Below are 72,089 nucleotides of genomic sequence, written 5' to 3'. Positions count from 1 at the left end.
GGATAATCTGGCTGAATGATGTCATAACAACAACCTCTCACTCAATCTCAGTAAAACCATAGAGCTGATTATTGACTACAGGAGGAGAAAACCTGAGGTTCCTGAGCCAGTCCTCAACAGGGGATTGGAGGTGGAGAGAGTTAAATTCCTCGCTATTATCATTTCAAAGGATCTGTCCTGGGTCCTGCACGTAACTGCCATTACAAAGAAGGCATGACAGTGCCTCTATTTCCTTAGAAGTTTGTGCTGATTCAGCACGTCATCTAAAATTTTGGCAAACTTCTATAGATTCATGGTGGAGAGTATACTGACTAGTTGCATTGTGGCCTGGTATGGGAACACCAATGCCCTTGAATGGAAAAACCTATCAAAAATATTGGATGTAGCCCAGTCTGTAACGGGTAGAGCCATCCCTCTGCACCATTAAGCACATTTACAAGCAGTACTGTCACAGGAAACAGCATCCATCATTAGGGATCCTTTTCTGGTTGGCTGCCAGTGACTAGTGGTGCTCTGCAAGGGTCGGTGTTGGGACCACTTCTTTTTATGCTGTATATAAAAGATTTAGATGATGGAATAGATGGCTTTGTTGCCAAGGTTGCAAATGATACGAAGATTGGTGGAGGGGCAGGTAGTGTTGAGGAAACAGGTAGGATGCAGAAGGACTTAGACAGATTAGAAGAATGGGCAAGCAAGTGGCAAATGAAATACAATGTTAGAAAATGCAAGGTCACGCATGTTGGTAGTAGAAATAAACATGCAGACTATTTTCTAAATGGGGAGAAAATCCAGGAACCTGAGATGCAGAGGGACTTGGGAGTCCTTGTGCTGGACACCCTGAGGGTTAACTTGCAGGTTGAGTCAGTGGTGAGAAAGGCAAATGCCATGTAGCATTCATTTTTCTAGAATACAAGAGCAAGGATGTGATGCTGAGGCTTTATAAGGCACTGGCCTCACCTTGAGTATTGTGAACAGTTTTGGGCCCCTCATCTTAGAAAAGATGCGCTGGTTTTGGAGAGGGTCCAGAGGAGTTTAACAAGGATGATTCCAGGAATGAAAGGGTTATCATATGAGGAACGTTTGATGGCTCTGGGTCTGTACTCACTGGAATTCAGAAGGATGAGAGGGAATCTCATTGAACCCTTTTGAATGTTGAAAGGCCTAGAGAGAGTAGATGTGGAAAGGATGTTTCCCATGGTGGGGGAGTCTAGGACAAGAGGGCACAGCCTTAGGATAGAGGGGCGTCCATTTAAAACAGAGATGTGGAGAAATTTCTTTAGCCAAAGGTGGTGAATTTGTGGAATTTGTTGCCACATGCAGCTGTGGAGGCCAGGTCATTGGGTGTATTAAGGCAGAGATTGATAGGTTCTTGATTGGAGTTGGCATCAAAGATTACAGGGAGAAGGCTGGGAACTGAGGTTGAGGAGGAGATAGAAAAAAGGATCAGCCTTGATTGAATGGTGGAGCAAACTCAATGGGCCAGAAGGCCTAATGCTGCTCATATGTCTTATGGTCTTAATGACCCTACCGTCATGGCCATGCTCTCTTCTGGCTGCTGCCATTGGGAAGGAGGTACAAGAGCCTCAAGTCCCACATCACCAGCTATTACTCCTCAACCATCAGGCTCTTGAACCAGAGAAGATAACTTCACTCACCCCAGCACTGAACTGATTGCATGGCTTTTGGACTCACTTTTAAATTAAGGACTCTTTAATTTCTGTTCTCAATGTTTATTGCTTTTTTCCTTTTTTTTTAGGTATTTGCATATACACATAGGTTTTGCACATAGGTTGTTTGCCTGCCTCTGTCATGTGTGGTTTTTCATTTATTCTTTTGTGTTTCTTTGTATTTCTATGAATGCCTACAAGAAAATGAATCTCCAGTTAATACATGGTGATATATGTAATTTGATAATAAGTTCACTTTGAACTTTCAACAAGTTAGGACTTAGAATAAAGAAGTTGGAATATTATGTTAAAACTTTGCTAAACATTGGATAGTCAGCACCTGGCGAGTTGTGAATAGTTATGGTTGTCATACTACAGAAAGGGTGAGCACTGGAGAGAGCGCTCATTTCGCCAGAATGTTGAGTTTTAGTGTTGTGGGGAGATGGAAAGACTGGGTCTGTTTTCCCTGGAGCAAAAGAGACTGAGGATAACCTGATAGAGGTATATAAAATTATCAGAGGCATAGGTAGTGTAGGAGCCATGTATCTGTTCCCTATCTGCTTTATATTCAGGGCTGCAGGGTTTATTATGTTTATTATGGTAACTAGACACATGAGTGGGGGTGTGGCAAAATAGAACGGGATAAGTTACGTATTCTTGCTTATTTCGTGGCAGTTTGTGGCTTGGGACCGGTGGAGGTCATATCTTTGCTGACCACTTAATATTGTTTCAAGTTTGTATGTCTGCTAATTGCTAGGAAAGGATTGAAATAAGGAATTCAACTCTTGAAAACAATCATTTTATTGGAGCTGGGGGTGCAAGTATAACAACCCCATGGTGGTCACAGGCTAACAGCAATTGTTTTGATTTTGGATTAGTTTTTGCCACTACAGATAGGATAGGTAGTCAGAGTCTTTTTCACATGGTAAGGGAGTCAAATATTGAAGGACATAAATATAGTTTGTGTGAAAATTTGTTCACGCAGAGAGTGGTTGATTTCTGGAACTCACTCCCAAGGGAGATGGTGGAGTGAAATACAATCTTTATGCTTAAGAGTCATTTAGATAAATAGGCAAAACATAAATGGACACAGATCTGGAGCAGGCAATTGGGATTTGTGTAGATAGACATGAATGTGATGGGCTGAAGGGCCTGTTTCTACATCACACAACTCTATGACTGTAACTCAAAGCTGAGAAATCAGGAAGACAAGCTGTACTGTCAACTGCCAGAGGTGCCCCTTAAAGTGGTTGTAGAAAGGTAAATAAGCCCAACTTTGGGTTATGCATTGTCCAACTTCCTCTTTCCTTCTCAAAGTATTTGACAGCATTAGGGAAATGAAATCAGCTGCTGTTATTTACAAAAAGTGACAGCTAAATTGATTACAGCACAATTGCACATGGTGCAATGGATCTAGAAATTTCTTAACACCACTGAGAAAAGTGTTGTTATGCAGTTAAAAAAATTGGCTTGAGTCGGAGCAGTAAAAAAATTGTGAACATTACTGGGTATCTTAACAATTGCTAGGAAACAACTCTTGGCTACTGTGGCACAATGCTTGTTTACCTGGCTTCTTTCCTTTGACTGTAAAACTTCCTAAATCACGTCAGTAGCTTTATCCAAACTGCAAGTCCACAATCAGAAAAGTAGCAGTTCTTACCTACTCACAGAACAGAACTAGCACTGAATACCCTGAAACCATGCTGTTAAGGGGTCTGTTTGCTCCCAATTGGTAGACTTCCCCTGTGCTAGATTCTGTGACCTCAAGTGCAGGCTCACCTGTTTCCTGCATGCTTTGTTCATGGAGCTCAAGGTCACGGTCACCTTCACCTTCCTAACCACAGGATAATTCCTGACTTCTGCTGCTTACCTCTGCTACATCCAATAGTTTGCTGTTGACTGCTGTATCAGAGAGGACATCTGAACTCCAGATTTGAGAGACAAATCTATTTATTTTTACTCAGCCAAGACCAGTGAGCAGCAAGCTTCCCCAAAGAGAAGGCAGCCTGAACTCAGCTAGTAATACACCTTGACTGCGATCTCCCTGGCAGATCTCTGTTACCCTTCTGTACAAAAAACACCACTTATGGGTACTGGTCTTCATAACCCTAAGTACCTCTGACTTCACTAAGAACACTATAGTTTACCCATTGTTTAAGCATCAATGGAACCAGTTGTTGGAACAGTACTAAATGTATTTGCTATGTCCCTTATGTTCTGGCTGCAACAGCAAGAACTTTTAATGGATGAGTAGACAAAAATGAACGAGTGTAGCATGACACAAGGAAGGTTTTCAAAGCTGTACTTATAATTACTGATCATGCTGTTGACTGGACTTTTAGATACAGTGTTAGGTAAGATACCAAGGCTACTCTGATGACTTCGAAGTATAGTACAACAATTTATGTGCTTTAGTGGCTGAAGGCCAACTGGGCAGTTTCACAGTGACAAGGTATAGAAATATTTTTAAAGGATCAATAACAATTTAATTTTCAGTTTTTAAAATCATTATATAGGGAAGATCTGCCATCCAAGAAAGGAAGGAATGAGAAGAAAAGATTGGTAATCATCAGTGATGTTGTAATTACTCAGAACTCGAAATTTGGGATTGACCAGTCCAATGATGTTACTTAGCAAACAAATAAAATAAACATCATATTAGCGCACGCTTGAGTGAGATGTATGTATGGACAATAGAAAGGGATCTCAGGAATAATGCCAATCTGTTCTTCCATTAACAGTCCCTGTTCTGGTTGGTTGAATATGTTTTAACTGCAAGGTTCTGGTCTGTTGACTATTAGCTCGATGGATCAGGGGTTTCTTTCATTGTTCATGGGCATGTGTTAGACATTCAGAAATGGTGTGATATCCCTTTCTTATACACCAATCTGGAATGAAATCTACAATGTGAGGTATTTATAGAAATAATTCCCTCCACCACTGATGCACAGTGGCTGTAGTGTATACCATCAGCAAAATGCATTGCTGTTACTCAACAAGGCTGCTCTGACAACACCTCCAAAACCACCTCTTTTGCAAGTTCCCTTTCAAACTGTGCACCATCCTGCGTTGTAAATATATCACTGTCCTTCATTATACCTGAGTCTAAATTCTGTCCATCTCTACCCGATGGCACTGTGCCAGTATCTTCATCAGGCAGGCTGCAACAGTTCATGCAGCTGGCTTACTCCCACCTTCAATTAGGGATGGACAATAAGTGCTGGCTTTGCCAATCATGCCAAGACCCCTAAAATCAATTTTAAAAACCTCAAGAATCAAAAAGATTCACAAAAAAATTGATCTGTACTAAAAATAAGTTGTAAATAGTCCCAATAAAATGCTTTTGGATCTCCTTCTACAATAGAGTTTCCTAGTTTCCATTTCAAGAAACACGTGTTGTTAATACTGCAAGGATATGGTACTTATTTAACTAACGTTGCAGCAAATGTGGATGCCTAATGAAATGATGGTAAAAAAATCAGCTTACACTGTTTAAAATCACTTGATATAGAAGATGCTGAGCATCTTCTCTTCTTGCTATATCGTCATTTTTGCACTGTCCTTTTAAACATCTCCACCTGCGGCTCTCCCGATTGTGGATTAGAACTTTTTGGGTATAAACTTCACACTGGGGATTAGTCACATAATTTAAACTGATGTCCCAGTGCAGCTTCATGAAGTATCACATTATCATTGCAATGTTTATGGAGAGGGTTGGAATGTGGTCTCATTATCGAATATGATATTACAGAATAACAACCGATGTTCCCTCCAGTTGTTTTTTTTACAGCCGCTTGGATCAAACATTGCTCTGAGCAGAAAATTTTTACACAGCTTGAAAACTGCACAGCACTTTAAATGTTTTTTTGTAATATGTACACCAAACAAACACAAACCACAACTCACAACACAAGTAAACAATTTCAGGCTGTCAAAACAATTGATGGGCACAATGGCAAAAGTAAGATGTTTTGACTAGATGGTGTCGGTGTTCAGCAGGCCAGCAGTTTATTAACAATGAGCTATTGACTTCCATTCTGTGTTTATTGTTACAATTTGTAACTTTAAACACTTACAATGTAAATATGTTGATGCTCCAAAAGGTTGTTGTATGCTTATTATTTAGAAAAATTATGGATTATATTCATTAACACATAATTAACAACAGGGTATTTCACAATTATTTTAGATGGCGTCAATGGTTTTTGCAGACCCAGGCGACTTCTTCCAGTTCATCCATGAAACAGCTTTTTCTTTTTCTCTTATGTCTTTCTTTTTCTTTTCAAGGTGGCTAGGGTTCTGTCAAAGTCCATGATCCGCAGCTCAAACTATGGCTCTTTGCAAGCGGTGGGACTTCAGACCAGCTGTGCGGCCTGGCGCGTCATTACCTCCAGGAACAGCCTGGAAGAATATGTCCTCGGGGAGCAGCTCTGTAGATCTGGCTCCTTGCCAATTTTGCCGAATGAAGATCATAGGAGACTGAACACACTTGAGCAATCCCTCTCTCTCACTCTTGATAGAGAGTGAAAGCCTGTCGATCCATGAGTCAGGGGGCTTGGAGAAGCAATGTGGAAGATTGTAATAGTGGAACAGCAAGTTGCTGATCTCCCACTCTTGTTGTCAAAGGAGCGACCTCTCTTTCCCTCGATGGATACCATGTGCTGGATTATGGACTGTAATTTTTGATAGACTCTAGATCAAGGTCTCTTTGGGGACTCTTTTGCTATTGCTAGCACGGTGGGGAGGTTGGGGGAGCTAAGGTTTCTGCTGGCGCAAGTTGGGGCAGGGGAAGCAGGAGGGTCGATGCTTCTACTGCTGCTTGTGTGTGGGAGGAGGGAGATGAGGCTTTGGGGGTCTGATATTACTACCATTCATTGAGGGGTTCTTGTTTCCTGGATGTCTGTGAAGAGTAAGAATTACAGGTTCTATACTGTATACATCCTCTGAATTAAATTGAACCATTTGATATTAACATAGATTTCAAAATTATATTAATATTATATAAAAGAAACTGCAACAGCAAGAGCTATGAGCATGGGAGCATTTCAGTTACTGCACGGGTGCGCACCTGTGCAACCCAGAGGTAACAGTGATGACAACTAGCCTGGCAGAAACAGAACCTTCCTCACATTGAGTCCCAATCGGCCATTGAGGACCCATTTATAGCCCTCCCACTCTACTCAAAATTCATTCTTCCCATGTCCCCATCATCTCCCCACAGGCTGTAGCACTCAACTGTACACTAAGGGCAGTTTGCTATGACCAATTAATCAACCATCCTGTGTACTTTCAGGATGTGGAAGGAAACCAGGGCACCGGAGGCAACCCACATTGAACGGAATCCAAACTCACAGGGAGAACATTCAAATCCCATGCGGACATCACCTGATGTCAGGATTGAACCTGCCTCACTGGCACTGAGGCAGCTGCACTGTTAGTTGCATCACTGTCCTGCCACATTCACACCACAGATTTCATCTTTGGATTAAGTATTACTACACTTACTCTAGTGGTTAGAAAGGATATTATAGATCCCAGGAGCAGGAAATTGCATTTGCACAATACGTACGAAGCAGTGTTTAATATAATCTACGTGCAGAATTGCTGCCTAGCTTCCTTACAGTGGCTGCACTTCGTTGTATGTCATGCACACACTTAAGTGTCAACTGTGGCCTCGTGGGGACTACACATGCCTTTAAGTCACAATATTTTTTATTCAAGGCCCACTTCAGAGGCTTGAGCACAATCTAGGCTGACACTGATGCAGTATTAAAGGAGACAAGCGTATTCTTCAGATGAGACCTTCAGCTGAGCTCCCACCGGTTCTCTGCAATGAATGTAAGATATCATGCTATTATTTTTTGGAAGAGCAGCAGAAATGATAGTTGTAACTCAATCAACATGATTTTAAAAGATCTCAGATTAATTAGTGATTAATACAAAGCTGTTTCTGGGAGGTTGGTGTGCATAAATTAGCTTCCATTTTGTTAATAGTGCACTTCAAATGTACTTCATTGATTACTTAAAATCCAGGAACATCCTGCCAATATCAAAGTTATTATATATGGGCACAGCTTTATCTCCTATCTAAGGATTCATACAGTGGAAAATCACCAAGGAGACTGCAAATAGGAGGATATTTATGTTGCAGACATTTCTTGTTTTAAAGCAAAAAGGCACACTTGCAGCTTTTGGGTACTTTTCCAGTGTATGAATCCTTAGGTAGGAGATAAAGTAGGAGACCTACTTCGCAATCATCCTCAGAATAAGTTTAAAACGGCAAATTGGCTTACTATTGTCACATGTACTGAAGTACAGTGGAAAACCTTGCCATAAAAATCATTTCATTACAACATGTGCAGTGCAAAGAAAAACAGTAACAGGGTACAGAATGACATGTTAGTTACTGAGAAAGTGTGGCACTGACAGGCAATAAGGTGAAGGCCACAACAAGGCAGACTGTGAATTCAGGAGTCCATTCTACCATACAAAGGGACCATTCAGTAGTATTATAACAGAGGGATAGAAGCTGTTCTTGAACCTGGTGGTACATGCTTTCAGGCTTTTGTATCTTCTGCCTGATGGGAGGGAGAGAAGATGGCTGAAGTGGGTAGGCTCTTTGATTATATTAGCTGCTTCACCAAGGCAGCAAGAAGCACAGACAGAGCCCATGAAGGGGAGCTGGTTTCTGTGAGGTGCTGAGCTGTGTCCACAACTCTATATCTTCTTGCAGTCATGGGCAGCACAGTTGCCATATCAAGCCATGGTCCATCTAGATAGGATGCTTTCTATGCTGCATTGATAAAAAAACTGGTTTGAGTCAAAGGGGACATGCCAAATTTCTTTAGCCTCCTGAGGAAGTAAGGCATTGGTATGCTTTCTTGGTCATGGCATGTATGTGGCTGGACCAGGACAAGCCTATGAGTGACATTCACTCCTAGCAACTTGATACTATGAAGTGTGGAAATGCTTTCCATTTCCTTGATGAAATGCCAGTCTCGTACAGTTCCACAGACTTTATTAAAACAGTTGTAGACAAGTATGTCCCCACTAAATCATTCCTGGTCAGAAGCCCGGGTGAAGCATGAGATATGAATTTTGCTGAGAGCCAGATCAGAAGCATTCAGTCTGGTAACCAAGAAAGTTACAAAAGGTCCAGGTATGATCTCTGGAAAGCCACCTCACGGGTGAAGTGGAAATTGTGGACCAAACTTGAAGCAGAGAAAGAAGCTCGATAGTTGTGGCAGGGCTTTAATCACTTCTTATGAAGTTAAATCAAGTGACATGGGAGACAGCAGGGCTTCACCTCCAGATGAGCTCAATGCTTTCACTGCTCGCTTTGACCATCAAAACATGGAGGAACCATCACAAACTCCCACATCCCCCAACAGTCCTATGGGTTTAGTCTCTGAAGCTGACATGTGAGTGCCTTCAGGAGGGTGGACCCATGAGAAGCATCCGGCCTGGCTGAGGTACCCGACCTCATACTAAAAACCTGTGCTGATCAACTGGCTGGTGTGTTCCCTAAGATCTTTAACTCCTCGCTTTGCCAGGGCGTAGTACCCACCTGCTTCAGCAGGCTTCAATTACCCGAGAAGAACATGGTGACCTGCCTCATTGACTACCATTGCCCAATAGCATTTACATCCACACTGATGAAGTGTTTTGAGAGGGTGGAAATGAAATATATCAATTCCTGCCTTACAAGAGACTGAGATCCACTCTAATTTGCCTTCAGGACAACAGCAGATACCATCTCATTGGCTCTTCACTCAACTCTGAAAGATCTGGAAAGCAAAGAGGCATACATCAGGCTGCTCTTTATTGATGACCACTCAGTATTCAATCCCATCATCCTCTCAAAACTCATCAATAAGCTCCAAGACCTTGGCCTCAATATCTCCTTGTGCAATTGGATCCTGGGTTTCCTTACTTGTGGATCACAGTCAGTTTGGATCTCCTCCATAACCTCCATCAGCACAGATGCACAAGGATGCATGGCTGTGTGCTTAGCCGCTGCTCTACTCGCTTTACACTTACTACTATGAGGCTAGGCACACCTGAATGCCATTTTCAAGTTTGCTGATGACATCACTGTCCTAAGCTGAATCAAAGGTAGTGATGAATCAGCATCTAAGAGGGAGATTGAAAATCTGGCTGAGTGGTGTCATAACAACCTACCACTCAATGTCAACAAGACAAAGGAACTGATTATAGACTTCAGGAGAAGGAAAGCAGAGGTCCATGAGCCGGTCTTCATTGAGGATCAGAGGTGGAGAGGGTTAGCAACTTTAAATTCCTAGGTGTTATTATTTCAGAGGGCCTGTTCTGGGCTCAGCACGTTGTGAAGAAAGCACGACAGCAGCTTTATTTCCATAGGAGTTTGTGGAGATTCAGCATGGCATCTAAAACTTTGACAAACTTCTATAGATGTATAGTGAACAGTAAATTGACTGGCTGCATCACAGCCTGATATGGAAACACCAATGAACAGTAAATTGACTGGCTGCATCACAGCCTGATATGGAAACACCAATGGAAAATTCTACAAAATATAGTGGATACAGCCCAGTCCACCAATGGTAAAGCCCTCTCAAACATTAAGCGCATCTAACCAAAATGCTGTCGCAGGAGAGCTGCATCGACTATCAGAGACCCTCATCAGCCAGGCCCTGCTCACTTCCTGCTGCCATCAGGAACAAGGTACAAGAGCCTGAGGAATCGCACCACCAGGTTTAGGAACAGTTACTACCCCTCAACCATCAGGCTCTTGAACAAAGGAAATAACTTCACTTGCCCCATCATTGAAACGTTCCCACAAACAATGGACCCACTTTCAAGGATTCTTCATCTCATGTTCCTCACATTTATTTCCTCTTATTATTATTTTGTGGCGGCTCATTTCCTAGCGTATGCGAACCGACTCACAATTAGATAGCCTACGGGGGTTTGCGAGCACAGAGCTTTGGAGCCTCTTCGCCATGGGGGGCCGGTTGACAGAGGCTTAAAAGTGAGGCTGAAGTTTTCGAATAAAGTTTTTCCTTCGACTGCAGTTACCGACTCCGTGTCGTAATTTTAGCGCTGCTTGTAGCACACCGCTACAATTGGTGACCTCGACGGTCCAAACGATTTTTGGACCAGAAATGACCGACGCCGCCTCTGTTCATGCGGTTTCGTTGAAACTGCCGGGTTTCTGGACACAGCGCCCGGACCTATGGTTCCAGCAAGCCGAAGCCCAATTCCACGTTCGCCGGATCACCTCAGAAGACACCCGCTACTACTACGTTGTGAGCTCCCTCGACCAGGACACAGCTGCCCAGGTCGCGGAGTTCGTACAGTCGCCCCCGGCAGACGGCAAGTACACGGAATTCAAAGCCCTGCTCCTCAGGACTTTCGGACTCTCACGGCGCGAGCGGGCTGCCCGTTTACTGCACCTGGATGGCTTGGGCGACAGACCTCCATCGGCTTTAATGAATGAGATGTTGTCTCTGGCCGAGGGACACACAGGCCTCATGTTTGAGCAGGCATTCCTGGAGCAGCTGCCCGAGGACATACGCCTGCTGCTGTCCGACGCGGATTTCAGTGACCCCCGGAAGGTGGCAGCCCGGGCGGACTTGCTGTGGAACGCCAAAAAGGTGAGCGGGGCGTCCATCGCACAGATCTCCCAGCCACGCTCCCGGCAGCAAACCAGTCCAGGCCCGGCCGCAGAGCCCACTAACCCCCGGCCCAATGACCACTGGTGCTTCTACCACCAGCGGTGGGGCGCAGAAGCCCGCCGTTGCCGCCCGCCCTGCAAGTTCCCGGGAAACGCCAGGGCCAGCCGCCGCTGATGGCTACGGCGGCTGGCCATCGGGATAGCCTCCTGTATGTGTGGGATAGAAGGTCGGGACGCCGGTTTTTGGTCGATACTGGGGCTGAGATCAGCGTTTTACCTCCGACAAGTTACGACACCCGCAGCAGGGCACCGGGTCCCCCCCTGAGGGCCGTGAATGGCAGCACAGTAAGGACCTATGGCACCCGTCAGGTGCAGCTACTGTTCGGCCCCAGCCAGTTCACGTGGGACTTCACACTGGCCGCCGTAGCCCAACCGCTTCTGGGTGCGGATTTTTTGCGAGCTCACAGCCTGCTGGTTGACCTGCCCAGGAAGAGACTGGTACACGCCGAGACCTTTCAGACGTTCTCCCTGGGCGCGGCCCAGTTGCCAGCCCCTCACCTCGGCTCCATCACGCTGTCCGACAACGACTTCACCAGGGTCCTGGCGGAGTTCCCATCGGTTCTGGCACCGCAGTTCACAGCAGCCATGCCCAGGCACGGCGTACAGCACCACATCCCGACACAGGGACCACCCCTCCATGCCCGTGCTCGGCGGCTTCCCCCGAACAAGCTCCGACTGGCGAAGGAGGAGTTCCAGAGAATGGAGGAATTGGGGATCATCCGGCGGTCCGACAGCCCCTGGGCTTCCCCCCTGCACATGGTGCCCAAAGCGACGGGGGGCTGGAGACCGTGCGGCGACTACCGCAGGCTGAACGAGGCTACCACACCGGACCGCTACCCTGTGCCGCACATTCAGGACTTTGCGGCAAACCTGCACGGCGCCCGGATCTTCTCCAAGGTCGACCTTGTCCGAGGGTACCATCAAATCCCGATGCATCCTGACGACGTCCCCAAGACGGCTCTCATCACCCCGTTTGGCCTCTTCGAGTTCCTCCGCATGCCGTTCGGCCTGAAGAATGCCGCACAGACGTTCCAGCGGTTAATGGACGCGGTGGGACGGGACCTGGACTTCGCGTTCATCTATTTGGATGACATCCTCATAGCCAGCGGCAGTCGTCAGAAGCATCTGTCCCACCTCCGTCAACTCTGCGCCCGACTGAGTGAGTACGGTCTTACAATCAACCCTGCCAAATGCCAGTTCGGACTTGATACCATTGACTTCCTGGGCCACAGGATTACTAAAGACGGGGCAACCCCTCTGCCTGCTAAGGTGGATGCGGTCCGCCACTTCCCCCGACCCACCACGATCAAAGGCCTTCAGGAATTCGTAGGTATGGTCAATTTCTACCGCCGCTTCCTCCCTTCAGCTGCCCGGATCATGCGCCCCCTGTTCGCCCTGATGTCGGGTCCGAGCAAGGACATTACCTGGGACGAGGAGTCCGCCGCCGCTTTCGTTCAAACGAAGGAAGCTTTGGCTGACGCCGCAATGCTAGTACATCCCAGAATGGACACCCCTACCGCCCTCACAGTGGACACATCAAACACGGCAGTCGGTGGGGTGCTGGAGCAGCTCATCGCAGGTCGCTGGCAACCCCTGGCGTTTTTCAGCAAACACCTGCGGCCATCCGAGCTCAAGTACAGTGCTTTTGACCGGGAACTGTTGGCGCTCTACCTGGCAATCCGGCATTTCAGGTACTTCCTAGAAGGTCGGCCCTTCACCGTGTTCACGGACCACAAACCGCTTACCTTTGCGTTTACGAAAGCATCCGACCCCTGGTCATCCCGCCAGCAACGCCACCTGTCCTACATCTCTGAATACACAACGGATGTCCGGCACGTCTCGGGTAAGGACAATGTCGTGGCGGATGCGCTCTCTCGCCCTACCGTTCATGCCCTTTCCCAAGGGGTAGACTTTGAGGCACTGGCAGAGGCACAGCAGGTAGATGAGGAGATTCCGAGTTACAGGACTGCAGTCTCTGGTTTGCAGCTCCAGGACCTCCCCGTGGGCCCAGGTGAGAGGACCCTACTCTGTGACGTCGCCACCAGCCAGCCCCGTCCGGTCGTCCCCGCAGCCTGGCGGCGACGTGTTTTCGACTCCATTCATAACTTGGCGCATCCCTCCATCCGGACAACTGTCCGGATGGTTTCCAGCAGGTTCGTTTGGCACGGACTCCGCAAACAGGTCAGTGAATGGGCCAGGACGTGCATGCACTGCCAGACGGCCAAGGTTCAGCGGCACACCAAAGCCCCACCGCAGCAGTTCCATCCCGCCCACCGGCGTTTCGACCACATTCATGTGGATATCGTGGGCCCCCTGCCAGTGTCGCGCGGAGCGCGTTACCTCCTGACTATCGTGGACCGGTTCACAAGATGGCCAGAGGCGGTCCCGCTCACCGACATCACCTCCGAATCTTGCGCCCGAGCCCTGATCACCACCTGGATATCCCGCTTTGGTGTACCAGCCCACATTACCTCCGACAGAGGCGCCCAGTTCACCTCCAGCCTGTGGTCAGCTATGGCCAGCCTTTTGGGGACTCAGCTGCACCACACCACTGCCTACCACCCACAGTCGAACGGGCTAGTGGAGCGTTTCCACCGTCACCTGAAGTCGGCCCTCATGGCCCGCCTGCGAGGAGCCAACTGGGCGGACGAGCTTCCCTGGGTCCTTCTCGGCATCCGCACAGCGCCCAAGGACGACCTGCACGCCTCGTCGGCCGAGTTGGTATACGGCGCGCCCCTGGCCGTCCCCGGGGAGTTCCTACCAGCCCCGAGGGGGCAAGAGGAAGAACCCGCTGCAGTCCTGGGCAGACTTCGCGAGAAGCTCGGTAACCTGGCCCCCATACCCACTTCACAGCACGGGCGGCACCCGACCTGCGTACCCAAAGACCTACGGAACTGTCAGTTTGTGTTTGTACGAAGGGGCGGGCATCGGCCACCGCTGCAGCGGCCATACGAGGGGCCGTTTACGGTGCTCCGGAACAACGGGTCCACGTTCGTGCTGGACGTTGGGGGGAAGGAGGAGGTTTTCACGGTGGACCGCCTCAAGCCGGCCCATGTGGACCTGGCGCAACCGGCCGAGTTTCCGGCGCCTCGGCGCAGAGGCCGACCTCCCAAGCAGGTTCTGGCCCAGGCTGTGGACATTGGGGGGTGTATCGCCGGTTCTGGGGGGGGGTTATGTGGCGGCTCATTTCCTAGCGTATGCGAACCGACTCACAATTAGATAGCCTACGGGGGTTTGCGAGCACAGAGCTTTGGAGCCTCTTCGCCATGGGGGGCCGGTTGACAGAGGCTTAAAAGTGAGGCTGAAGTTTTCGAATAAAGTTTTTCCTTCGACTGCAGTTACCGACTCCGTGTCGTAATTTTAGCGCTGCTTGTAGCACACCGCTACAATTTCTTTCTTTTGTAATTGTACAGTTTGCTGTTTTCTGCACTCTAGTTGAAAGCTCTAGATTGGTGGTTGTTCATTGATTCTGTTATAGTTACTATTGTATAGATTTGTTGAGTATACCCACAAGAAAATGAATCTCAGGGTTGTATATGGTGGCATATATGTGGTTTGATAATAAAATTTACTTTGTACTTTGCAGAGTTTAAAAACACATTATAGCAGTAGTTTGAGAAAGCAGCACTGAAATCATGCCTCTAACAATTGCCAGTACTGGCCAGGCAAACTCCTGGAGCTATCAGTATGTGATCTACTCACTGTCACCTTCCCCAATGACTCATCCCTAGACTTTAGTCACTGGTCACCAAACATAAATCTTCACAGATTCTGTTGCCAACTAAAAACCAAACTTATACTTTTTTGCTTCAATAATACTCATTTAATTAGTAAATGAAAATTTTCAAAGAGAAAGCAAACTACTTTTTCTTAATGCTCCTGTATTTATTTTCTCCTAAATTGCTTAAAGTTTATTTGAATGATTCTCAAAGGCTCTGGTGTAATCCTGAAAAATTGGCATCTGTGGTGTATGCAAAGATATCTGACCACATGACCCTGAAAGTTTTGCATAGATCAGGCACATTCATTAAAGGTTCCCCATGTGTAACTCTGCATGTACTCCATTGGAAACTAGAGACTCGTGTGGACATTCATTTCTCTGTGGTTTGGATGGAATGGGAAAGAAATGAAGATGCCCATACATGCAACTACATGTACTTTTATGTGTAAACCTGAAGCAACAGAATTTGCATTCAATGGGAGAACTCATGGGTTCTGAATGCTGATCATCACCTATAACTGGTAACTGTTAAAGCTGTACTGCTGTGGCTAAGAATGGCTAAGATCCAATCTGGCTACATAAGAATCTGTAGCATTTAGGATAGCGTGTGTGAATTCCTCAGCTTTTATGTAGAATGTGCAATTAATATTTTTGAACATGAAGATGAAGATATATGAAGATATGCTTGCTAAGGATGCCTATGAAAGCACAAGATAGCTACCCCAATAAGAATCTTACTAACGGGAATGGGCATAGGTAAATGTACAACTTGCCAAATTTCCTGGCATCTCTCAAGACAAAGATGTTTTATTCAATGACATGGTAGTGAGATTGTATGTTGAGTTTAATCCTACACCTTTGGGATAATGAAAAGCCAGGAATTTGGAACCAGAAAGCTAAGAGCAGACATGACCATGAGTGATGATTTCCCTAATGTGTATGGAAACATGAATTGTAGTGCCCTTCTGAATCAGGGAGTGGAGGACAGTTTCCTGGACAGTTTAATAGATAAGCAACTTCAAACAATATTATTTAATAAATATAATTTAATTTTTGAGCATGCAGATTATTGCCATATTACTGGAGATAACTGCTGAAGAATTTCTGATCAGTGAATTTTGCGTAACAGAAAATGACAAGAGCAGTCAGGAACTCAAATACTAAGACCAAATTGTTTGAATGAGTTTGCCTATAAAGGCAAAAATAATTTTGACAATGAAGGAAGTCATTTGTCCCATCCAATCCATGACAGTTCCCAGCAGAGCAATTCCATCAGTTCTATAATCCTCTCCTTTTTCACTGTAGCCTGGAGACTGGAATATCTGATGGAAACCCACATGGTACAGGAAGGATATGTAAACTACGTCCAGGATCAAATCCAAGTCCGTATAGTTGTGAGGCTAAAGGTCTGCACTTACATGATACCCCAGTGGAAGAGGATGCTAATCATTTAATAGTGATCATCTGGCATAAATATATCAGCTTAGAGCAGTGAAATCCTTCAAAAGACAGACCCCAAAACTGGCCTGGAATTGCAAACCATGTAGCCTCACAATACAGTAAAACTTAGATCATGTACTTTCTGGTTATTTGAAAATGCTGATGGTTTGGTATCTGGTCACTGGTGATGTTTCCCATGCTCTTTGTAACCTTACCTGGGCCCCATTTACATGCTTCTCACTGGGCCCACAACCCATAAACTCAATGGAAGCCCGATCCTTCACACCTTGTAAACTCACTTGGGCCGTATTCCTTACAAACACATTGGGGCTCAACTCTCATGCTCTTCATAAACTCAGAATCTCTGCCTCTACACTCCTAATCAACTCACCAAGTTACATTCTCATGATTCTTATAATTTAATAGGGCCTGTTCCCATGTTGCTTGTAAATTCACTGGGCCCCTGCTCCCAGGCTCAATAATTCACTGGACCCCGGCTCCCAGGCTCCTCAATAATTCACCGGGCCCTTGCTCCCAGGCTCAATAATTCACTGGACCCCGGCTCCCAGGCTCCTCAATAATTCACCGGGCCCCTGCTCCCAGGCTCAATAATTCACTGGACCCCGGCTCCCAGGCTCCTCAATAATTCACCGGGCCCCTGCTCCCAGGCTCAATAATTCACTGGACCCCGGCTCCCAGGCTCCTCAATAATTCACCGGGCCCCTGCTCCCAGGCTCAATAATTCACTGGACCCCGGCTCCCAGGCTCCTCAATAATTCACCGGGCCCCTGCTCCCAGGCTCAATAATTCACTGGACCCCGGCTCCCAGGCTCCTCAATAATTCACCGGGCCCCTGCTCCCACACATTCTCACCAGGGATCCATTGCCATCCCCCTATAGATGTGCCAGGGCCTAGTTCCCACATTTCTTTTTAGATCACTAGGCCCCGTCCTCACAATCCTTATCAACTCATTAAAGCTTTGTTTCCCACTCTCTTCATTCACTGAATATTTAGTGTACCACTTATGAGATGAGGCATCCATTGGTCAGAATCACCCTTGGGTGCTGCATCCCTGCTGTCTAGATAGGCAAGCCCAGGGAAGTAAAGTACAGAGGGGAAGCTGTTGCCCAAATAGCAAGTGCACCCTACACATCTGATGAACAAAGGAACGGCAGAGACCAATACGGTTTGGCACCAGCAGTGCTGCAGTAATTGCCAGTCAACATTGAACTCCATGTAGGGCTGTCTCAGGGACTCCAGCTCCTGATTTTTCCTCAGGGTTTACTCCCAAAGCCTTCCCCATCAGTGGGTACAGGCACAAGGCAGCGGAGGATTGATATCAGGGTTTTCCTTCTCCTAGGTGAGCTGCCAACCATGGCTGACGAGCCCCACCTGCCCAAAGGGGCCAGTAACCTCCCTCTGCCCCTTCTCCTGTCAGTAGAAACCGTTCCGCAGGGCTTAGTAGCTAAGCCACACGTCAGGGCCAGGATCTGGACTTGGTTTTCAGAGGCTATTTGAGGCGCACACCACTGGGAGCATTTAATAGGTAGTGGGAGCTTGTCCCCATTACCACTCCTGGCTACAACAACCTTAAAGAATCTATTATACTATTACACTATATGTAAGATATAAAATAAGTGCATTAAAAGTGGCTAGTCCTGACGAAGGGTCTCGGCCCGAAACGTCGACAGCGCTTTTCCCTATCGATGCTGCCTGGCCTGCTGTGTTCTACCAGCATTTTGTGTATGTTGTTGTTTGAATTTCCAGCATCTGCAGATTTCCTCGTGTTTGCATTAAAAGTGTAATGGGTATGAATTGGAGTAGCATCCAATAGTCTGGAAAATCTGCCAGCTGGACAATACCATTGTACCAAGCATGGGACTCTATGTGCATAAAGTAAAGGCTAGAATATCACTGAGTGGATTTTTAAAAAGCATAAATGCTACTTGTGACATTAATAATACATTTTACAACTTTATAATCAATGTATAAGGCAGAGACCAATTTATTGATATTTACTTCGATATACCTGTTATCTGCTTGATCATTTTCAGATACATCCACAAAGGGGTACCACTAACAAAACACACACTGAATTACACCTGAAACACTGACCATTTCACTCTCCCCAGGTGCTCCCTGACCTGTTGAGTGTTTCTAGAATTTTGTGCTTTTATTTCAGATATCCAGCATCTACATTTTTCATTTTGAAGCCAACATTATATAATGTGACACTGAAAACCCTGTATCAAATGCACTGTTTCTCATTGTGTTCAAAAATGAAACTATTAGTCTTTTTCCACCACCCCTGTCCTGTTGACCTCCCTCTGCTTCCCCACCTCTTTCCCTTTATTCCATAGCCTACCATCCTCTCCTAACAGATTCTTTCTTCTTTGGCCCTTTGCTCCTTCCACCTATCACCTACTAGTTTCTCACATCACTCCCTTTTGTCCCCTTTCCCTACTCACCTACCTTTCCCCCTGGACCTACCTATTACCTGCCAACTTGTACTCTTTTCTCCCCCCTTCCTTTCCAGTTCTGATGAGAACGCTCGGCCCAAAATCTTGACCATTCATTTCTTTCCGCAGATGCTTCCTGACCTGCTGAGTTTCTCCAGCATTTGTGTGTGTTGCGTTGCTCATAGTCTGACAAATAATTTGCTGGAGGAAATCAGTGTGCATGGCGGGAGAGGGGAGAATTATACACATTTTGGGTTGAAATCCTGCAACATCTCCCACAGATGTTGCCTGACCCACTGAGTTCCTCTAGCAAATTGTGTGTTACTCCACATTCCAACATCTGCATTTTCTTATGTTTACTAACCATAGGAGGTGACCACACCAACATACCAATTTATTGGGGGAAAGGTTGTCTCAAACAATTACAAAGGGATTACAATAAACGTGAGTACTTCCACATCCATGTTTAGAATAAGATCTATAGCAAAATGTTCAAAGATTTCTATATTAGCGTTAAGGGTCACAAATGCATTAAACAAATTGATTGCAAGTCTACTTCAAGCAGGTAGACTTTGTACAGAAGCTAGGTAGTGGAAACGAGGGTCCACAAAATGCTCAAGGAAAATGGAGAGGCCAAGCCTAGACTTCTTGAGTTTTAACGAGGGATTTTCGATTGAAGTGACACCAGTTTCTTGTCCCAAATGTTGGCCGATCCGTTCTCAATCTTTTGCTGTTACCTTTCAGACTTCTGTGTTTTATGTGTCGCTGAGCACACACAGGCAACCTATGCGTTGGGTAAGGGGGGTGGTGTTGGGAGCATAGAATCCGCATGGCGATTTTTCATAACGCGAAGCAGCCTCTACTGCACGTGGATAAGAATATAAATTGAAATGAGTAATTTTGTGTTTGTGATTTACCCACATAAACTCAGTGAAAACGAATTTTATTCCATATTTCACATTTCCGAGAGGTGTGTTTGATTTCAGTCAGGGCGAATTTCCGTAACTCGAATAGCCATAACGCGATGGGCAATATCCTGTACTAGAACAGGCATAAACAGTGGGATTAAGCGAGTCAATCTCCACTAATTTATTCCCTTAGGCCTGGGCTGGCTCCTCCTTTGGGGAACATCAATCAACGTTCTCCAATTCTGAAAGCGTACAACGTAGTTGTAGTGAATAAATCATTTCATGAGCTCGCTCAACCACAGCGTTTCATATTAAAGACACATAGTAAGATTTCCAGCTGTATGCTGTACTTTAGTAGTAAGGCAGCATATTACCAAACTAGTATTCTCCAATAACTATCAGCCACAACCATCTCATATTTCAACATTTGAACGACTCGACAAGTAATTTAGGAAACAAATTGCGCTACCAATCTGCAGAGCGCTGTGCATTTCCTATCAAATTTGGGGAGGGGGAGGAGAACAACCCCACCGCAGCTCGGCTCAACCACACTTGACACGGGCTCTCCGGGCCAGGATGTCCGCGTGACCGTGACAACACAAAATTGAGCCAATCCGAACCCGAGATCCCGGCGCCGGCACAAGCGCCACCAATCCGGAGCGGAGGGAGGGCGGGTCGAGCGGCCCATCACGCTTTTGCGCCTCCCCGAGCCGGGCCAGCAGCTGCGAACGCTGCGCCTGCGCGGAGCGGTCTGAGGAGACGATTAAAGTTGAGGCGAGAGCGGCGGGCGGGAGCTGGTGCGCCGATCGCAGGGGGATCGCCTTTGTGCACTTCACGGCCCGCTAAACATGACAGAGCCGCAGTCGGCCCTCTTACTCCGCAGACAACTGGCAGGTAGAGGTCGGCGGGCGCCCGCTCCCTTTCTCTCCGGCCCGGGGCGACGGCCGTCGCGCCAACTGCACCCCCCCTTCCCCCAACCCCGCCGCTCCTGCAGTCAGGGCCTGGATAGCATCGCCGCCCGTACCCGAGGACGCGGTGTTTTCCTCGCCGCCGGACCCAGCCGCACCCCTCCCCTTTGTGCGCCCCTCTCTTCCTCTCGGTCCTCCCCACCCCGTCACACATGGACCGGGTGCCCGCCCGCCCGCGCATGCGCCCGGCGCCCACGGGCTCAGGTAACAAGGCTGCGTCTCTATTGTTGGCAGCCGTGGCAAGTCTTTCCCAAAATGAATCGCACATGCATCAGTTTTTTGGGATTCAAGCTCGGTGGAAAGTTTTTATGCAGTCTCTTAGGAATAATATGTGAGAACAGATCTTTGTAAGATAAAGCTATTGTGGTAATGTAAAACAAAACTGCAGATGCCTGAAATCTGAAGTAAACACAGAAAATGCTGGAAATATCCCTTCTCTTTCCTGATTTGCTTAGTGTTTCCAGTATTTTATATTTTTTCCTTCCACTAGTCGCAGTGTGGCTTTTGGCAGAATATTTCTCAGGCGTTAGTGGAATTGAAAGGGATATCTCCACGGGGAGAATATGGAGGTGGGTAATAATAGAAGCGCCTTTAGTTTCTGCCCAGTCTGGCGACATTGATAACTTCTGTCCGTTAGCGCCTGACTAAACAAATGGCTGTTTGCTCAAAGTTGTAAATGCGTGTGACAAGGCAACATTTTGCCTGTCATTGTACTGCGTTCCTGAAGGGAGTTTGAAGTTAATAATAATCAAAAGAAGTGGAAGATTTATCAGGGATTGAATATAATTTCATAAAACATGATTGAAGTAGCAAATCATAATTAGTGTCAGAAGTACTTCTTTTCAAAAGTACTTCTTTTTTCTTTCAGAAAAGATGCTCCAAATCACAGCAAAGTAAGAAGTATTGCTAATTTTGGATATGATATTATTTAAATACTAGACATTATTTTAAAATTTCACAAGTACTGTCTATGGTATGTGTTACCTTATTAAGAAAAGCAAGTGTGGAAATAGTGGAAGCTCAGTCCAAGAACAAAATGCACATAGTGATTTGCTTGGTGTGGACAGAAATAAAACCAACAGTTGAAATCCTTGTTCCATTTTCATGAAGCAAAATTGAACTTTTAAGTAGCTTTGAGTCAACAAGAATTGGGTACAATGATCAGATTAGGACTGGGAAGAAGCAGTATCTTTATTGGAAGGGTGAAGGACTTGTGGAGTTCTCTGCCATAAAAGGTGGAAGTGAGAGGGAATACAGAATGGAGATTGGGGATTGTTTTGATTAATGGAGTGGGCTTGAAGGGCCCATAGCCTTAATTCTACTTTTCTAAGAACATATGGGCTGGGATGTGTATAAAGAAATGGTAATGGTGTAGTTTATTTTAATGTTACTAAGAACCTGGCTATCTAACCCCAGCCTAATCCAATTGTGATTTTTTTTTTAAAAAAGCATTGTAGCTTGCTTTGTCTGTAAATGAGTTGAGTTTGTTTTGTGCCAGAGCAAACATCAATTGTCTGCTCAGAACCAGAAATCAATGATTAGAATTGGGATGTGGTAGGCTATAGATACTTTTACTGGTCTTTATAATAGAGGATGAAAGGGAAAATATCAGGGACAAATGGAAAATCAAAACAGACTTGAGAGCTTGATGGGTTAGAATTTTTTGGGGGGGCTATCCTAGGTCATTAAATGTTGATGAGGGAATTTATGCACTAGTTGTGATCTTTCTAAACATTACAACTTCACATTATCACCTGAATTTAAATTGGTGATGTTGTATTTAATGCTAAGGGGGAAAACCCAGAATTTGTAACCTTATTTTTCCTAACATATGTTGGGATAGTTCTCAAATGCTAAGGGTCAGGGAATTGTGTATTTGGGTACAAGCTGAGCAAGCAGTCAGTATGGGTTTGTAAAATGCATGATGTGGTCAGAAGCAACTGTTTTTAATAATGTAGAGTGCATAGAGCAGTACAGCACTGGATGAGCCATTCAGCCCATGATGTGCTGATCTTGATACCAATTTGTAGTAAATATCCTCTTCCTGCATATCATCTGCATTATTTCCTTGCTAAAAGCCTCAAACTTCATCAATCTGTCCACTTCCACCTCTACTACTGGTAATCATTTCCAGGCACCTGTCATTTGCCACATTTTTTTTTAAACTTGATCCTCACATTGTCTTTAACCACCTCCCCCCCACACACAAAACCTTAAAAGCATGTCTGCTGGTGGTATTTGATATCTTTACCCTGGGGAAAATATTCTAACTGCCCACTTTCTTTGCCCCTTATCATACTTGTAAAAAAAACCTCTTGTAGGGTTTTCCCCTTAACTGAAGCTGTCTAGTCCAGGCAGCATCTTGGTAAACTCTCCAGCAATCTTTCCATAGTCTTCACATCCTTGCTGTAATAGGGAGATCAGAACTGCACATGTGACTTCTTTACTCTTGTACTCGGCACTCACTGGAATGGAAAGCATGCCATATTCTTTATCACTTTATTCACCTATGCAGCCACTTTCAGTGAATTGTACAGTCCATCTGGTATTTGTCTCCCCATATCTGTCCATAAACCAGCATCTGTCCATGTCCAGCAGCCAGTTCATTTGTATCTTTCAATGTTATGTTTCAATGATCTTACTTCTGTAAGATTTGCATTCCATATAGGATAGAAAACTTTTTGGCTTACTTTGTGGGCAGCATTCTAATTGCCTTGAATTATGAATTGAAATATCAAATGTAGGTAATTTTTTTAAAAAGCTGCATGATAGGGAAATTTCATAGTTATTCTCATTATCAGTAACCCAAAATTTATAAGATAGACCCAAAAATATTCAGGAAGTAAATCTTTGTTGTCCAATGTAATCACTGGCTAGAGTTGGATAAAAACTTTTAAGTGGATTCAGCATGGATAAAAAGTATATATCCAAGTTTGCAGTATAGAGATTTCACCCAGCTATTTCTTTTGGGAACAGAATGGTGTGTGTGAAAGGGTGGTAAGTCGTGTATCTATGTTTATTAATAACACTTGCATTTGTATGGAAGTGAGCCACTGAAAACATTAAAAATAGGTGTTGGTCAATGGTCCTCGTATCCAGTCCGACTAGTGACCTAGTCAGACCTCTATCCATGTCAATATCTAATCCTAGCTCCACATGCTTTATCTAGTATTGGAAGACAATGTTAATGAATTGCATGTTTGGACAAAATTGGCAAATGGAGTTTATTTGTGAGTATCCACTAGATGCAAGAAACATGAACTGTGACAATAGATTTGGTTTGAAAATACAGAAATTGAAGTTAGTAGGCTTATTTGGTAGACTGGCAGTGGTGAATAAGAGCTCATAAAATGTTGACCATTATCTTAAGGACTACATCAAAAAGTACTGTGTCATGCTACAAATTGTTTTGGTTCAGCCCTCTCTGGGCTGTACGTGCTTTAGAGGAACTGTTGAGATGGATTGACAGGGAGTGGTAAAGGTGTAGTAGTTGAGTGGGTGCAGTGCTGCTTCACCACAGTAGTGCTTGACTAAAATAATTGAGGCATCACGTCAGGATCAGCTTCATTCTCTTGGAAGACTGAGGAGTTTTAACACTGCTGGAAAATTCCTGTTGGGGCAATGGTGGGGACATGCAGAGTTCATTAAAATAAACACAACGACCCTTTGGTCTGTTGGAGATAATATCAAAAAACATCTCATACAGAGGATAATTTGAAAAAGAAAACATTTCCCCTAAAGTCATTGTGTGGAAGTTGATGTGGAATCATTTAATTGAAGAAGCCCTACTGTGTTCTCATGTATTTGTTATGTTCTGGGGTTGAATGTGAAACAATCAATAATGTAGATGATCATCCATCATTACAAGGTGTTACTTTTAGATTTTTGACAGGGGTTAGGAGAAGGGAATTTTGCTTATTATTTGGTTGCCTCTGCTGGATGTGTATGATGGTAAGTTACGACCAGTCAAATGTCCTGATTCAACTTGAGGCTGACTAGCCTGCTCAACTTTGAGGAATTGGGGCCTGGGGTATTGATGGCATGCTTAGGACCTATTTCCATTCCTTTGTTCAAAGCAGTCTATGATCATATCAGAAAAGATGGAATCAGGTTTATTATCACAGGCATGTGACATGAAATTTGTTAACTTAGTAGCAGCAGTTCAATGCAATACCATATAACAATCACAGCACGGAAACAGGCCATCTTGGCCCTCCTAGTCCGTGCCGAACCCTTAATCTCACCTAGTCCCACCTACCCGCACTCAGCCCATAACCCTCCACTCCTTTCCTGTCCATATACCTATCCAATTTTACCTTAAATGACACAACTGAACTGGCCTCTACTACTTCTACAGGAAGCTCATTCCACACAGCTATCACTCTGAGTAAAGAAATACCCCCTCGTGTTTCCCTTAAACTTCTGCCCCCTAACTCTCAAATCATGTCCTCTAGTTTGAATCTCCCCTACTCTCAATGGAAACAGCCTGTTCACATCAACTCTATCTATACCTCTCAAAATTTTAAATACCTCGATCAAATCCCCCCTCAACCTTCTACGCTCCAATGAATAGAGACCTAACTTGTTCAACCTTTCTCTGTAACTTAATTGCTGAAACCCAGGTAACATCCTAGTAAATCATCTCTGCACTCTCTCTAATTTATTGAGATCTTTCCTATAATTCGGTGACCAGAACTGCACACAATATTCCAAATTTGGCCTTACCAATGCCTTGTACAACTTTAGCATTACATCCCAACTTCTGTACTCAATGCTTTGATTTATAAAGGCCAGCGTTCCAAAAGCCCTCTTCACCACCCTATCTACATGAGACTCCACTTTCAGGGAACTATGCACAGTTATTCCTAGATCTCTCTGTTCCTCTGCATTCAATGCCCTACCATTTACTCTGTATGTTCTATTTGGATTATTCCTGCCAAAATGTAGAACCTCACACTTCTCAGCATTAAACTCCATCTGCCAACGTTCAGCCCATTCTTCTAACCATCATAAATCTCCCTGCAAGCTTTGAAAATCCACCTCATTATCCACAACACCTCCTACCTTAGTATCATCAGCATACTTACTAATCCAATTTACCACTCCATCATCCAGATCATTTATGTATATTACAAACAACATTGGGCCCAAAACAGATCCCTGAGGCACCCCGCTAGTCACCGGCCTCCATCCCGATAAACAATTATCCACCACTACTCTCTGGCATCTCCCATCTAGCCACTGTTGAATCCATTTTATTACTCCAGCATTAATACCTAACGACTGAACCTTCTTAACTAACCTTCCATGTGGAACTTTGTCAAAGGCTTTGCTGAAGTCCATGTAGACTACATCCACTGCCTTACATAATGTATATGTACATAATGTACATAATACATAATGTAGAAGAAAAAAAAGTAAATTTATACAGTGTACATATTGATAAAAATTGTGCAAGAAACAGAAATACTATATATTTTTAAAGTGAGCAGGTGTATAAGGGTTCAATGTCCATTTAGGAATCGGATGGCAGAGGGGAAGAAGCTGTTCCTGAATCGCTGAGTGTGTACCTTCAGGCCTCTGTACCTCCTACCCGATGGTAATGGTGAGAAAAGGGCATGCCCTGGGTGCTGGGGGTTCTTTATAATGGACGCTGCCTTTCTGAGACATCGCTCCTTGAAGGTGTCCTGGGTGCTTTGACCTTACTGAGTTTTAGTGGTTCAGAAAGCAAAGCTTTGTTAAATTGCATCTAATGATTTGTGATTTCTTTGAATCCGTTTTAAAATTGAGACAATGAACCTGGGCCATTGTGATGTTTCCATTTATTTAAAGTGAAATCAAAGTAGATTTATTATCAAAGTACATACGTCACGATATGCTGCCCTGAGATTTACTTTCTAGTGGCATTCACAGTAAATAGAAAAACACATTAGAATAAAAACAAACACATGCCAGAGATGGGTAAACAACTAATGTGCAAGAGACAACACTGCAAGCAAAAATAAGATAATTGATATTGTAAATTTAGTCCTATATTTTGACCCACATAGAACATGAATATAATTTCTAAATGGACATTGAACCCATGATCACTACCTTACTACTTTTGTCTTGCACTGATTTAACTATTTAATATACATGTATGGACTTCAGTTTTTTCCTATTTGTCATATTGCATTTTACTGCTGCTGCAAAGTTAACAAATTTCACAACATATGCCGGTGATATTAAAACTGATTTACACCATTGTTTGAATTGATTGTGGTGGTGGGTACAAAACCACAATTTACATTGAACGTTCTGGATATCATTGGGCCATTGATTAAAGTTTGTTTTGCTGTGTCAGCTACATAATGTTCTGTTTCCACAATTAAAGAGCCTGCCAATATTTTGTCTAGGCTCAGATTGAAGGCCAGCCACATGGGTGTGTTATTAAAATGCAGTTGGAACTTGTTCAAAAAATTGATGCACACAATAGGAACAACAGTTTAAAATTTTACTGCAACTGTGTGTATAACCATTATGGAAAACACTTAATACTTAATTCCACATGTACATCGAAAACAAAATACTTGGTTCACTGTAACTTAGTATCAGGAATCCAGCACATTGAAAAATGTCCAGAATTCAGTTGTTTGCTTCTAAAGTGCTGTCACTGCAAACTGCTTTTAGTGCTGCTGTTTAAAAGGCTGTATTGTGCACTTTACAAATTGATGGACTGGATTTCCTTATTTTGCCCCCTTTCACTAAGGTATGAAGTATGAGTAAGTGGAACTGTGACTAAATACTAGCTAAGGGTAAGCTGACTGAATCATTTGATCCTGTACATTTGCCTGATTATCACCAGGTTATAGACTTGGCTGGATGATTCTCTACCTTGTTTACTGTCTGTGTAACTGCCATCATTTCAAATTGGTTTACAGGAACTCCACCCTTTGGAGTAATTGAAGTTTATTTATTCACAAGTTTGCGATTTTTAAAAAATTTGTTAAAAGGCACAGGAGTAGGGCCAAAATACTTGGTCTTTGTATCAGGGATGGAGAAAAATTGACCAGGATTCTATCATTGTGTTGTAAGATAGTAACTTCTGCTGGCTATGCATTCATGCTGAGAATAGGCTAGATCTGAGCTTGGAAGGCAATGAGAAAAGTTGGTGATTAAGTTACCCTAATTTGATAAAACACCTTAGTAACTTGGTTGTGTTGACAATGAAAGCTGAGACCAAGCTTTTTAAGGATGAAGATTTTTTAAAGTCTAGCCTGACCACCTCCAAGTCTGATGTGTTAGCATTGATAGTTCTGTTGTGGATTATCTATATGACCTGTCACAGAATGAATTGATATGTTCAGCAGCTGTTAATTTTTGATATAGTTTACTGCTTTGCATTAAGCTTCACAGTGCCTTGGCCATTTGAGATCTGGTAAAGTTTTAAGGTTGTGGTTATGTCCCATTTAAATTTATATACATTTATAGGAAATTTCAATCTGCAAGTGTTTTTAAAGTAATTCTTAGTTTCTTGATGACTGCCTTTTCCTGTCTAAACTGTGCACAATGTTGCAGTTTCATACGAGAAGCTAAATTGGTCATAATGAAATTTGTTCTTTGTGCCCAGCATAACCCCAGGTATAGTTATAGTCAGTCAGTGGGATAAACTGAAGTGCAGTGAAAGTTATGTTTTTTAAAAAATCATCAATTTGTGCACAGCAAACTCAATGACCTTTGGTAACTAATTTGTTTCCAAGGTATAGATTAAGGGGTAAATATTAGCCAGCTTCAGAGAATAATTACTTGATTTTGATATAGTGGATTCCAGTTAATTGGTACAAATTAGGACCAGTCCATTTAGGCAGCCCAATAAGAGGAAGCCACAATTAGCTGAGGTTTCATGGAAATAGTTAAAAAGGTATTTTAAAAAAAGACAAACTACCTTTTAACTGAGTGATACATTATTTAAATGAAATACAGAACAAATTAGAGCACTATCAATATTACTACAGTACTATAAAACTATTTGTAATAGTTATCAATGGAGGAATTAATGAAGTGTATGCTGTGGAGTTATTTTGATTGGCAGACAGCAAGGGTAACCCTTTCTAGTTAGTGTCTTCAGCATCTCGGCCAGGGTCTGAAAATATTAAGTAAAAAAAAAATCAAATTCACTGCTTTTTGAATTTGTCTGTTGCCCAAATGGATAATGTAATAATACAAGCACACGCAGCTGATGCTGTTTTAAAAACTGTTTGTTCTAAGCTTGGTAGTACCTAACAGCCACACAAATGCACAGATCTGGTACTGTCTGGCAGCAGTCTCTTGTCCCAATTAAGCAGCAGTGTCCCAAATATATGAAGGGAATCTGTTATTTTCTTGATTAGTTTAAGTGTTGTCTCAACTAAGTGGCTGCTCTGATTAACTGGAATCTACTGCATTGCCTTTACATTTTGTTTGTATAAGATGGCCAAGATCTCATTCTAATGGCACAGTAGCATAGATACCATAACACTGTACAGCACCAGCGATTCTGATTCAATTCCCACTGCTGTGTGGGTTTCATTCAGGTGCTGTGGTTTCCTCCCACATTCCAAAGACACATGGGTTAGGGCAAGTTGAGGGCATGTTATGTTGGCATCACTTCCTTGAACTGTTGGTCGTTGATACAAATATTATGCATGTGACAAATAAAGGTAATCTTAAACCTTTAACGTGTTTGTTAAGTGGCACTGGGAGCCTTGTTGGATCATATTCTTCAATCTGAATTCGGTGCATGTGAATAAATGGGGGGGAAATCATTTGACTTTACTGAAATTTGCAGATGTCTAGGATCACTAGATCAAAGTAAATTTAAGTACAGATGGTGCCTTGTAAAAGTTCAGTCCCCAACTCTTTGCTCACATAAATGAGTATTACCACGGGCAATTTTGATCAATTTAACTTATTTGTGGATCTTGTGCTCCTTTGTTCATAGAGCTGAAAAAAATAGAAAATTGTAAAGCAGGAAAAACTAAAAATTCAAAAATGAAAATGTCAACAGTTGAAAGGTATTCATTCCCTTTAGCTCATCACTTAGCTAAACCATCATTAGCAGCAATTATAGCCAGTAGTCTTTTGGTTATATCTTTGTTAGCTTTGCACAACATGATGGAGCAAAATTTGTCCATTTCTCCTTGCAAAATTGCTCAAGCCATGGGGAGTAGAATTGGACAGTAATCTTGGTCTTACTAGAGATGTTTGATCAGGTTAAAATCAGGACAGACTGGCCCTCTGAAGGACATCAATTTTCTTCATTTGAAGCTGTTTCATGGTTGCTCTAGCAATGTGCTTTGGGTCTTTGTCATGCTGAAAGATAAACTTCATCCCCAGTTTAAGCTCCTGGCAGAGGTTAGATCTATCATTTGGCAGCATTCATCTTCCCATTAATCCTGACAAGGTTTCCAGTCTGAAAAGCAACTCCATAGCATGATGCCTCCTCCGTACTTTACAATAGGAGTGGTGTCACCTGGCTGATGCACAGGAAATTTACACTGCTTGTACCACTTGATGTTGAGGCCAAAATTTTTCATCTGACTGCAAGACTTCCTTCCACATCTTTACAGTGTTTTCTAAATGATGCTTTGCAAAGTCTTTATGGGAAAATGTTTTTAGCCAGGATTTCTTCCTGCATAAAAAGAGCATTTATGGAAAAGTGGCAAGGCCCTGGATTGTGGAGCTTTGAACTTCATCTCCAGTTGCAGCCACTGACTTCTGCAGCTCACTCAGTCTGACATCACAGTAGCCTCTTGCAAGTGAGCTTTTCCCCGACTTTGTTCAGAGGGACCTAGTCAGTTTCTGTGTTTTCTCATTTTGTCCACTTATCCACGATGGATGCACTGAGCTCCAAGGTATGTTCAGTGCTTTTGAGATGGTCTGGTACCCTTTCCCAGATTTGTGCTTCTCTATTATCATTTCCCTGAATTGCCTTGAATGCTCTGTTTTCATTTTGGTTTGGTCTGTTGAAAATCAACTATATTGCTGGGCCTTGGAGAGAGGGATGTTTATTATGAATTCATTGAAAACAGGTGATCTTCCAACTTTTGTGTGAACAAGTTGGGTTTGTTGGTAAAGTAATGCTCAGTATTGTACTTGAAGAAAGTTGGTGTAGTAATCATAAAAGGGATGAATTTTTTTAGTTTCACAATTTTGGTTTTTAATTTTTAGTAAACTGACAGGATTTGGAATTTTTCTTGATTTGACATGGTGCTCAATAAGCTCAAAATCCTACTTAAATATTTTAAGTTCAGAAAATGAGGTTGTCAAAATGTAAAAATAACTGGAGGCTGAATACTTTTTCAAGGCATTGTATGTCAACATAATTCTAGAAAATACAAAATAACACTAGAATCAGTGAAAGACTGTACCCAACAGGACGAACAAACAGCCAATGTGCAAAACATGACAAACTACAAATACAAAAAGTAATAAATAGCAATAAATATCGAGAACATGAGATGGTCTTTGAAAGTAAGTCCATGGGTTGTGAATGTAGTTCAGCTGGGCGAATGAAATTATCCCCTCTAGTTCAGGAGCCTAATGGTTGAGGGATAATAACTGTTCCTGAGGTGTGGGTCCTGGGGCTCCTGTAACTTCCCGATAGCAGCAATAAAGCATAGCCTGCGTTATTCTTGCTGATGGTCCTTGATGGATTCTGTTTTAATGCAACAGTGCTCAGTGTAGATGTGCATATCAGTCCTGTTTGCACTGCTTTAACTATGTACTAGAGTCTCTGAAATTTGAATTAAAAGTTATTCTGACCATGGCAACATTATCACCTGTTGATCGATTGCTGACAAAAGCCTTTATGGAATTTGGGTGTAGTAGTTGTCACTTTTTAAAGGTAGACAATTGGGATGCATACTAGCAATTCAAAATTGTTTTCGTGTATTGAACATTCCTCAACTATCCTTTTCAGCTGGTGTTCCAGGTTACTTTAATACAGTTCTGTGGTTTCCACCATTTGCAAACTCAGAATCCTCTGCCCTTCTGCACTCCAGTTCCTTTTACCGATGATGATTTTGAGGTCTCCTATATTAAAATTCCTCACTGTTTTAAATTTCAGAATATAACAGAAAAGCCGCAAATATTGGGCTTATTCATTAAGCTTCATAGTTAAGCAAATTTATAAATCCCACAATGCCAATATATACTTGTGACAAACAATGCTGTCATTTTAAGCTTGGATCATATAAACATCATGAAAAGTGGCAATTGTTTCTTATCCAAATGGAACAAGTTTCCAGATATTGATTTCATAACCCCTTCAGTTACTTATTCCAATAATCTACTCCTGTTTCGAATTTGCTTCCAGTATCTGCATCTGACATCTCTTGAAAGGCAGTGGAATGTTCCTCTGCCTTTCAAAACATCATCCTTCATTGGCACCCAACAGTCCACTTAAAATTCTAGCTTGATTGTAGTGTGCTTATAAAAACAATGTACTGCAGCAATATGGCAATGTTTATTCAATATTATCTCTAAATCTGTGATGCGAAAAGGTGGGAGGAGAATAAGAATACCTCAACCTTTAAGTTCCCCTCTGAGCTGTATCCAATGTTGACTCTTATGATGAGGAATGGCAACATATTTCAGAATCTAAATCTTGGAATTCTATCTGACAGCACCATAGAACACTTGGAGAATGATAGCAAGTGTTTAGTGGTTTCCCAGTACCCTTTCACAGAGTTAATGAGATAATACACTGGCCTTGCTGGTGATACAAATGATGGATAAGTTCCACGGGGGAAGTGAATAAATTTTGAAATGCATTGAACAACGCACAGAATGCTGGAGGAACTCAGCAGGTCAGGCAGCATCTATGGAAAAGGATAAATAGTTGACATTTTGGGCAGGTGAAGGGTCTCAGTCTAAAATGTTGACTGTTACTCTTTTCCATAGATGTTGAGTACTTCCAGCATTTTGTATTGCTTTAGATTTCCAGCATCTGCAGATTTTCTGTTTTTGAGATGCATTACAAGTATTTGGTGAATGTTGTTTGTTTATTTCAATGTGTATCCATGCTTTTTCTCCCTTCCGGAGCTGGATTATTTCAGTTATGCAAATTTATTGCAAAGCAGACATTTCTGTTCAGTTTACATAATCCTTGGTAGTCATGCACTGTTGGTGTCACCAACCCCTTTTGTAATTTGACTTGTATGTTCTCCTGTTAACATTACCTTGATTTGTCTGCTTATTTTTTTTGTACTATGGATAGATTTCAGAACTTATTCAAAGTACCCTTGCAGCAAAGATCTAATTTGTTAGAGTTCCACTCAGTGAGATATTTGTGCCATTTAATAGGTGCCAAAATGATTATGAGCTATACAAATGTTATGCTCTTTCAGTTTATTTTAACCACACAATAATATTAAGTGGTGTAAATCATGATAATTCCAATATTACTGAGTATTTTAAATGCACATGCTTTCCTCCTGTAGTGCTTTCTGTGACATTTTCAAAATGTCCTGTTATCAGAAGCACTTTTGAAGTGTGTGCACTTTTCTAATGTGCAAATAAGCATAAATATCTATATAGAAATATTATGACCACAATGATTGAAAGGTGAATCTAGCTTTTAAGTTTGTTACACAAATTTTAAAACGGGTGAATCTAATGCCCAAACCTTTGGTTGCAGTGTGACAGGATCTTAAAGAATAATTGTTAATTTTTTTTCTTAAATACCTTTTTTTTTATAAACAGTTACTATAATATCTTTGAGGATTTACTGGTCTAATATTTAACTCTGGCAACACCAGTGGAGTTGACTCATGCTTTCTACATCTTCAGGCAATTAAGGATGGACTATTTTTTGAAGAAATTTGTAATATTGGCATCCATTGTAGCTGCAATTAATCTCTTCCATTTATTTGCCTGCTAACTTATTTTGTGGTAGTGTATCAAAGGTTCTGGTCATTTGGTACAAGAGAAGTGTATTTTTAAGAATTGGATTGAAAGAGGTCTTTTAAACATTGTCAAGCGTTTGGATGAAGGCTAATCCAACTTGCCTGGAACTGTTGTAGCATTAGTCGATTTTTGTGGATTATTGAATGATTGTAATAATGTGAGCTTGTAATTTGCTCCTCACTGTTGTGGGCTGCATCAAGGGTAGTGATGAATCAGCTTGCAGGAGGAAGATTGAAAATTTGGCTGAATGGTGTAACACAACAGCCTCTCACTCAGTGTCCATTAAGACCAAGAAACTGATTGTAGATCAGGAGAGGGAAACCAGAGGTTCACGAGCCAGTAATCATTGGAGGATTAGAGGCGGAGAGGGTCAGTTTCTTTAAATTCCTAGGTGTCCTTATTTCAGAGGGCCTGTCCTGGACCCATCATACATTAATTATTGTGAAGAAAAAAACAGCACCTCTACTTCCTTGGGAGTCTGCGGAAGTTCAACATGTCGTCAAAAACCTTGGCAACTTCTATAGTTGAAGGAAAGTGTGCTAACTGGCTACTTTAAGGCCTGGTATGTATTTGAGTGAAAAATACAACTAAAGGTAGTGGATTTGGCCCAGTACATCACAGGTAAAACCCCCTCCAACTATTGAGCACATCCACATGAAACATTGGTGTAAAAAATCAGCATCCATCAAAGATCCTCACCATCCAGGCCATGCTCTTTTCTTGCAGCTGACATCAGGTAGAAGGTAGAGGTGCCTTAGGACTCAGACCACCAACGTTCAAGAACAGTTCCTACCACTCTAACCATCAGGATGATGAACAAAAGGGGATAACGACACTCATTTAAGGACTCCGTTAGATTGTTATTTCATGCTTGTTATTTATTGCTATTTATTTGCACGTTCAGTTTGTTAACAGTTCCTGATGTTTACAGTTTAGTTACTGTTCTATAGGTTTGCTAAGTATGCCTGCAGAAAGAATCTCAGTTGTATGTGGTGACTTGTATGTACTCTGATAATTTTGCTTTGAACTTTGTTCTATTTAAAACTAAATTTTCCAGGCAATTTGGAGTTTTAAGGGAACATGAGGAAACAGTACCAGGTGAGTTTTAAAACGAGTGTAGGAATCGGAATAAGATTTAATATCACTAGCATGTGTTGTGAAATTTGTTTCTTTATGGCAGTAGTACAATGAAATAAATGATAAATGGAGAAAATCTGAGTTAACTTAATTTGATAGACATATATACTTAAGCTAAATTAAATAGTGCAAAATAACAAAAAAAGTGAGATGGTGTGCATGGCTTTAATGTCCATTTAGGAATCAGATGGCAGAGGGGAAGAAGCTGTTCCTGAATTGTGCCTTCAGGCTTCTGTACCCCCATACCAGATGGTAATGCAGCCAGTCAGAATGCTCTCCATGGTACACTTGTAGGAAGTTGAGTGTTTTTATTGACAAACCAAATCTCCAACTCCTAATGAAATGTAGCTGCTGCCTTGCCGCCTTTATAGCTACATCGATATGTTGCAACCTGGTTGGGACCTGGGTGATATTGACAACCAGGAACTTGAAATTGGTCACTTTCCACTTCTGACCCCTCTGAGGATTGGCTTGTGTTGCCGTGTCTTCCCTTTCCTGAAGTCCACAATCGGCTCTTTGGTTTTACTGACATTTAGTGCAATGTTGTTGCTGCGACACCACTCTCTAGGGCATTGGTTTGAAGGAGCACAGGAATTACTTGCCTGTGAAGTAGATGCCAAAGTATTCAGTTTGATAAATGGTCAGATAGCATGATTTTTTTAAAAAAAAACAAGCTTTAGGCACAATAAAATCTATAAAATAATAGAGCAAAAAGTTTTGCATTCATGGACAATGTATTCAGTGGTAACTTTTATTAAAAAAAATCATTGTCAATCACTAGGCTCTCGAGGGTGATGCAGCATTTCAGTTTCAGGGGCTTTCCAACATGATTCAGCTCTTCCATGTGCAGAATCAGAAGGATCCTAGGCTTAATTCTTCCTGACACACTTAGCATTGGTTTCACCAAGCTTCAGTGCTTCCCTTGGCAAGTACTCGTTCAGTCTGCAATGTCAGTTGGCAGCGTTCCTTTACAGACATCTTGCTGTGCTGGAAGATCAAGTGCTGAGCACATAGCTCATCCAATTTTACTGCCATTAACTTCCCACTCTATTTGGAGTTGGTCACCTATCTGTGGTTCTTGCTGTGACTGTATTGGGAGCAGTTGTTCATAATCTTGTAGTTGTGGTTTTGGTCCTCAAGCTTTTGTTTTTAAACCATTGCTTTGTTTGTAATTCCAGCAGTTGCACTCTCGTGCAGACTTTCTGCAGACCATTGTTTCGTTTTCAAACTGGCACCACAGCTGCTGAATGGTCGGGGCAAGTTAAACTTAAATGAGCAGTTGTTGGTAGGTGGGCGGTGGGTGAGATTTCATAGCTGACACAGAATCCAGTAAGTTGGGGCATGTGTTATTTTTCAAAGTGCAGTAATGTTGCTTGTTATATTTGAAACGATTCAAAGCCAATTTTAATAGTTGGTGGGAGAAAATCATTGGTTTTAATTTGCTATAAAATTGCAGATCACTTTGTTCTAATACATGCATTATATTATGTTTTCCACAAAACAAGTTATTGCAGAGAAACTTATTGGTTCATCAGTGAGTAGCTGGGAACAGCCAACTGCAGTTAATTATAAGAAATGATGAAAGTCTGTATGTAGTACCTTTAGCTTTAGTTGTTTTAAATAACACTTTTTTTTGTATTTTTGGTTCTTCCTTAAGCTATCTATGATACTTTGAATAATTTTCAGTTTGGTGTATAATCTAAAGTTCAAAACAAATCTTTTAACATTGGGCAAAATCCAAGGAAGTACATATGATGGTATGTATTTGGGTAAATGGGTGTTATCAATAGTGATTACAACACCCATATTTTATCACAGCACAGAACAACTAAATAGGTGCAGTTTTTGGGCAAATGTGCACTAGACATGAAGCCACCCTTGTGTCTGTTTAGATTTTATTGTGCCACATTAAATTTTGCATTAACACCATCTTTACAGGATTGCTATTGGTTATCATGGTAGAATAAAATGAATAATTGTCACAAACAATGTTTTGAATACTTTGCAGGTCAGGTAGCATCTGTGGAGGGAGTTGGAGTAGTTCTTTTGGATTTATTGGATTTCCAGTGTAAAGGATTATCTATAGCAGTTTGCTTCAAGATTAGATTACACTGAACGGAAAGTGGATATGGTTGACATAGAAATCTGGTGTTTGTTAACTTGGAACTTTGAGTCAGAAAGATTGGTTGTCATCCACATTGTTGTTTCCCAGTAATTTCGTATCATGGTACAGTATTTGAAAATCTAAAATTGCAGAAGTGGATTTGAAGTAGAAGTGAATCAGCAAAAGTTTTTGGTTAGGTAGCATTTAGGATATGAGAAAGTTAGTGTTTCAGGTTGAAAATTTGATTCAGGTTTTCTGACATGAATATTCAACTCTGCCTCTGCACAGCTGTTGTCTGACCTGCTTGGTGTTTCCAGTGTTTTCTAATTTCTTCCTTTGTCACAGTGACCCATGTTTTTTTATTCTGTCCCTTATTTTACTCAACTGCTTGCACTGGACCACCCCAAGACTGATTATACGTGGAAGTTTATCTTCTCATAACCATAACATTTTTCCTCCATTTAATTTTGTATTAAAATTAAGTTTTTCTTGTCTATACCCTTGAAACTTGGGCTTGACAATAAATTTAATTGCAATAGTGAGTATTGCAGCTTTCTATTTATTAAAAAAAGTTAGTCTGTCCCGAGACTTATAGGCTCATCAGGCCGGTGCTTATGCCGGTTTCCGTGGCGTGAAGCAACTGAGAGCACCTTCAGTGTGCTTTGTCACATTCTCAAAGAATTGAATCAGGCTCATGAGCAATGACCTTCACTTCAAAGCCATGTTGGCTATCCATAATCAGACTATGCTTCTCCAAAAGCTCAAATCCTGTCTCGAAGAATCCTTGCCAATAGTTTGCCCACTATTGAAGACACCATATCTATAGTTCCCAGTTATCCCGATTGCCTTTCCTGAACAAAGGAATAATATTTACTGTCCTCCAATCATCTGGTATTATTCCTGTGGCCAGTGAGGATGCACAAATTATCACCAAAGGCCCAGTTTCCTGCAGTAATTTGGGATATGTCCCAATGGCTTATCTAAATGTTTTTCAGAAGTTCTAGCACATCATCTAACATTGACATGTTCAGCATATCAGCCTGTTTTATGCTGTCCTCAAGTGTCTAGGTCCCACTAAGGGCTCACTAAGGACTTCCTCTACCTCCTCTGATCCCAGACATGTTTCTTCTACAATTCCAGATTGGCTCTCCCCTCAATGTAGCTATCTCCCTATTTTTCACATGCATGTGGAACACCTTGTTTTCCTTAATCCTACTTGCCAAGGCCTTCTCATGCCCCCTTCTAACTGTCCTAAGTCCATTGTTCAGTTCTTCCCTGGCTCCATTGTAGTCCTTTGCAACCCTGTCTGATCCTTGCTTCCTAAGCTTTGAGCTTCTTCCTTCCTTTTGACTGGATATTGCACATTTCCTATTGATGATGGTTCCTTCACACTAACATTCTTTTCCTGCCCAAATGGGACAAGCCTATCCAGAACCCCACGCAAGTGCTTCCTGTACCTCCACATTTCTGTTGGCCATTTCCCTGAGTAAATCCCTTCCCAGTTTATGCTTCTAAGTTCCTTAATAGTATCAATCTACCCTTCCCTGATCCTCTAATAGTTTGACTGCAAGGATAATTTAAGTTCTATAGTTGTATTCATTACCTCAAATGTACAAGATTATTTCCAATAAATAATAAAGTAATATAGGAAATGTTAGATTAGGTTCAATCATCTTGATCAAATGCCTTTCTTCCATTAAGATCAGAATTGATTATTTTTTTGCTGACCGCATAATGTTCACTTCCAATCACAACTCTTCAACTGAATAGTTTAGGTATCTAATAAAGTAGCCTCTGAGTTTGTTCACTGTGTTCTGCTGCTGTAGCCGATAAACTTCAAGGTTTGATGGGTTGTATGTTCAAAGATGCTCTTCTGCAGATCATTGTAACGGTTATTTGCTTTCCTGTTAGCTTGAACCAGCTTAGTTATTCTCCTCTGACCTCTCATTAAGGCATTTTTGCCCACAGAACTGCCACTCACTTGATGTTTCATTATTGCACCATTCTCTATAAACTCAAGAGACTGTGTGCATGGAAATTTCAGAAAATCAGCATTTTGAGATAATCGAGCCACCCCTTCTGGCACCAACAATTATTCCATGGTCAAAGGCTCTTGGATCACATTTCTTTCTCATTTTGATGCAACAACTGAACCTATTGACCATGTCTGCATGCTTTTGTACATCCAGTTGCTGCCACATAATTGGTGATTAGATATTTGCATTGTGAGCAGCTGTACAAATGTACTTAATAAAGTGACCACTGTGTATGTCATACTTTCAGGCAGTGAATGGGGGGGGGGGAGGGGCGGGGGGAGCAAAGCTGCCGACCAGAAACAAAGTGCTAGAAATGCTCAGCAGGTCAAGCAGCAACTGTAGTTTAAAAACAATTTTCTGGGTCTGTGACCCTTCGAGGTTTGATGTTTTCAGATATAAAACATTTCTTTACGTGCTGCCTGACTGGGATTTTTCCAGCATTTTCTATGCTGTATGCAGGCAATGCTGGTATTTAGTATTCACCACAAATCCACAGATGGGTTCTGGCCCAAAATGTTGACAGTTTATTTCCCTCCGTAGATGAGATGCTGCCTGAAATGCTGAGCTTACCAAAAATGCCAACTTGGGTAATTCTTTCCAAAGGTGATCAGTAGCTAGCTTTCATAAACTATTTACCCTTGGCAAGCTCCCCACCATCAGTATGCTTTGGGTGGGGGGCATCACTGCATGACAAGCCTCATAGAATTTTCCAGTGATTATTATGACCCTGACATGTACAGCACAAGTCAAGGGCACGTTTGTCTTTTTGCCTGATCAGTCTAGATCTTCTAATTAAAAAAATACTTGTATAGTGTTTCAGTGATCACAACAGAATATTTACTTCCACAAGGAGCAGTTGAATTTTGGTATGCTACTGCTATCACCCACCACTTTTCTCCCCACCATTGTGTTCTCTCTTGGATAATCTTGCAGATAATTTAAGGTACCTAGCCAAGGGGTAATTGTTTGCTCTTGATCCGGAATCCAGTAATTTCTGGGTAGCTACCCCATTATTTTTTTTTAATTTCCAAATTAAAGGGGGACCCACTAACACAAATGCTGTACGAACGAGGCGCCTGGACTAGATGGGAGCATGTGGAACCTCAAGTTCACCTGGACAGAGCTCTGGAGAGCCGAACCATTATGCATCAAGTTTCTCATCCAATCAGTCTTTGACGTTCTCCCAAGCCTGGCCAACCTGCAGCTGGGGCATGGCAATCACTCCAGCATGCCAATTGTGCCAGAAGAGGGGCACTTTAGAGCATATCCTCAGTTGCTGCCCAAAGGCATTGGGGGGGGTGGGGGGGAAGGGTGGTACTGCTAGTGCCATGACCAAGTCCTAAGGTCTATGGCTGATGCAATCAGCACAGCAGTTCAAGACAGCAAAAATCAGCATGTCTCCAAACAGTCCATCACCTTTATTAGAGCCGGGGAGAAGGCTCAACATCGGCCTAGCTCCTCGAGAGGGCTTCTTGCCAGTGCACAAGACTGGCAGCTCAAGTTCCCATTGATCATCGCAGCTACTCCGCTCTGCCTGGACATAATGTTAATATTGGAGTCTACAAAGCAAGTGGTGCTCCTGGAACTTGCTGTCCCCTGGGAAGACTGGATTGAAGAGGCCAACGAGTGCAAGAGGGTTAAATAAACAGATCTTGTTGCAGAATGCTGGAAAGCTCGCTGTAAGCCAGTTGAGGTTGAGTGCTGGGGCTTTTCTGGCCATTCATTACAGCGGACTCTTAAACTCCTTGGAGTAAAAGGATTGCAGTGCAGAAGAGCCGCCAAGAACATTTTGGAGGCTGCTGAAAAGGCCTCGCGGTGACTGTGGATCCAGAGGGGGGGATCCATGGATTTGTGCACCACTTGGACACAAATCGAGGGCTGATCACCTGGGCGAGAGTGTCTGATGATTAAGGACCTGAAACATCCTACAACCCCGGGTTCATCACTGAAGATGTGTCCAAGTAGCACAAGAAGGTGTATTGTACAACTGAAGGAACTCAGCAGGCCAAGCAATGTCTTTGGAAGAGTATACAGTTGATGTTTCAGGTGGAGACCCTTTGGCAGGACACTTAGAGTCTTGGCCTGAAATGGTGACTGTACTCTTCTATGGATGCTGCCTAGCCTGCTGTGTTCCTCCAGCATTTTGCGTTGCTTGGATTTCCAGCATCTGTAGATTTTCTCTTATTTGTGGTGGGGTACCCACTGTGTTAGGAATCTGACATGAACCTTTACTGTTAAGTGCAGCAGCGAAATAGTGATCTCATTCTCTGAAGTGAACCGCAGGCTGTGTGCAGAGGCTGGTAAGGGGAAAGTGGCATTTCCTGCTTCTCGCCAGGATGTTCCCCAGTGAAAGTCATGTGGAGCTTAGAAGTTTAGGTTTAGAGAAAGGAAAATGGGGGGGGGGGGGGGGGGAGTAGAAGGAAGGTATTGACATCAAGTGAATAAATAGTCCAGATCTGGGGCCAGCAGGCAAGTGATCACGTAGTGCTCAAATTTAGCAATCTTCAGCCTGGTTTTCCCTTTGCCAACTATTGGGCAATAACTCAGATTTCTGGCAATCAGCAGATGATTTCAACAAGCTGAGTATGTTAGTATATTAAAATTATCTTGGACAGCAAAGCAAGAAGTACAATTTTTTTCAATTTAAACATTTTTCTAGAGCATGGGAAAGTTTGAAACCAATGTATTGGAAAAATTATAAACAATATTTTTAAAAAATTGAAGGAAATGAACATTCTATAAAAACTTAAGGGGTTAGTGATTGTGTTTTGCACAGAATTTTAAAAATTACTGTACAATGAAGAGTAACACATTTTAGTGAGTACAGCAGATACCCAAATGTCCTCCAGTTTATTTCCAAATGTCACATTGGATAAGATCCCAAAGCAACTTATCCTGTCAAGGAATTTGAAATGACAGATAGCAGTTTTCTGTTTAACTGTGTATGCCATCTACTTTCAGTTTTGTCCATTGTAATGGTGCACTTGAATTGCTACACTAAAAACTCCTGAATGGAAAATGTGGGTTAATTTGCAGTACAATGATGCAAAAACTACCTAAACTAACAAATGATGTGTAAAATTATCATGTAGGTGATCTTGAGCTGTTGGGTTGAGAATGAGTTCAGGCCAATCGGCTTCAGTTCAGAAGGGTCTATGCAGTGTTGTTATTGTTCATGATTCATGTGATCCTGTACACAAGTGTAAAGGAGAATGAAGTAATTGTTACTCCAGATCTGAGGCAGCATAAAGAACCCACAAAACGTTAAGTAGACAACAATAAAAATACCGCAATACTGAAGATGGCTTGTGTACACTAATTGTATGTCCATAAAGTGTCACCAAGCTGTACATAAGGTGACTGACAGGCAAAGTGGGTGGAGGTGTTGTTCAGCCTTTCTTCTTGGGGAAAGTAACCTTTTGAGTTTAGTCCTGGCATAGATGCTATGTAGCTTCCTCCATGATTTGTGATTTTCCAGTACTACTTTTTCATAGGTACTTGATGTCTGCTCTTTTGTCATTGCATGTGCTGCAAATGTACAGTTTTCAAGCTACCTGAAGTTTGATTTGTGCAGAGTTCAAGGAAATGTGAGTCATCTGACAGGTGTAATTATTTCAGTAATTTTAGACAATTCCTTATTTACTAGTTTGAAGTACAGATTAAAATGTACAGATCCTGAAATACAGAAATCTAATTGGATATAGCTAATTGAACATTTAGTGTTCATGATTTGCAGAAGCTTCCTGATTTCTTTGCAACTTCTGTATGTAGTTACTCAAGTCATGAGTCAAATGTTCACTGGGCCATGTAAAACTAGATTGGCAAGATCACATTTGTGTTCTTTATGCATTGCAGCAGGGGGCATTGAAAAGCAGGTTTAAAAACAGCCTATTTTTTCTGATCCCGTCTCTACATCATCGATTCAGTGGAATTCCGTTCTACCGCAGAAGTCTTGACACACAGTATTGAATCTTAATTTTTCGTGGCTTGGAAACTTGGTGCTCTTTTGATGATGCATGCCAACACTAAATGTCAAATTCCATTTGGCTAAGATTTCAAGCATGTAACTCTAACATTGAGTAACAAATTGTCATGCAGCCCTGGATTTGGATGAACCAACATTTAAATGATTTGTTCTTGATCTAGTTATCTTCATGAGTATGCTTTTGTTTGAGAGATCATGTGAGTAGCTGAGAGTTATTTGGAAAGCAGCATTGATCTTTAGTAGATTATAGAACAATTTGGATTTGGCTTTTTAAATTAACTGTTCCATGATTTGGTATAAACCTCTTTAAAGTAAGGTATTATCTGATCCAGTCTGTTTGCATCAGTACATACTCTACTCAACTACTTGAAGGATTTGAATATTGTTGCTGTATTCCTGTAGAAATTATTATTGGTAAAACTTGGGTGAGATTCTACTTTAAATGTTCAACTTTTCCCCACCAGAATAAGAAGTGTTAATATTTGGGAAGCACAACTGGAGGTAGGAGTTGGGGTGTGTATGTAGTGGTAAAATATTGGCTGATATTTGCAGTGAACTACTTGTAATGTTGTGATTTTGGAGCTGAAAATTTAGTTGTTTCAGAAACTCCAAGAACTTGCTCATGTTTGAGTGCTGATGAAACAAATGTTTGTTAATATTCGCTTGTTTGATCGTTTGACTGATTTTAGTTGGCAAGATGTTAGAGTTCATTATTAGAGAGGTTTTGGGGTACTTGGAGAGACATGATAAATGGGCCAAAGTCAGCATGATTCCTAAAGGGGGAATATTGCCAGACAAATCCTTGAAATAACAGGCAGCATAGATGAAAGAGTCAGTATTGAAACATTTACAGGCGAGGCTCACAAGAATAATCCTGGGAGTGTTTGATTGTTTGAACCTGTGCTCACTGGAGTTTAGAAGAATTGGGGGGGGGGGGGGGAAATCGCATTGAAACATGAATATTGAAATACTTAGTGGATGTGAAGAGGATATTCCCAATAGTGGGAGAGCCTAGGACCAGAGGGCACAGCCTCAGAAGTAACGGGCATCCCTTTAGAACAGATGAATAGGAATTTCTTTTGTTAGAGGACAGTGAATTTATGAAATTTAATGCCACAGTCAGTTATGGAAGCCAAGTCATTGGATATATTTAAAGCAGAAGTTGATAGGTTCTTGGTTGAGGGTGTCGAGTTACATGGAAAAGGCGGGAGATGGAGTTGAGTGGAAAATAAATCAGCCATGATGGAATGGTGGAGCAGACTAGATGGGCTGAATAGCCTAATTCCAATCCCATGGTCTGGTCTTGTGATTTGAGAGAAAGGATGTAATGGTGTTTTTTTTTCCCCCAGAGCTTCCATGTTATCTTTTCTTTTGTGGGTATCATACAGATTGGGGTAGGAACTGGAGAAACTTGCATGCTGGTTCAGCAACTGAATATTTAGATGGTTGATTTGGTTTCAGTCATCAAAGATGCTTTGTCCTGGACTGTAATGAACTGTTTGAATATTGAATATTCACTCAAGGCAAATGGAGCATATTCAGGGTTCTGATTGCCTAATGAGTGGTCTAAAGTTTGTTTAGAAGGTAACTCTTTAGCTGCAGAATGCAGAGTTAGTATCACGGTTCTTGGTAGTGTGGAGGAGTAGGAGGATCTTGGTCCATTTTCATAGATCTCTTGAAGTTGCCACTCAAATAGATGGTGGTTAAGGTGCATGATGCACTGACCTTCATTAGTCAGAGGATTCCTTCGGGTAAGGTGGCGGTATGCTTGGACCAAATGGACACTCTGGGTCCAATTGAAGGTGTATTTGTTTGTCCTTTTTTATGATTGTAAGTCACTACTGGATATTAAGAACATCAGGTACTGCAGGACTATCCCATCAGCAAGTTGCTCAATGTCAATGGAGCTGGACTTGCTTGCATATCGTTGTGTTGTCACCTGGACTTATTGCGCTCTGTGTCAAGACAGTGTTGAACATTGGTAGTGTATAATACTGTAAATCTGGTTCATTGGCAAGACTGACAGGGAACTGTATTGCCTCAGTTGCAGTAAAGACTAGGCCCATGCCACAAGTTCACTGGTTGTAGTTGCCCAGGAGTGGAGATGCTGGAGGCTGCGTGGGAGTGCAGAACCCTCTGTGGTTGCGTTGGGGGCTGGCCCCTTCTGTCAGTGCTGCCCTGCAGTGTTTCTTCAGCGGAAGAACAAGATGAGCCGTCAGTCTCCGGTCATGCCATTCAGTGACTTGGGTTATGCTGCTTTTACTTTGTGGCTATGTTTTTATGCAATTATTACCAACAGCACATATGGTTATGTGTTTTGCTGCTTCCTCCTGGAGGAACATTGTTGTATTCATGTATGGGTGAGTAATTGAACTGGAACATGAACTTGGGTCATGAGTTCAAGAGTCACTAGGTGATGTTGCAGCTCTATAAAACCCTGGCTATGCCACACTTGGAATATTGTGTTTAGTTTTGGTCACCTCATTATAGGAAGAACTTGAAATCTTAAGTGGGGGGGGGGGGGGAATACAGAGGCCATTTAGCAGGATGCTACCTGAATTGGAGAGCATGTCTTATGAGGATAGGTTGAGTGAGTTGGGGCTTCCTCTTTAAAAAGGAGGATGAAAGGTGACAAACGTAGAGGTACACAAGATCAGAGGCATAGATCAAATCGTTAACCAGAGTTTTTTTTCCTGGTGTGGTAATGGCTGATAGAAGGGGCATAATTTTAAGGTGATTGGAGGAAAGTGCAGGGGATGTCAGAGATAAACTTGCTGTGGGTACATGAAATGCCCTGCTAGGGATGGTGGTAGAAGCAGATACTTTAGGAGCACTTAAGAAGCTTAGCCATATATTTTTCTATCCTCCATGTACCTATCTATGTTGGAGGGAAGGGTTAGACTGATTCTGAAACACTTGGCCCAGAATATTGTGCTGACTGTTTAACCTACTTCATTCTATTAGGTGGAGCACAGAATAAAAGCTGAGTCACATTACAACATTAGGCTTCAATGGTGTAAGTTGGTTGTTCTCAAAGTGGGCAATTCCCTGAGGGGTACTAGAGTTTCTAAAGGGGCTATTGTGGGTGCACCGGGTAGCAAAGGGCACCTGTGAGATCTAAGAAATGAATTGCTCCTCATGTTTCTCCCTTCTCTCCCCCTCCCTTTTTAAAATCTACTCCCATCTTTTTTCCTCTCTCCAGTCCTGCTGAAGCCCAAAATGTTCCCTGTACTTTTTTTTTCCCACAGATGCTGCCTGGCCTGCTGAGTTCCTCCAGCATTTTGTGTGTTGCTTATTACAGGCATTTGATCCTCGTTACCTCAAAATTACAATGATGATATAATCAGCTCACTCTTGCTAACCCATTGCTCTCTTAGACTTGAAACACATTATAGTTGTTGAAAAGCAATGTGACACTTCTTTATTTAGCTATCATAGATCATTTGTATTGAAGAAATACAGGTGTCCCCCACTTTACGAATGTTCACTTTATGTCGCTTCGCTTTTACGAAAAATTTTCCCGTATAAATTAATGGTTCTTCACTTTATGCCATTTCAGCTTAAGAAAGGTTTCATAGAAATGCTCCTTGTAAATGGGGGGGACACCTGTAATGTTATTTCCAAGACTGGCCTGTGTATTGTTACTGTTTGCTACCATGGTACAGTGTTAACTATTACAATTCCTACTCTAATCGTGCAGTGGGGGTAAAGTTAAGAATCTACCTTTTCAACTGGTCTTGACCGCATTTCTCTAGTCCGCTGACCAACTGAGATATTGCTGCCCCACTTTATGTACCATCCAGCAGAGTCAGGTTTTGCCTGAGCTATGATAATGTCATAACTTTCAAATTTATTGATTGCAGTGGTTGAGGTTGGACTTAAATGTTTTTGTGAAATATTGGAAAATCAGTAAACTGTAGCTATTAACCATTTTTTGTCATCTTAGAGCTGAACAAAAATCCTGTTGATGGTTTCTCTGCTGGATTGATAGATGACAATGACCTATACAGGTGGGAAGTACTTATCATCGGTCCCCCTGACACTCTATAGTAAGTATTGAACAAAAGGCATGTCTTGAAGTGTCATTATGCTATGCTTTTACACTGAGATTTCTAAAGTAGATATGCTGACAATGTTTCACAATTGACAAAGCAAGCTTTGGTTCTGCTTAACATGAATTTTGCTTTTGGCTGTGATGGATGCTGTGACTGAATGATCTAGCTTTATGCAGATCTTAATTGGTAAAACCAAAATGCTGCATATACTGGAAGTTCTCAGTAGATTAGGCATTTTGATTTCAGTTTTATAAAAGTTGGAGATGACTTTAAAAGTACTAGATGTGCTATGAAATGGGTGATCTACAATTGTGCTTAAAGGGGAGAAGAGAACAAAGGAGACTGCATGAATTCAAGTTGCGTAACATCCATGGTAATGGGCAAAAGAAGCATGGATTTAGAGGTTACTTTGACATCTACAAACTCACTGACTCCCACTGTTTCCTTGACTACGCCTTTTCCCACCATGACATTTCTGAGTATGAAATTCCCTCTCATTTCCTCCATCTCTGCCGCATCTCTCGTGATGAGTCTTTCCACTTCAGGACATTCAAGATTTCCTTTCCTCTCCAAAGAAGGGGTTCACATCACTCATTGTAGCTCCCACCTGCATCTCCTCTTCTATTTCCTGCACATTTTCCCTCTCCAAGGCACAACAGAAGTTCTCCTTGTCTTCAGATGCCACTCAGTCTATGCATCTAACATCTTCTCCACAGCTTCTGTCATCTCCAAAGGGATCCCAGCACCAGGGACATCTTCCCCTCCCCTTTGTTTTACATGGGGATCATTCTCTCCTTGTCCCTCCTCAGATTTTCCCCTTCCAGTTAGATTCTTGCAACAGTTGTTACGTCACCATTTCACCTCATTCCTGCCCTAAGCAGTCCTTCAAGATAAGGCAGTCCTTTGCATGTCATTCTGTACAGTTTATTTTGACCAGTGCTCTAGATGCAATCTCCTCTACTTCAGTGTGACCTGGTGCAGATTGGGGAATTGCTTCAAGCAATTTCACTCCTTCTGCCATAACAGCTAGGATCTCGTGGTGGTCAGGTTATTTTAATTCCATGACCCACTCTCACACTGACAAGTCTGTTCATGACTGCCTTTACTGTCAGTTGAGACTAGATGCAAATAAGAGGAACAGCATCTCATTCTACCTCATTCAGCATCTCAAACCTGACAGAATGACCATCTGAACATGAGGAAATCTGCAGATGCTGGAAATTCAAGCAACACAAAATGCTGGTGGAACGCAGCAGGCCAGGTGGCATATATAGGAAGAAGTACAATTGACATTTCGAGCTAAGACCATCTATTTTTGACGTCCAGTGACTTCTCTGTCCCAATTTATTTTTTTCACTTGTCCAACTGGTCCACTACTGGTCCTCTCAATCTGCCTATCACCCCACACTCCTCCCTCCATGAGTTGCTCTAGACCAAATTTCTAGCATTTATAGCCTGTTGTGTCACCTACATGTAAAAGTACTCAAAACCATTGTAGGGAACAACTTTGACTATAGGTTTGTCACTAAATGTGATCCACCTAAAGCTAAGCTCTCCAGCAATAGTCATGTCCCATACTGCTTACATTAGAAGGATAAGCTGCTGTTCTTTAGTATTGCCTCAGTGGAATCGGAGGTGGTCCTTCAGACCAAGATGGAAAATTAAACACAACAATGCAGGCCCTTCACTCATGATATCGTGCCAAACTTTTAACCTACTCAAAGATGAATCTAACCTTTTCATGTAGCCTTCCATTTTTCTTTTATCCATTTGCCTATCTTGGTCTCTTGTATGTCACTTGATTCTCTGTTTATAAATGCCCTAACTGCTCAACCCCCATACTTTCCTCCAAACTTGGTTATGCCCCCTCAAATTAGCTATTTCCACCCTGGTAAAAGTCTCTAGCTGCCCACTTGCATTTGCCTCTTATCATCCTGTACACTTCTAAGTTGCTTCTCGCCCTAGCTCACCCAGCCTACCCTTGTAAGACATGTTTTCTGATCCAAGTATCAACCTGGTAAATCTCCTCTGCACTCTCTCTTCAGAATCCTTCCTGTAATGAGATGACTAGAATTGAATACAATACTCCCAAGTGTGGTCTAACCAGAGTTTATAGAGCTGCACCATTATCTTGTGGTTCTTGAACTCAATTTGCTGACTAATGAAAGACGACCCACCATATGCTGCCTTACCCACTCTATCACCTTGCTCTGCATCTTTGAGGTACCTATGGACATGAACCACAAGATTCCTCTTTTTGTACACACTGTTAAGAATCCTACTGTTTAATCTTTTATTCTGCCTTCAAGTTCAACCTTCCAAAGTGAATTGCTTCAAACTTTTCTATCTAGCTCTATCCTATCAATGTCTCATTGTAACTTGAGAACCTTTTTCACTCTCCACAATTCCACCAACCTTCCATGTCATTGCAAACTTGCTAACCCACCCTTCCATTTCCTCATTCATGTCATTTATAAAAATTGCTAAGAGCATGGGTTCCAGAACAGATGCCTGCAGAACACCCCTGGTCATCAACCTCTGTACAGAAAGTGCTTCATCTATCATCACTGCCTTCAGTGGACAAGCCATATCTGAATCCACGCAGCAGAGTTTCCCTGGATATCATGCTTCCTAGTTCTTCTGAATGAACATTCTATGGGGAAACCTTTTAAAATGCCTTGTACACCATATAAGCTGCTCTGCCTTCAATGTTTGTCACTTTCTCAAATAATCCAATCAGACTGAAGCGTGAGCTTCAAAGGACATTGACTATTCCTAATCAGACTGCTTCAGATGCTCACCAAACCTGTCTCTAAGAATACTTTCCAGTAGTTTTCTTGTCACTGATGCAAGACTTGGTGGCCTATACTTTCCAAGGTTATCTCTGTTACCTTCAACAAAGGAATAACATTTGCCACCCTCTAATCCTCAGTTTATCACAGTCTGAGGAAGTTCCAGCAGATCCTCTTTCTTAACGTCAACACGTTCTAGCGTATCGGCCTGCTTAGTTCTGCCTCAAGCATCAAAGTTCCTCTTACTGAATACTGAAACAAAGTATTCATGAAAAACCTCCCCTGTTGCCTCCAACAAAGGCATGTTTGAGGCACTTTATCCTTGATAAGTCCTACCCCAACTAGTTGTCCTCCTGTTCTTCATGTATAAGTAGAACTCCTGGGGGCTTTCTTTAGTCTTTCTTGCCCTCTCCACTGCCCGTCCTTCCTCATTCTCTACAGGCTACATCTATCTTTACATCTATTGCCCCATTCTATCACTCTGGTTCCCATCCTTCAACCAAACTAGTTTAAATCCTCCCCAAAGGCTCTAGCTAACCTACCTGCAAAAATATTGGTCTCCCCACAAGTTCAGTTGTAACCTGTCCCTTTTGTATAGCTCATTCCTTCCCTAGAAGAAATCCTAGTGATCTAAAAATATGAAACTCCTCCCTACACTAGTTTTTCAGCCACACGTTTATCTGCTAAACATAATCCTAGTTTTTACCCTCCCTAAGGTGTGGCATAGGCTGCAATCCAGAGATTTCTACCCTTGGGGTCCTGCTTTTCAGCTTCCTATCGAGGCTTTATGTTCTGTCTTCAGGATGTCATCCCTTTTCCTACCTATGTCATTGGCACCAAGATGTACAAAGAACTGGCTGTTTACCCTTACCCTTGAGAATGCAGTGAACCTGATCTGAGACATCCTTAACCCTGGGAGGCAACCAGGAGAATGTCACCTCCACAATCTTTTGTCTGTTCCCCTAACTATTGAATACCCTATCGCAACTGCAAGTTCCCTATTTTAAAAGGACTTGGACTGTGGATTTTTTAAATTTAAATGGCATTGTCAGCAAAAACTTTTGCCTTATTTGAGAAACTAAGGTTACTGTATGAATTATTTTATGGAAAAATATGATTACATTTCTGTTCATTGTGACAATGCTTATTTTTCAGATTTTGATGCATACTTTTGCATCTTAAGTTGTACGTATACTCCCATGCTGTCACACCACAAAACTGCATTGTGATGCATCTTGTCTACCTCAAAACTTGGATAAATTTAATTAATATAACAAAGGATGTGACCAAATTACTGCACTCTGAAAACTGAAGAGTGTGGTGTGTATCTCTGCAATGCTGTGCCATTCTATGAAATTGACAAGTTGCTAATTGAGGAACACTATCGCTTGTCCTTTTCATAATAAAATACTCATTAGTGATTGGTACATAGAATATTAACATGTCTTCTCATCAGCTTCTCATTTGGGTGCACTGCTACAAAATATGGAATTCAAATATATTCCTGGTTCTTCCCTTGCCTACCCCATCAGAAATGGATTAATCATTCATACTTTTCCTCATAGAATAGGAATCTAATTAGTTGCAAAGTAAATGTCTGTGCAGTGAAACTCTTGATAATGAGTTTTCCCCCTTGAAAGAGACATTAAATTCTATCAGAAATGGAGCATTAAGTGTGTTAAAGGAAAAAATCTGATTAGGTTTCCAAGTGGAACATTAACAGACTAGGGAGGTTGGGTGTTGGAGGGGGTGGTAGCTATTATGATGGAATTGGTAGAATGGGAAGCATCTAGCCAAAGACAAAGATTTTAGTTTTTCTAGAGCTCAATTATGCAGCAAAGCAGCATGTTCCAAACTGGATATCTGATTACAAAGGCTTTGGAGAAGTTTGAGATTTTTCTTGAAGGACTATATTTTCAAGATGTGACAAAAAGGTAGTTTGGGGGACCAGAGTTTACGGATGTGAAATGCAAGTGACGAGTCTATATCTAGATGGGAAAGAACAAAACCCAGGCAAGTGTACCAGAATGTGAAGCATTGAAAAGATTTGGAAAGGAACATGAATAGATAATGTAGTTTGTGATGTGGATTAAGATTGTTCAGTTCTCTGGCAGATACTGAATTTTATCAAAATTCAAGCTTCCTTCTGGTCTCTAAATGCCTCTAGATGGACATCAGCTGGTGATCTTCCCTTCTGATATAAATGATGGTATCCGTCCGTCTCGAAGGACAATGGAAATATAGTGTACAATATGGGACAGTCAGTTCTGTCACTGTGAACAGTGGCACTTGAATGACCTCTTCAGGGTACAAGCCTGGGAGGAAAGTAAGGAGATCTTGGTATACCCAGTCAAGATCCCCCTCTCGGCCTCAATTGTGTAGTCCAAAGGAAAATGAAGGCACCAATCTTCAGTGATGTCTAGCCGTGCTAGGGGTTTCAGTCTGGATTTTTGTCTGCTTTTACTCCAATAGCCTTTGTCTGTCCAGAGGTTGCTCACAAGGCAGTGGAGCTATTTACCCATAGCTGGGGATGTAAGGGATTAAAGAGAACTGACTTGGGTCTGTAAGTGAAGAAATAATCCAATTGCACAGAGGTATTGAGGCCAAGGTTTGAAGCTTATTGATTAGTTTTACAGGGATGATGGTATTGAATACTGACCTGTAGTTGAAGAGCATCCTGAAGTATACTTTTTTTTAACTGTCCAGGTGTTCCAGGGTTGAGAGCAAAGCTAATGAGATGGCATCCTCTTTGAACCTGTTGCTCCATTAGGCAAATTGGAGTAGATCCAAGTCACTTCTCAGACAGGAGTTGATGTTTCATCACTCCTCAAAACACTTATTACTGTTGATGTAAGTGCTACAGGATGATGGTCATTGAGGCACATTGCCCTGTTCTTGGTTTAATTGAAGCCTGCTTGAAGCAGGTGGTACCTCAGACTGCTAAAGCAAGAGGTTAAAGATCTGAAAACTCCAGCTAGTTGTTCAGCACAGGTCTTCGTACTTGATCAGGTACCCATCTGGGCCAGGTGCTTTTCACCCTTCTAAGAACTGCTTACATTCAACCCCATCCTGAAATCACAGGATCATCAGGGGCTGTGGGAGTTAATGGTTCTTCCACGTTTTGATGGCCAAAGCGAGCATAGATGTTATTGAGCTCATCTGAAAGAGAAGCCCTGTTGTTGCCAATGTCACTTAATTTGCTTTATAAGAGGGGATGGTAACCCTGCTGCAACTGTCAACCTTCATTTGTTGATTTCAAATTTAGTCCAGAATTGCCATTTTGCTCCTGAGATGACTTTCTGGAGATTGTACTGGACCTGTATCTTATTGGTTGCCGGACTTAACGTAGTTGATCTCCCAATTTCCCAGTTTGGTAGTTTGCTTGCTAATCTGATAACATGGATAAATATCAGTCTATATGGTATTTGTCAAGTTACTTACCTAATGTCTTGATGTTGAAAGCAATTTATCTGATCTGTAAATAGGTTTGTTTTAATTATCTTAAACTTCCTATGTTGAAATCTCAATGTCAACCTTGCAAAGTTTTTATTTTGCAGATGTTTAAAGTGAAAATGCCAAGCCAGCTGTGTTTTGCTATGCAGATGCCTCTGTATAGATGTATTGGTGGGGGGGGGGGGGGGGGTGGAATAATACAGGCATTATTGCATTGGTAGTCATTTCAGTTCTTCAATTTGTATTCTGGGTTAATCTGTTTATACATACACACCTACCCTTTACAAATATAATCTGATAAAGCTGACAGAAGTATTGAAACATGATCACACAAATGCTGTGATATTTAGACCGTAAGACTAAGATTTTAAGACTCCCTTGGGGAACATTAATTTTATTGGCCCTCTTCACTACCTTAAAATATTTTGAGGTATATTCTTTAATTTATGAAATGCTATGTTCAAACTGACTTCTACAGGTCATGTAAATAGCAGTGGGATTCAGAAGATCTGTGATGTAAGTGACTGGTATGGTGCTCACTTAGTGTTTTCTCTCCCCATCTGAGGCCAAGTTCTGTTCTGTAACTCCTATAACAGTACAGTAGCTCCAACGGTGCAGCTTTCATTATTACTTTATCAGCTTAGGCTGCACTTCAGAAGTAAATCTTCACCAGTGATGCTCAAAATGTTTCCTATGGTCTGGCTGGTTAACTTGTCTAATTGAGCTACTATTTAAAAAGCTGTTTAAAATGACTTTCCATTGGCATGATGATCATCCAAGTTAGGGTGCCCATATTCTTGCTGAGGTCATTATGGTCAGACATTTATCTTTTGGTTTCATCACCAAGTGATCAACCGGCAGTCTCCAAACCCGTTTCACAAATGACAATTCTAGCAGGCTCAAACATAGAAGTACACCTTTGTTTGAGGTTAATTGGAATAGACAGGGTTAGTTGATGTGGGAGGTTAAAAGGGATGATAAATTGCCTATATTGGCTCTTTAACGGTCATTTGGTATACCCTAGGAATGAAATATTTTGTTGCTTAATGATTTCAGCTGAAAAGTTTTACTATGTTTTATGTCAGCAGTGCACAACTTCATAACTGTTCAGGTTGATACTTTCTGTAAGTGTTACAAGAACTAATTATTGTATTTTTATCCACAGTGAAGGTGGTGTGTTCAAAGCTCATCTCACCTTCCCTAAAGACTATCCCCTCAGGCCACCCAAGATGAAATTCATCACAGAAATCTGGCACCCAAATGGTGAGAGCAAAGTCAAGTGGTGGAAGAGCTTGGCTATGGATTAGGGGATTGGTGGGAAAGAAGGTAATCAGGGGAAGCACGATTTTGCAGTTCAGAAAAATCTATTCTTGTAAAATTCTTAATACTTAGTGTGATGCATTTGGCACAATAAGAATATGCCATTGTGTGCCAGATAATTATACTTGCTGTTCCAACTGAGTTTTATTCCAGCATCTGGTCATGGGTTATGTGAGTGATGCTATGTGGTGAAGTGAGGATGAATCTATCCCATTCTCTAGTAAGAGTTTAAAACATATGTTTGGCCAACAGAAAACTTATTCTATGAACTTTCTCCCGAGGTTTTGAACTTCATAGAAAATCAATAACCATCCAGATGCCAGCTTGATTGGCAGTAGCCTATTACCTAGAACTTAATTTCCTTCATTGTTCCTTGACTGCAATTTGTAGATAGTTTGTAGATGGTAAAGTTCAAAGTACATGTGTTAACATGTACAAACCTAAGATTAATTTTTATGGGTATACTTAATAAATCAATAACTGAATAATAGCCATAATAAAATCAATGAAAGACTGCACCAACTTGGGCGTCTGACCAGTGTGCAAAAGATGGCAAACTGCAAATACAAAAAGAAAACTAATGTTAAACATGAGGTGAGTCTTGAAAGGGAGTCCATAGGTTTGGGAACATTTTAATGATGGGGCAAGTGAAGTTGCATAAAATTAACCCCTTTGGTTCAAGAGCCTGATGGATGAGTGGTAATTATACCTGAACCTGGTGGTTGAGTCCTGACACTCCTGTACCACCACCTGGATGGCAGCAGTAAGAAGAGAGCATGTCCTGTGTGGTGGGGGTCTATGATAATGGATGCTGTGTTCCTACGACAATGCTACATGCAAATGTGCTCAATGGCAGGGAGGACTTTACTTGTGATGGACTGGGCCATATCCACTACATTTTGTGAGATTTTCTGTTCAGTGGCATTTGTTTCCATACCAGGCTGTGATGGAGCCAGAATACACTCCACCACAGATCTACAGAAGTTGGTCAAAGTTTTAGATGTCATGCTGAATCTTAGCACACTTCAAAGGAAATGGAGCAGCTGCCATGCTTTCTTCGTAATCGAACTTAAGTGCTGGGCCCAGGACTTGTCTTCTGAAATGGTAACACTGAGGATTTAAAGTTACTGACCCTCCCCACCTCTGATCCTCCAATGAGGAGTGGCTCATGGACCTCTGATTTCCTCTTCCTGAAGTTGATAATGTCACCAAGGTAAAGGAGTATATTGAGTAAGAGGTTGTTGCTATGGTACCACTTGGCCAGATTTTCAAACTCCCTCAGATATGCTGATTTGTCATTGTATTTGATTTGGTCTACGGCATTGGAGCTATGCATAACCACACAGTCACAAGTGTAAGCAGTGGAGCAGAGCTAAACACACCACCTGTGATGGAGATTGAACTGATTGGTGTCTGCAGTTGAGGAAATAAGAATATCAAATTACTCGAGGTATTGAGGCCAAGGTCTTGAAGCTTATTTTGAGGGGATTATAGTACTGAGTGCTGAGCGGTCATCGGTAAAGAGCATCCTGATGTATGCATCTTTGCTGTCCAGATGTTCCAGGGTTGAGTGAAGAGCCAATGAGATGGCACTTCCTGTGGACCTGTTGCTCCATAGGCAAACTGGAGTGGATCCAAGTTGCTTCTCAGATGGGAAATGGTGTTTCATCACCAGCCCTGTGGATATATGTGCTACTGGATGATCGTCATTGAGGCAGGTTACCACATTCTTGTGCACCAGTATAATTGAAGCTGCCTTGGAGCAGGCAAGTACCTCAGACTGCTGAAGCGAGAGATTAAAAATCTGATTACTCCAGCCAGATGATCAGCACAGGCCTTTAGTACTCTGCCAGGTATCCCAGATGCATTTCATAGGTTCACCCTCCTGAAGGCTGCTTGCACTTTGGCCTCATGCTGAAATCACCACATTGGGGGCTGCTGGAGTTTGTGATGGTTTGTCGATGTTTTGATGGTCAAAGCAAGCATAGGCATTGTGCTTATCTGGACCAAAGCCCTGTTGTCAATTGATTTTACTTTATAAGAGGTGAAAACATTCATGCCCTTCTAAAACTATTGAGCATCCTTGGTTTACTCAAGTTTAGTCTGGAACTGCCACTTGGCCTGTGAGATCGTACCTGGACATATTGTAACTCTTGGTTACTGGACTTGATTGCCTCTGATTTGGCCCTCAGCAATTTGTGGATCTCATGGCTCATCCAGGGCTTTGGGTTGAGGAAGACTGAACGATTTTGTGTGGAGATACTAATCTACAAATGCTTTTGAAGTCTGACAACCGTGGTGTATTCATTGAGATCCACGAATGAATCCTTGAACATCACCCAGTCCACCAACTTAAAGTAATCCTATAGCAGCTGCTCTGCCTCTGACCACTTTTTATTGCCCTAATCTCTGGAGCTTTGCTCTTTAGCCTCTGCCTGAATGCAGGTAAAGGACAGTTAAGTGATCAGATTTACCAAAATTTGGTTTGAATATGGAACATTAGGCATTTCTTATCTCAGCAAAAACTGTGGTCTAATGCATTGGGACCTCTGGTGCTATGTGTTATATGCTAATGATAATTGGGCAGGGTTTTCTTCAAACAAGCCTGATTGAAATCCCCAACTATGGTATGACATGTTTGGGTGGGCTGTTTCTTGTTTGGTGATGGCATCATGCAGTATCACAAATGCTTAATTATAGTTGGCCACTGGTGGAATATAAACTGTGGTCAGGATTATTGTGGCGCACCAACTAGGTAAATAGAATGACAGCATTTGACCGTAAGGTGCTCAAGGTTGGGGAAACACAAGCTCAACAAAGCTGCCAAATTGGAGCACCACTGAGTTTATAAAGAAACCCACACCTGTATCTTCTGCCTTAACCTGAATCAGCAGTTTGATCCATCCTGTGAATTGAGAAGCCTGCGGGCCTGACTGCCATGTGTGCCAAGTAAGCCATGTCTCTATTACACATACCACACAACAATCTCTCATTTCCCTTCAATATAGCAGTCTGGCTCTCAGGTTTAACCTGACTTGGTGGTCCTCTTCCTCCTTCCCTCCTTCCTTCCTCCCTCTCCTCTTTCTCCCCCCCCCCAAAAAAAAAACCTTGCTTCCATCCATAGCAGTGAACCTTTATCCACTGAAAGGTGCCATACCTACTTGAGAGTTAAGATTGCCGGGTCCTTCAGAAGTTTGTGAAATTTGTAGTTCATTAAGTCAACTTAAGAGCACATAAGGCACATTGCTTAAAGGGGGATTGCATGCCGCAGATTGCAGTGAGTAATTCAAGAGGTATTGTACATAGTCCACAGAAAGGTCACAGCTGTTCACTGGCGCCATCTTTCTACCTGGGCTATTGATAGCACCTCTCATTCCTTTATCTCCAATGCCAAGAAGCAGGCCTCTATCCCTCCATATGTGTCCCATCCAATGATGAATGTATCAACTTCTTGAAGTGGTTTGCCCAGATGGACAAGTAGCTCACCACTCCTTTTCAGGGCATCCTAGGATGGCCAGTAAGTGATGGGTTTGTTGAGTGAAATGTTATTAAACTCTAGTTTCCCTGAGACTTCTAAACTGCTTTCATAGAACAGTACAGCACAGGCCCTTCGGCCCACAATGCTGTGCCTCCCTTCGGCCCTTCAACCCTGCCTCCCATATAACCCCCACCTTAAATTCCTCCATATACCTGTGACAGCAGACTCTGGTTGCAAGTGCAGTTTCCCTTTAAGAAAACATAAGCAGGAATGGTGTGCCAGTGTACAGGCACCAATTGAAACAGAGACCTTTGAATTCCATTCCTGACTATCCTACTGGTGAATGTTCAGTCTCAGGAAAATAAAATTGATTTAATCGGAGCAGGATTGCTGTACCAGAGGGATATTAGGGACTGGTGTGCGTACTTCGATAGAAGTATATTCAGTTTCTGCTTGGAGGTGTGACATTGAGGATTAGTTTTGCGGTTGGGGCTTTCTCTTAAAGTCTCAATTTCTTTTTTGGGCATCTTTGCTTCCATAATTTGGAAGAACTTGAATTTTGAAAGTGAATGTTTCACTGACATTTGAACCAAAGATTCTACCTTTCTACTTCCACGGTTGCAAAGATATAAAAAGCAAATGTGGATTACAGTTAATTGGGACCAGTACATTTTAGCCTAATTTAGTGGCTGCCACAATTAGCAGAAGTTTCATGGAAATAGCTGAAGTATTTTAAAAAAACTTTGCTTAACTGAGAAGTTGGTTTTAAATGAATTGTAAAACAAATTGTAACAAGAATTAATAGTTATGGTACTGTAATATATGTAGTGTATATTGACAGAGAAATTGGTCTGGTATGTGCTGTAGTGTTCTTTTGACTAAATCAGCTCTACCACCTAGTGCAGATATTGGACTGTCTCAAACAATGCTTTTGAGTGTATCTTCCAAATCTTCATTGCAACATTCAAGATGATTCTAAATTCCTTCAATTTCTTTGTAGTTTCTAACCTGAAGTGCTGAAATTTTCATTTTAACTCCTGATTGTTTCCGATATCGCCAATCCTCAATATTTTGCTCACTGCAGTTTTGAATTGTTTGTGTTTATCAATGACAAAGATCACTGCTTTTTGAACAAACACCTGCAATTGATGCTGTGTAAAAACTGATCATTCTAAGCATGGTGTAGTGTAATGGCCACATAAGTACACACAACGTCCCAGTTGAGCAGCATAATGCCCCAAATAAACAAAGGGAATCCCAGCTATTTGCTCAATTAGTTCTTGTTCTTTAAAAGTTATCCCAAACAACTGTTTGCTTCGATTAACTGAAGACCCAGTTAACTGGAATTCACAGTACTTGCTATTCCCCAAACTGATAATGAAAGGTATGAAAATAATTTCAGATAGTTGGCATCAAGAGAAACTGGAGGGCCCCTTATATGTAATGAGAAATAGAATTACGTAAATTGGTTTAAATTGAAATTCTTGCTTAGAAGGTTGAAGGGTGTTTGGGCTTAGAAATAAGTAGGCCAGGCAAAATTAAGACTGTCTTGTGAATGACTGCAGTGGTAGGATGGATTTAAAAAAATAAACTAAAGAGTAGAAGGATGAAGCAAGTCGTTGCTGAATATATGCCCTGTGAATAGTTTCAAATGCTGAACCGCATTTTTTCCTTTGCCCTCTCCTGAACCAAATCCCATTCCACCTCCAAATCTGTATTCCCATACTATCAATATATATTTCAATTGACTTGTTAACAGGCAAAGTTCTAGTTAACATTGCTTATTACAAATTGTTCCAGGCAAGATGTCGTCTATAGAAAGATTTACCTGGTTAGCAGGATTTGTTTGCCTTGTGTTATTAACATCAAAAATTAATGTTATGTGTTTATGGCCTTCTACCTCCAAAATTGAGCATTCTTTTTTCCTCTTATTTTAATTGTCTTCTGGTACCAATTTACTAAATTTGACAATTACAAGTGAGCCTGGTTTTATCAGGGTTGGGGTGAGTTAGGGTGGGGGTGTTGTGTTCCTAGAAAATGGTTCCAAGCTGTCATCTAAGCATATGTCAGTGAATGCACGTTAGGGACAGGGAAAAAAAATCTTGCTGCTTTATTTACTTTTCTCCCCTACACTTCCTATCAAAGCAAATTGAATTCCATATCTCTAATTTTGGGTACTTGTCTATAAATTCTGTAAGGGAGCCTAAATGGCCGTAACACGAGGGTCGCATCAATTCTTTTTGTATAGGTCTGTTTTAATTCAAATTGCACTTTGTCCAAATCCTTTTGTAGTAAATTATTTGTTTCAACCAAGCATCATTTAGTAACTGTAAATCAAATGCAAAAGATTGGTCTCAAAGATGAGCTTTCAATCTATTAACAACTGAAATGAACAATAGATTTTGCAACAATCTTTTTTGTTCTCTTAAAGTTGATAAGAACGGTGAGGTATGTATCTCTATACTTCACGAGCCTGGTGAGGATAAATATGGATATGAAAAACCTGAAGAACGTTGGTTGCCAATCCACACCGTGGAGACTATTCTTATCAGTGTGATTTCCATGTTAGCAGATCCAAATGGAGACTCACCGGCCAATGTGGATGCAGCAGTAAGAGCTTTCATTCTCATAATTTTGGCTCTAACCTGATTAACTTGAATTTTGTCCATCATATCCTCCTTCACAAGACATCATAATTTTTCTCACTGCAATGATGGGTAGTAGTGTCACGAATACTTTTAGAAAGCCTGCTGAAATCTGAGACTGAATCTAATTACTAAATTCTTAATCTTAAATCTAACATGTTAAATTGTAGATGTGATGAAGTGCTCACAATTGGTTTTGCACATTAATGCACCTAGGTGGAATTACTCCAATCTATTTTAGTTGCAAGTTGTCAAATTGTGAATCTTACTTTAAATAAGATGTTTTGAAATTGAAGCATACTGAAGATTGTATAGGTACCACTATAGAGGAACTTAGTGTTTAAACCAACATGTTTTCCTCAAGAACCAGCTGAAGTAGATACTAGGGATCTACTACATAACTGGAATGGAATAAATCTGACATTTAGATAGTCAATCTGATCTTTCCAACCCAACTTGCCTCCCTTTCCTGGAAATTCCTGCATTTGCTCATTTTGTTGTTTGCTCTGACATGCATTCCTCAGTGCATTGTTCCTATTGTCTTGTATGTTGAGATCTCTTTAAAACTGGCATCAACACATTCAAATTGGTATCTGTTAAATTGCCCTTTTGACCATGATTCAGTCTATTACGTAGTATGTGTGGTTTTGAAGATTCACATTGTTAGTTTATAATGGCCATTTCATGTGGCCAATCTCCTCTTGTGCCATCAGTTGGTACATTTAGTAAGATTCCAAGAACTTCAGAATGTAGTGAGTTGAGATAGTTGTGTGGTATTAGTTTGGTTCCGAATTGTCAGATTAGCTGGTTGGAGGATGCATCCCACTTCAGTGACCCGAACACACATATACCTGACACTAATGCAGATGAGGTGCAAAACTAGTTCTTTCTGTCTCAGTTCTTTGTAAATTACCTCCCAGTGCAGAATTGCCAGATCAGCAATTGTACATACTTTAATCATTACTTGTTCATAGTTTGTTTCTTTTAATGGCATTGCTGTTCAAGTTATGATTTTTTAAAATTGCTGTAGTATTTTTCTACCAATTGTTTTAAGTTGGAAAGGGTTTGCATAACTAAAGGAAAATGCATTGGGTATCTTTAGTGTTGCTGATTTTTTTTCTCCTTATCAACAAGTCAAGGTTTAGTTTTGGGCAATTAGGATATACTAATATATTTGATTTAGTCTATTTTGTATTACTACTTGCAGAAAGAGTGGAGGGAAGACCGCAATGGAGAATTCAAAAGGAAAGTTGCACGTTGTGTAAGAAAAAGTCAGGAGACTGCATTTGAATGAATTGATTTGCCAGGAAGCTCAATTCAGGGTAAGGAAAAATTTGGTACAAGATAGTTTGGTAATTTTCCTGTCATTAACAAGCTGTATTGGTTTATGTTACATAGTCGGATGGTTACATGCTTAAGTATTAACAGTGAAAATCATAATTTGAAAGCAATATTTGAAGACTGCTTTTCTGCAGACCTCGTGGCAATTCAGGCACTGAATAAATGTCTACCGTTTAGTAACAAGGGTCTTTCATGTTTGGGCACCAATGTTATGAGATACTCTGCATAGTAGAAAGTATTCCTCCCCTCCCCCCCACCAAAAGTATTCATGTTTTATAGTTTTACAACATTGAATCTCAGTGGATTTAATTCTTTACACTGATCAACAGAAAAAGGCTTTCACGTCAAAGTGAAAGCAGATCTCTGCAAAGTGATCCAAATTACAAATACAAAGCACAATAATTGATAGCATAAGTATTCACCTCCTTTGTCAGTATTTAGTAGATGCATCTTTGGCAGCAATTACAGCCTTGAGTCTGTGTGGATCGGTCTCATCACTTTGCAAGTCTGGACACAATTTTTCCCATTCTTTACAAAACTGCTCAAGCTCTGTTAGATTGCATTGGGATTATGAATGAACAACCCTCCAAGTTCAGTCACAAATTCTCAGTTGGATTGAGATCTGGACTCTGAATTGGCAACTCCAGGGCATTACCTTTTGTTTTTAAGCCATTCCTGTGTAACTTTGGCTTGATGCTTGGGGTTATTGTCCCAGGTTGCAGTTCTCTGGCAGACTGCATCAGCTTTTCCTCCAGGAATTCCCTCTATTTTGCTCCATTCAGGTTGCCCTCTACCTTCACAAGACTTTTAGGACCTGCAATGAAGCATCCCCACAGCATGATGCAGCCACCACCATGCTTCACAGTAGGGATGATGTGTTTTTGTGTGGTGTTTGGCTTATGCCAAACAGTTTAGTCTGATGGCCAAAAGCTTAATTTGCTTTCATCAGACTTTAGAACTTTCTTCCAGGTGACCTCAGTCTCCCACATGCCTTCTGGTAAACTAGCTGAGTTCATGTTTTTTTTCAACAGTAGCTTTCTCTTTGCCATTCTCACCTAAAGCTGCAACTGGTGAAGCACCCAGACAACAGTTGTGTGCACAGTCTCTCCCATCTCAGCCACTGAAGCTTGTAACCCTCCAGAGTTGTTGTAAGGCTTTTGGTGGCCTCCCTCACGAGTCCCCTTGCCTGGTCACTCATTTTTGAAGATGGCATGCTCTTGGCAGATTTGCAGCTGTGCCATATTCTTTCCCTTGATGATTTAACTGCACTCCAAGGGCTATTCAGTGACCTGGAAATCTTCTTGAATCCCTCTCCTGACTTGCACTTTTCAATAACCTTTTTGTAGAGTTGCTTGGAGTGTTGTCTTAATGTTGTAGTTTTTGCCAGGATACTGACTCTCCAGCAGTTGGACCTTCCAGATACAGGTGAATTTTTACCACAATCAATCGAGATGCTCTGACTGCACACAGGTCTCCCAAAATCAGATCTCCATTTAACTCATAATGTGACTTCTAAAACCAATTGGCTGCACCAGTGATTTGGTGTATATTAAAAGGGGTGAATCCTTGTGCAATCAATTTTTGTTTTATTTCTAATTAATTTGGATCATTTTGTAGAGATCTCTTTTCACTTTGATACAAGTTTTTTTTCTGTTGCTCAGTGTCAAAAATAGCCAAATTAAGTCCACTGATTCAATGTTGTAAAACAATAAAACATAACTTCCAAGAGGGGTAAATACTTTTTATAGGCATTGTATAGCATAACCCACTACCTGGACTTCTGTTGGAAATATAGTAAAGCTACCAGCTAATGTTATCAGCACTTAAATGTGCTACCACAGAAGACAAGTGACTACATAGTCTCAACCTGAAATATCAGCCATTCCTTCCCTCTGCAGAGGCAGCTGAGTTTACAGAAGATTTTCTTTTACTGAATGTACACTCTTGACCTAATCTTAGACAACCTGCGACTGGGTTGATTCTGTGGTTTTTCATGCAGTTGAATTTCATCAATGTGATATTGTATGCTTTTGTGCATGTTTCAAGCATTTTGCAATCCTTTTAGGAAGGTAAACCAACAAAGGAGCTCTGACGTTTTTCAAATTATCCAAAAAGTATAATTGAAGTTGCTAGTACAAAAGGAAAATGTCAATTCTGTGACATAGCCAAACTAGGGCATATAAGCAAATAGTACCATTTTGCATGCCCATTACATTGCACCAGGCAAAGTGCCTTAAGATGTTTAATAATGCTAAAGTATTGTAAAGAAATTGGTGGTTTTAATTTGTACCCCTACAATAATGGTCTCGAGCCTGTACGTTAATACTTAAATGCCAGAGGACAAACAAGAAGACTGGAACTATTTCCAACTTTTTTTTATTCTGTACTGCTTCCAGTCTGGCAGATTTTATCCAAGTAACTAGCATGTGTTGTCTCGAACAGCATCATCCTAGGAGTGTTTCACCAATACCTGGTAATCTTTTCCATATCTAAATGTCAATTCCTGTCACAGCAAAGAGACCAAATCCAAGCCAAGACCAAATCCAAATCGGGTGGGTTTATTTTTTTCCTTTTGCTCTGCCTTCTTTTTTGTTAAACAGAGCAGTGCATGTATAAATAGGTTTATGACACATTCTTCCTAGTACCAGTTCATGCAAAGAGACTTGGGAGTCCTTGTGCAGGATTCCCTGAAGGTTAATTTGCAGGTTGAGTCAGTGGTAAGGAAGCTAAATGAGATGTTAAGCATTAATTTTGAGAGGATTAGAATATAAAAGCAAGAATGTGGTGTTGAGGCTTTATAAGGCATTGGTCAGACCACACTTGGAATATTGTGAGCAGTTTTGGGCCCCTTATCTAAGAAGAGATGTGCTGGCATTGGAGAAGGTCCAGAGAAGGTTCACGAGAATAATTCCGGGAATGAAAGGATTAGCTATACTCATTGGAGTTTAGAGGAACGAGGGGGTGATCTTTTTGAAACCTATCAAATATTGAAAGGCCTAGACAGAATAGGTATAGAAAGAATGTTTCCTATAGTGGGTGAGTCTAGGACCAGGGGGCACAACCTCAGAATAGGGGGGCATCCATTTAGAACATATGAGAAATTTTCTTTAGCCAGAGGGTAGTGGATCAGTGAAATTCGTTGCCACAGATGAATGTGGAGGTCAGATTATTGGGTATATTTAAAGTGGAGTTTGATAGTTAGTCAGCATCAAAGATTATAGGAAGAAGGCAGGAGAATGGGGTTGAGGGCTAATAAAACAGCTCTGATGGAATGGCAGAGCAGACTCTGGTTAATTCAGTACTGTCTTACTCTAACTTCTCTGCAGATAATGCAAAAGACCAATGCAAGCATTTCCTTTACAAAAGCTACAGCTATTTTCTGAAAGTTGCACTTAGTTGCAAAAGATAAATTGCAAGAAAATGAAAATTGAATGCATTAATTTGAGTGATCTATCTACATAAACCTAATAGATGAGGAATAAAGGTTGTTTGGATCATTGTAGAGTGGTTGGAAAATCATGTTTGCTATGTCAAAATAAAAGCAAGGATTCTGCCTTTAGCGAAAAGTTAGTAAGACTCTTTAAGTTCTGCAAGTTTGTTGGTCCACTTTCCCAAAGCAAGTTGTACTTTGTCCACTTTCTTTTGGTTCTAGGATCATTGTCCATTAAGACTTGAGTTGCATGTTGTATTCTCTAATAACGATTGAAGTTGTTCTATTGATCTAGAATTTAGCTAATTGGTCCTGTTCTGAGCCAAAACATTTATTTTTTTAATGACTTCAGGTTTCATTTGACTTCCTTAGCAGCAGTATCTTTCTGGATAAAGAACAACATGGGAAGCAAACCCTGTGGTTCTCTTCAACTCAAACTTTTTTCTAATGGGACAGTTATATAGCTGCCAATATATCTAATTATTCTAAAATCCATAAGTTGAAACTTGACAGAATATTTTTTTGAAGGCAGCAATAAACTAATTGGAAACGTTTGAGTTGCAGGTCTTCGATTAAGAACAAACGGCACTGTTGACTTTCTGCACTTAAGCCACCAACTGTTGGACTTCAAACTAGTAAAGGTTGAAAATCCTGGATTGGTGTTGTGGAGCGATGGGTGAATTTTGCCATCATTGTGAAGAAAAGACCATTGTGCCAACTTTGGGGGGTGGGCAGGGGATGAAAACAATGATGCATCAGGATTCCTGTGAACTGCTTTGATCTTCAGGAGTAATTGTAAAGAACTGTACATAGCACATTATCTGGATATTCTATATACAGTACTTAGATGCCCACAATATGCATTGTACCAAATTATAGCTTAGTTAGAAAATTGTGTAAATTCTTAAAATTAGGGGGCTTTGTGCATTCATTTTTCTTAATTTACTATTAAAAGTTTTTAAAAAAAAAAATGAGTCCTGCACTGTAAAAAGGTGCATTTCTCCGTTTTAAAAATGGATTTCACAGTAAATGTTTTACCAGCTGCTCTGGCACTGCATTAACACCTGGGTGCCCTCCAATATTTTGACCATATTACAGATATTTGTGTATTGAAGATGCTGATACGTCTGGTTTTACAGTGATGGGTTAAAGTTTATACCTGAATTTGTAATTGGGCAGGTGAATTCATTGGTCTTCACCACCTAAGTGATGAACCAAGTTTTCCTGAAGCTTGTTTTTTTTTGTGTGGAGTAGGTTTGCATGTTTAGGTGTAGACTTTCACCCTTCCATGTGGGAAATTGGAGAATTTTTGCTATTGAAAATGCTGTTGTGTTTTTCTTTCTAGCTATACTGCAGATTTTCTGCCTGATGTACAAAGACAAATGGTGATGTATATTTTCATGTAATTTGATTTTTGGAATTCTGTCACATGTAGTGAAAGTTCTTCCAAAATACAATTCTTTTTCAATAAGAGTTTGTGGATTTCAATTATGTAAAGGCTTTCAGGTGCACCTGGTTTTGTTATATACACAAATTGCTATTAATTTTAAAACCAGGATGCAAAAAGATTGAACTCTAACTAAGCCACCATATTTTAATACAGGAGCTTGTTTCTCCAAAGGTAACAGTGGGTTTGAACAGTTTTAAGGCTATGGGCTTAAAATCTAGTGATCTATTGTGAATCTCCTGTGCAGGATCATAAATATCTGCTCCAAGATATTCAGAATGGCAGGTGTGCAAAAGCATGACTGGTATAACCTTGTGCTGTTTTCTTGGTTGTCCTTGTGAATATTGTACTTAAATGAAGCTTGCACTGTGACTTTTTAAATCTAACTTTTGTTTGCCTGAAATGGGCAATATAAATCTAGGAAGTGGAGAAGTTTTAATAGTGAGAACTATAACTTAAATTTAGCACTGGTTTGAAACTTCTGGGAACTGATGTAATTGCAAATTAAGGTACACTAGGTTTTTGAATCAAAATGTAAAACTATTTTTGATCTGATTATGCCTATAGCTTTTTTTCATTATTGAAGGCTCCTGAAACTGGGAAAAGACATAAATTTGTAGGGGAAGATAAAATGGCTTTGGGTATTTAGGGCTCTGATTAAACAAGTTGCTTAAGTTGCAACATTTATCAAAACCAAGAAACAAGTATCTAACTTTTTTTAAACATCCTAGTTTTTATTCCTTGTATGTTCAGAGGTACATTATTTCAGATTTCAAAATACTGGAAGGAAACCAGAACAAGGGTATACCCTGTACAATTTGAGCTACTGGCTATATAAGGAAACATGATATTTGCATCAAAGGGCTTATTTCATGTTGGTGCTCTACAATAGAAGGGTATCAAATTTTGGAAATGACCATGAATATGCTAATAAATTCTTATCCAATTCTTTATGCAAATTTGAAGCTCTGCTATTATGTTGGCAATCATATTAGTGATATTTGGTGCTATTAAGCTACATGATTTAATAGCCTGCAAGATTTGATCATGTCATCCAAGCCAAGAAACTACATGTGTCCTGTCTGCTAGAAATAACTTGGTGCAATATCCCATTGCTGTGTCATGTATTACTTGCAAAGGCAGTTGTTTTAAAAGATTGATGTAGTGCTGATATTTTATTTACTTTTTTAAACTCTGAAATTCTTATCAAATTCAAGAGAACATGTTAAATGCAGACTTGTGTAGCACGTTAATGCTTTATTTAAAAAATGTCCATATGGTTATATCAGAACACTAAAATGGTCAATTTGTGAAATGGGCAAGTGTGATGCTATATGCAGCAGTACAGACTGTTTCCTGAATGTATTTAAACTTTGACACTTAGATTTGAACTCAAGAATCTGTCGTCTGAGAACAGTAATACAAGCAGGTAAAACCCTTGTTTGCTCCACCATTAGTGTTATGGCTTCTGTCTCTGAGTGTGAAGTTTTTGGATGTCTAAAAAATCTATTTAATTTGTACTTTTCTGGGGGGAGGAGGGGAAGAATTTCAAAGGCTCGGTCTTCTAGGTCTTGCACTGGTTATGAATAATCTCCCAAAAGTCTTGGTTAGAAAGAATGGTAACAGCACTTAATATTACTTAAATATCAATGCTTAAAACTTGGAAATCTAGGTGATTTGGCAGAAGATATGAAAGTTAAGTTCTGAGGAGTAAGAACTGGCAGGAAATTGTTCAGAATTGAAGTGTAGGTCATTTTTCATGGGATGTGGTAGAGATCATTAAGGTATAAGTGAACATTTTAAACAGATAATGGTGGCTTTAGTGAACAGGACAGATCAGTTTTTCTGGGGTCAAATTTTTTTGCACTGACATTCATTGGGGCTTTTTGGCTTTTCATGTAAGTGTTGAAATTCATTTTACATCTACATGAAGTGGGCTCCTTTTGAGAGTATTTGAAGAGCTGACTGATCTTGCAGGACCTGCAATTATTTGCACTCTGAGTAAGGATCTGGGACGCTTTCACATTTGAAAATCGTTATTGGATTACAATTAAACCTACTGCCAAGCATTTTAACTTGAAATTTAGATCCTTTCCTGGTATTGCTGAGATCACATTAAAATCAATAGTTTATGGGCCAGTTGTTGAGCAACTGAAGGAGGTGAGAAAAAACAAATGTAAAATTAGTACACTAGCAAGAAGATCATGTTTTTGATCATAAAATGCAATAAAGGAAATTTGTGGCTGAACCTATTTATTTGGGTTGTGCAAAGTATGCATTTCTAACAGGCATGAACATCGAAGTCTCAAACTTGTGATAACTGCTGCACCTGTCCTCTCCTTTCCCCTCCACTCTCTCCATCTGCCCATCACCATACTTCTCCCACAGCTTCCTGTCTTCACTTCCCAGTATAAATTAATGTAAAAGGAAGTTTCCCTTTTTCCTGGACAGCTATAAAGGTAAAATCCTTCATAAATATCTCTCCAGCTCCTGATTATAAATTTGAAAATTCAATTTTGAAGTATAATTTGTACAATTTGAAGAATAAAATTAAGAAGATAATGATTTAAGTAGACCAACACAATTTATTATTTTAAACTCATGAGCCAGGACGGGAGGGGGTGGAGAGAGGGAACCTACAGTCACAACATGGGATTGCTGCTTCCTAGATGTAAAAATCAGATCACAAAAATCAGATTTCTAGCGGTGGCAGAAGGGAAAATAAGATGTATAAAATGTTATTGGCAATGGAAATCCAACATGCCTGACTTTGCTGAAGTACTTTTACCCTAGAATGAGGGTGGGTAAGGAAAGTATATGTGTGGTTTTAGTAGACCCTTCATCTCTAAGGCAATGAAAAGGATTGGAGCACTGCAATGTAATTCTGTTTGGCTACATGTAGTCAACATATCAGTTCTTTCCTATCTTTGCAGGAGGTTGTGCTCACCCAGTCAGTTATTCTTAACACTTTATCTTAATGGGGATTGGCCTCCTTGAGGAGACAGTGGGCAGGCAAGTGATTTTGAAATTCTACTTCAGGTAGACAGTACAAGGAAAATTTGTGTATTTATTGGTTCCAAATGTACCATGAACACTGGAAATGGGAGTTGGCTATTCTCTCTCCCCACCCCCCAACCATTCATCAAGATCATAGCTGTCCAACCTTGACACAAGTTTCCTATCCTTCTCTGATATCCTTGGTTATTTTTGTGTTCTGAAACCTCTCCATTGGTAGGTTGCTAGGCAACTTGGCTCAGTGGACTGGGAGGGCCTGTTCTGCACTGTATGTATAAATTTGTTTTGAATGCAATCAGTGACTGCCACTCTTGAGTGAAGAAATTTCTCCTCCTTTCAGTCTGGCAGTTAATGCCTAGTTCTAAGCTCCAGGGAAAACATGTTGCCTGCATTCAATCTGAGACTTGTGGTGTTATTGTGCTTTCCCGGTAAGGTTACTTATTCTAAAGAGACCCAGCTACCCAATCTTTCCATTTCAGACTTGACATCCTAGGGCTCAGACTGGTGAGTCTTCAGAGAGACAAGACCTTATTAATGCTGGAATACGGAACAACAAATAAGCTGCTGACAGAACTGTCGTTAGCAGTATCTACAGAGAAACTTGGTCAATGTTTCGAGTCAAAATCCTCAAGTCTAGACTGAAGGATCTCAACCTAAAACATGCCCATTTTTCTCTGAAAATGCTGCCTTGCTGAGTTCTGCTTGTAGCTGCTCTTGATAATCTTCTCATTCTCTATCAATTACATGCCTTTTCCATCAGATGAGGTACAAAGTATCAGAAATAATAACTGGTGTATGTCTGTATGCTTTCCATTTGGAGGAATGCTTCACATCTTAAATAAGTTTCTGGCATTGAAAAAAGCCAAAAACAGTGAACTCCAATTGTTGAGGCAACTGGAATCATATCAATGAGGATATTGCAAATAGAATAGTTTAAAGCTTTTTACTTCATCTACTTCTGTTAGAATGTTTGTCAAAAGCAGTGATCTGATTTCATTGGAAAATTTGGAATAAAATACTAGAAAAATACCTATTTTGCACAAAGTGAAACAAACATTTTGTGTATTTTTAAGTGTGAGCAATCATTTAAATCTGCCATCTTGATCTCAATGGGTTTAATCCTCCAATTTGTCTCATGATCTCCCATTTCCCACCTCCAATGCATCTGAAAGCTGATGACCTTTGTGCCAGTGCTACTGGTTGTAACCATGTGAGCAACACTCTTCTATTCCACTACAGTATATATCCACTACTAGAATGAGACACCTGCACCAACAAGTAATTGTTTTCTTCAGAATTTAGTTTTTGAATGATAAAGCAAAAAATCAGTTCAACCTCAAGGTTCCTGTAGCTGATTCTAATTGATTATCTTAACTGAATTCACTTAGATTCCCCCCCTCCCCTTTTTTTTATTTGGTGCAAAAGAGCAATTACTTTTTACTTAAATGGCTATAAACTTCATTTCATCTGCAAAGTTCCTTGAGAGCCTGCTACTGAATGACTGGAAGGAGAAATTGATCAAAAGCTAACAAGCACTGCTGCTGAATATCCTGGGCTTATTTTGTAACCTCACAAATGATTTTGTTCAGTGAGAATGGAACACAAACCTAGAGTCTGAATTCCTACAGTATTCTGCTCATTGATGTTAGTAGACTAAAATAAAATGTATTTGCCTTGAAGGGTATTGTCTGTGCACAGATTGAAAGTGTTCTTCCCTGCAATAAAGCTTGGAATTATTATCTCATGAATGTGAAGCTTTGAGAAATATAATCTATAATCTCATGATCTGACTTCATATTTTACCAACTTGAGCCACAGCACCCTCTCTGCCTTCCTGCCTGTCCTTTCGATGCAATGTCTCCTTGGTGTTAAGCTCCCAGCTATAATCTTTCAGCCACAATTGTGATGCCCTCAACATTCTACATTGCCAATCTGTAACTGTGCTATGTTCTACTTTATGCCATATACTGTGTGCATTCAAATACAACACCTTCAGTCCTATATTCATCACCTTTTCTGATTTTGTCCCCTTTTTTATTTTG

At 41.3% G+C, this 72,089-nt stretch overlaps 1 protein-coding gene across 2 annotated transcripts; it reads left to right on the top strand.

Annotated features, from left to right (window-relative positions):
• Positions 1-20,621: 20,621 nt before the first annotated feature.
• Positions 20,622-71,795, top strand: ube2g1a (ubiquitin-conjugating enzyme E2G 1a (UBC7 homolog, yeast)). Of its 2 annotated transcripts, XM_059972948.1 has the most exons (7): positions 21,017-21,210; positions 34,867-34,907; positions 47,018-47,120; positions 54,537-54,634; positions 60,601-60,779; positions 62,022-62,136; positions 66,150-71,795. In XM_059972948.1, exons 1-6 carry the CDS (start codon positions 21,032-21,034, stop codon positions 62,106-62,108), a joined length of 687 nt encoding a protein of 228 aa, XP_059828931.1. In that variant the 5' UTR covers positions 21,017-21,031; the 3' UTR covers positions 62,109-62,136; positions 66,150-71,795. The 2 variants fall into 2 exon arrangements, with proteins under 2 accessions (XP_059828932.1, XP_059828931.1); XM_059972949.1 differs by lacking the exons at positions 21,017-21,210; positions 34,867-34,907 and adding an exon at positions 20,622-20,805.
• The last annotated feature ends 294 nt before the right edge of the window (positions 71,796-72,089 follow it).

This window comes from Hypanus sabinus, chromosome 6 (assembly GCF_030144855.1).
Source record: "Hypanus sabinus isolate sHypSab1 chromosome 6, sHypSab1.hap1, whole genome shotgun sequence".
Classification (NCBI taxonomy): domain Eukaryota; kingdom Metazoa; phylum Chordata; class Chondrichthyes; order Myliobatiformes; family Dasyatidae; genus Hypanus; species Hypanus sabinus.
Note: the sequence above shows the minus strand (reverse complement) of the source record. Positions and strands in the feature narration are given on the sequence as shown.

Excerpts from the sequence above, each read along its gene's own strand:
- ube2g1a (XM_059972948.1), top strand. The coding sequence starts at position 21,032 with ATGGACCGGGTGCCCGCCCGCCCGCGCATGCGCCCGGCGCCCACGGGC. Across the intron at positions 47,121-54,536 it reads GGTCCCCCTGACACTCTATA|TGAAGGTGGTGTGTTCAAAG; the intron begins GTAAGTATTGAA and ends TTTTATCCACAG. Across the intron at positions 60,780-62,021 it reads CGGCCAATGTGGATGCAGCA|AAAGAGTGGAGGGAAGACCG; the intron begins GTAAGAGCTTTC and ends TACTACTTGCAG.